The 72,089-nt window shown below is 37.9% G+C and overlaps 1 long non-coding RNA gene across 1 annotated transcript; it reads right to left on the bottom strand.

Moving 5' to 3' along the window:
* Positions 1-526: 526 nt before the first annotated feature.
* LOC131342714 (uncharacterized) lies at positions 527-41,007 on the bottom strand. The gene is made up of 4 exons (XR_009203059.1): positions 40,923-41,007; positions 20,466-20,586; positions 971-1,028; positions 527-856 (listed from the first exon to the last, which is right to left on the bottom strand). It is a non-coding gene; the product is annotated as an uncharacterized LOC131342714 (long non-coding RNA).
* Between the last annotated feature and the right edge of the window lie 31,082 nt (positions 41,008-72,089).

Raw genomic sequence — 72,089 nt, forward strand, 5'->3', positions numbered from 1 at the left:
AGAAACCTTTACTGTTCTGCAGCCAGTATCATTAGTGAGCTGCTCCTTGAACACATTCAGTGGTAGCTCAATCACTAGTTATAGAAACCAACCATTCTTTGTGTACTGATACTGATTTTTCCATTCACGCAATTACAATTCTTGATTTTACAAAATCATGCTAAACAATTTAACAGAAAAACAAGATTTTCATAATTCAGGTTTAGAGGTTTAAAGAGGTAAAAAGTAATATTATTAGCTATGCGGTTGGGAACTGCTTGCCGGCAATGGCAAACACAACATTTTTTGCCATAATACACAGAAAATTATGAACAGAGTAGATTTATGATGTAATACTTTTGCAAACCGTTCAGTAATGTCTATCCGAGCACTGACAACAACAAAACAACAAAGAACAGAGTATTTAATTAGCGTATTTAATTCAGATTATCATTACAATTAACATTATTTGCAAATTGTCAGATTTCAGACTTCATTGTAGGCATATTTAATCTTTTTTAGTCAAAGCAATTCTAAACCTTTTTTTCCCTTCAGTTGTATCTGTCTAATTTTAATTACTTTTTTCCATTTTAATAAACACAAAACATACCTGATGTACCTCAGCACTCCACAAGTCTAGTAAAGAGCATGTGAGATGGGGGGCGGCTTCCAGTCTGTGTCAGTTAATTTCAGAGATTATTCAGAGTTTAACACAAATGCACAAATCATTTCAGATTCATTTGTCAATTGGCTCATTTGATGTTTTTATTTAGGAGAAAAAGCCCTTTTTTATGATTCTTTTCAATCATAACTCACACTAGGCACTCAAGTGTTAAATTGCTGAGTTCCTCTGCAAAGTGTCGGAAGTTTGGCAGAACTGGAAAGACAATGGAATCAGAGTAAATATCGCTGGATATCATGAGAATGTAAACTTGTATATAGATATAGACACAAGTAATCAACACACCAGCTCATACCCATCGTATCTCACCTTGTACCATGGAGCCACATTGAGGTAACTTTGGATTCTAGTCTTCTCTTCACTTTCTCTAAAATGGAGAACAAGATTTATTACCAGATTTAAACCCATTTTGAAAACCCTGTAAGTCAAAGGGGGATCTATCCCACATAGCAAAAGAGTGATGGCCCCGTGCCGACCCACACTTAATACTTTCAACTGACCCACATAACACTATGAAATGATGGCAATAACCTCATCCAAATCTGGCTGCCAAAACACAGCCACAACTCAATCCTTGATGAGATCATATCTCAGCAGGTTATAGACTAAAACGTACAGTTGGCCTACTTTTTGCTCAAAATTGAAAGGCAGTGAAATGGTTCCAATCTGGGCCATTTTTTTGGAGCAGATTTTAAATTCTACTGGAATAAGTGGCCCATTTTTACCTAAACATATAATTTTTTTGTCCATTGTTAATTTTTGTCTTTGTCAAACAACAGCTAAACTGGTGTGTTTTAGAAATCTGGCTGGGACCATGGAAAATATTTATTCATTAATGACTGATATAGTAATTGTTACTGTACATTTTTATCCTTATTTCTCAAGTTATCAGTCTGTTCTATATAAAAGAAAGTGTATAAAGCTCTAGTGTCTATAAAACGTGCTGCTACACAATAAATAATAATTATTTTTATATGAACATTTTTCCAATGTGACACATGGCTAAAAAAGAATAAAATCTAGATAAATACAAATACACCAAAGGGTTAATTTACAAGTTCTAAATTCTTAAAAGGGTTTTAAAGCTTCATTAATATGCTGTTAGAGATGACCTAAAAACTGAAAAAAACTCATAGTAATCACTTAAACTCGAACAGACTCCCAAAATGATAGCTCAGCATTTTTATCTATTTTCTCTTTCATATAAATAGAAAGTCACATCCCATTAAAAAACCTCTAATATCAAAGGTTTTGGTATAAGCCATCCAGAAATCTACAAGGATTGCTTTATAAAAGATTCATGCCTTGCTTATGAATGTGTTATGAAGGCACAAGATAGGTACCCTTCACATAACATGAAACTCGAGATCCTCAGTTTAACAGTGAAGGGATTTAGTTTAGAACAATGAGATACATGTTTTATGAGGCATGAAAAATGAATGCAAATTTCTCAGATCATATTTTTTCAAACAAGATTTCATCATTTTTACTAATCTAACCCAAACAGATTTGTTTTTATTGACTAAACGGAGTAGACACGAGAATGACAATATTGTGTGACTGATAAATGACAATACTGAGTCAATATCCAGTGTCATTGGGAGCTGTTCAGTAAATGGATTTCTCACATGCCCTCTCTTTATGAAGCCTCAGCAGCCTTGGCACAGTGGAGGACAGACTCCTAACCTGAGGGGATGATATTGCTCCCAGAGGACCAACCTGACTGTACCAAAGTGACTCTACACAGGTCTCTGGAGATGTCATGCACTGAAGTCCTGAAAAACTGTGTGTGCATATGAGTGAGAAAGAGAGAGAGAGAGAGAGAGACAGAGAGAGACAGAGAGGGGTAAGAAACCAATAGTGATGCAGTAAGTATAACTCTGTGACAGGCAGAGAAAGAGTATGTGTTTATAACAGGACTGTTTTTTTTTTCAATGCCTCTCACATAGATTTGTACATCTGTCCTATGACTTTTTATAGTTGTTTCTGCTTCCTAAATTTAAATCATTGCAACCCTGACCAGGCAGTTACTATCCATCCATCCATCCATCCATTTTCTGTACCACCTATCCTATTCAGGCTTGCCGGGAACCTGGAGTCTATCCAGGGTACAAGTTAGGGGAACAACCCTTTACAGAGCACAAATATATACTCACACACTGAGGCCCATTTAGAGGTGCTAATCAGCCTTGATTGCCAATTATTGCAAAGAGGTAGGAAAACAGAGTACCAGGAGGAAACCCCTGATAAACAGAGAGAACAGGGACATAAGGCAGGGACAGGAATTGAACCCACAAGGCTGGAGATTTGTGAAGCAAACTTACATGTCTACCTAAATAAAAGGAAAAAACTGAATGCTATTGTAGATCACACAATCCAAATGTCTACCCAAACAAATAGTATATGTATTTATAACTGTTTAAAACACCTGTTCAGCTCTGAATAATGTATGTATTCAGTTACGTTTCTAGTATGTATGAATGCTCACAATTGCGAGAATGCATATCAACCAGCAGGTTCATGTGTGAGAGACTGAAACATCATGTGTACTTATGTAAATATGCTTATATGCTTATATGAGAAAGCTAACCGATACACACACACACACACACACACACACACACACACGCACAAAAAGAGTAAGCGTGTATGTGAGAAAACACTGTGAGTGAGTATGAATGCATGTGAGAGATGGCAGTGTGGGAGTGAGATAGAGGAGAGAGCCACAGAATTGCAGCTGAATTGCAGGACCAAAATGAAAGCTTACTGCTGGTGAAGATCAGTGTGTTATTCTGAAAGGTTGCTAAAGGGCGCTACGGAGTGAAAAGTGTGCCATCTCCTCCAATTTAACATCCAAATTGCTTTATTTTTTCCATTATTCCGATTAGCCTGACGTGTAACTTGTCTCCGCTGACGTGTCGCTCCTCTCTGCTAAACACGGCACATTAAATGTACTTCTCTCATGGAGGCTGGCATGTTGGCAGTAATTATTTTTTATAACCATCGCTAAAGAGGATTACTTTGAGTAGGACCTCTCTTGGAGTAAACATGTCTTGGCCAATAAGTGATAAATAGCTACTACAAATAGAACCATATTGAAATGGTTCAGCCTTTTTATTGCTTATTGTTCAAGACAAGGTTCAGCATGGAAAATTGGAACCATATCTGTGGAGGTTTGTAAGAAACATTTTAATGTGGTGAATTTTTTTTCCTACTATATAAAAATAAAAAAAGAATCACATTATAGGCTCGTTATCATTACTAGAGTAACTTACACTCAGGGTTCTACCCATCTCTCGCACCACATAAATTATGTCAAATATTTATAATAGGTTTTAAAAAATTTTTGTTCAACTAATTGAAATATTATAATCGTTGATATGGTGAAACTTTCTATAAGTAGCTATTTATTTGAAGGAGTCTCTTTTTTTGTGGTTTATCAGTAACATTACGAGCTTTATAGCTGCTATAACATAAGTGATAACATGTTTCATGTACATTTCACAGCATTAAATGTGAATATAAATGGATAAAAAAATATGACGCCATTCACCAATCAAAAACAACTGATGGCCGATCATTATGATATTATATCATATTACGATATGATATAAATAGGAATAAAGCAATAAAAATAGTTCAGGATGAGAGTCAGACTTTTTGGCTCTTTGATACCACACAGGAATTTTCTACCAAGGAATATTCCTACTTGCCTAGGCAAACATTCATCGAAGTCTATTAACACAATTTCGTGCAAAGGCCTGCGTATAAAAAAAAAGAAATAATAATAACAGTAATAAATAATTTTTTTTTAAAAAGTACAGATGGAAGGGATGAAAATTTGGAAAAAGGGAAGCAATCTTCTATGGTAATGTGTCCCCTTTATACTCTATTGTTTGCCTCAAGTAATTATTATGGTCTTTGAAGAAAACCTGTACTCATTATGCACCTGTTCTTAAAGATGAACATTCTCCGCTAGTTGGTAATTTTGGCAGTTCTAGCTTTCCCATATTCTGTCTCCCTTTTGGATTAAAAGAGGTGATGTCAGGAATATCAAGGAACAGATTATTATTACATATTTAAGCCTTTTGGGGGTGAAAAATAACCAGTTATTAATGTGGAGAAATGTCCGTCAAGGGAAAAAAAAAAAAACATTATGGTCAACATTATGAAGGACTAAAAATGTCTATGTTTTACTGAAAGCAAACATCATGTTCATTTATTGTTCTTACAAGCCAAAGCAGCAGGTGGGCTCTCTTTCAGTGCTAATTCTCTTTTTGATCGGTGAGTCGTTCACAGATGAGGATTAAAGATCACTGAATGCAGCAAAAATCAAGCAGAATTGCCTGAGCACATGTGACTTAAAGCAAATGAACCAGAGTTGCATTCATTTAGTTAATCACCTTAGTCATTCACTTGAAAATTTTCAGGTTTAAGGATCGGAAGATCTGACTATTCATAACAGACCACTTACTTTTTCATAAAATTTTTATTTTTTTTTTTGGTCGGAACCTTCTTGTTTAATGCAGCTTTTCTAACAAAGAATTCCGAACAGAAAGAAAAAAAAAATTACTGCAAAAACCCCAGTGTATATCTGTGCGTGGGATGGCTCTATCCTAACAGCATAAATAATCATGTGTATTGACTGAACTGATATTTAACTGTAGAAAGAATCGGAATCTGGAGAAATATTTGCTGTAAAGTAACCAATATGTATACGCTTGCTGTATATGATTAATACAAAGCTGTACACAAACCCTTAAGGGTTTGTCCTTTCTGTAGTCCTAACCAGGCTAGGATTAACACTCGTGAAATAATGCAAGATAAGTTTTACCTCATTTTTTTTATTGAATGACCTACAACAGAAATGCTAAAAGTACCACAGCAACCCGAGTCCAAAATTGGCCATGGTGTGTGGGTCTTAGAAATGGTATGTCTATTTATTCTGTCTATAACAGCAACAGTAGATAATCATCAGCATCTGTAAGCTCATGTACACCGTCCAGGCACAACATTATGATCACCTGCTTGTTATTGTGTTGGTCCCCCTTTTGCTGCCAAAACAGCCCTGACCCGTCATGCACTGTGTATTCTGACACCTTTTATCAGAACCAGCATTAACTTCTTTAGCAATTTGAGCAACAGTAGCTCGTCTGTTGGATCGGATCACACAGACCTTTGCTCCCCACGTGCATCAATGAGCCTTGGCCAGCCATGACCCTGTCGCCGGTTCACCACTGTTCCTTCCTTGGACTACTTTTAATAGATACAGACCACTGCAGACCGGGAACACCCCACAAGAGCTGCAGTTTTGGAGATGCTCTGATCCAGTCACAATTTGGTTCTTGTCAAACTCACTTAAATCCTTACACTTGCCCATTTTTCCTGCTTCTAACACATCAACTCTGAGGACAAATTTGTTCACTTGCTGCCTAATATATCCCACCCACTAACAGGTACAATGATGAGGAGATAATCAGTGTCACTTTACCTCTCAGTGCTCATAATTTTAAGGCTGATCACTGTATGCAGAAGAGGGCTGATAGAACTTTCCTTTGAGATGCAGCATGACCAGTAGATTGAAAAGATGCCTCAAAGTCAAATTTGGTAGAAAATTGGGCAAGGAATCCAAAATAAAGAAAAACAGAATTGCAAAACAACTCTAGTCTGAATACAATCGGAAATGGGTTTTGCCACTGAGTGACTTTTATTTTCATTCGGTGTGAGTTCTCTTTAGCTACGAAGGAAGTTTCTTTCATATGTTTGGAACAAACTCTGAATGCTGTGGATAAATTGTAGATGCTGAAATCTCTGATTATACCTCCCACAATCAATGTTTCTTCAGTAACCACTTTGTTCTGGCCACATTCCAGGAAGGCCTATGCAAGGAAAACTGGGTGCAAAGCAGGATAGGTGAATACACACTGGACACATGACACCAGTCGATCACACACTGACACACTCATTCAGACCATTTCAATTTGCTTGAATGTTTGTTTTGTAATATGTGGAAGGAAACACACAAAGAGACATGAAGAGGAACATGTGAAACAGCAGACTGATAGTAAACTGAGCTCAGGATCAAACCCGAATCCTAGAGCTCTGAGGCATTAAATCTATTTAAATCTTCTATTGCACCACCACCACATCACCCCTTAATCTCTGAGTTAATTATGGAAGAGTGTGGGTGGTGATGACTGTCCCAGTGTAACATTAGGCAAGGAAACAACGAATGATGTTACTTGATTCATTGAGTTATTTGTACTACAGAGCATTCTTTTGAAGATTATGAACTGTAATAACAATTTGGTCAGCACTTTTCACCCACAGTTCAGAGAAACAGCAGTAAGCAAATAATCAGCCGATGCTGACCTGAAAACAAACAAAAATCAAGCCAAGAGATTTATTAAAACACAAGAATTTTCTATAGTAGGGATCAAACACCTTGGTGCACTTCCAAGAACTAGGTCATATGTTATGAAAAACTAATGTAGTTTTGTCTAATTTTGTTTCAAGATTATTGATGACACAGAGGAGAGTGTAATGACTGGAATTACATGGAATGCACCGGAATGCAATATACAGCATCCGACCTAATTATGCATCAATATTCTTATTTTCATAAGTCTTTTGGTACTCATCAGGACTGATACTGATACCACTGATGAAATAAATAACCTGCAGGATCTTCCTGAAACATTTCATTTAGCTCTGATTAGGTTGGTTGCTACCATGTGCTCTAGTGACAAACTCTTTGTCCTCAGTTCCATGCTTAAAATGTCTTTTTAATAGAGAGCATAAGGGTGAATAACTTAAGCACACAGAGCAGATCAAGCATCAGCGCATGTTTCTCAGTGCTCAGTGCTCACTGAACTGAAGTGCTCTCACATGCAACAATTTCACTGCATGATCACATCACTGCTCTACGCTCACCAACACCTTTGTGCATGCATATTTAATGACCATGCTTGTGGATACTGCTCTGCATACTCGGGTTGTCTACCGTTACACTCTCTAGTAAAGATACTGTTTAAAAGGTTAGTTGAATTGTTGGAAGGCGCTGCAGTCTTGATATTTTGAAGCTGCTTTGTGTTGATCATTAATCATGAAATGCATCCAGATCCCTGTCAGTTAGTATTTTCTAGGAAGAGGCAGAACTAAGGCTAAGAAGCTTTAATTATCGTCACACAGCAAAGTGGAATTCTTTTCTTTGCATATCCCGGCTGCGGAAGTTGGGGTCATAGTGCAGGGGCAGCTAGGTTTAAGGGCCTTGCTCAATTGCCCAACAATGGAGCTTGGCGGTGCTGGGGCTTAAACATCGATCCTCTGAGCAACAAACCAGAGCCTTAACCACTTGAACCACCACTGCCCATATGCAGGCATCACATGGTATTGGTTGATCACAAATAAATAAGTAAAATGAAAAATATTGGCGATGGTGTTAGTTTAGATGTGAAATAAATACTACTAGTAGATTCAGACTTTACTGTGTAGCAATCCTTTTGGAGGAAAAATAGCTTGTGTTCACTCAGGCTGCTTTGAATCTACACAGCCCACTGGCGCATTGCTAATTAGTGAGCATGTCCAGAAAAAAAAAAACCTTAACATCCAGGAGTCAATATCTGCTTGGGCCAAAGGTCACAGTGCTTTCTTTATCCTACCTGCTGTGTGCCCTCGGGGTAAACTCGTGCTAACTATGCGAATCCAGACCCAAGACTAATCACAGAAATATGCACAAATGCACCATATCATGTGAACGTATTTTGTTAGTGTACATCCACTGTTTTAAGTAATCGTTTACATTGATTTATCATCCAAAGACAGACAGATGCATGTGCATGCAAACACACACACACACACACAGGGAAAGAAAAGCAGGGGTGGCTCTAACATAGGCCAACGAGCATGGCGGCAGCATTGTGAGTCTCACATGACCGGGTACAGCGTCACTCGGCCTTCGTGGCGCAATAACAGGATCTGTATACACTAAACTCTGCCGTGTCCAATTGATGTGACAACCCTGCTATCTCCTCCGACACCGAGTTCACATCCAGTGAGAAAGCACTGTGTGGGTATGTTTACGTTTGTGTATGTGTGGGTACTGAGTTAAAATAAGTACTGCAATGCTCACTTCACTTTGAAAACTATACTCTGTTTCTCTCTCTTCTTAATTCATTCTTTTTACCTCTCTCTCTCTCTCTTTCTCTCTCAACCTAACTCTCTCTCTCACTCACACACACACTCCCTCCCTTGCTGCTTCTCCAATTTTCGAGGCACAGAGTGCAAGAAATTAGCATAAGATGCCCAGGGGATACACAGAGGTAAATAAACAAGGAAAAGTCGTCATCTGAATATCAAAATAGCACATTTGCATGGCTGGCGATCATTAGCTAAATGTAATTTTGCTCTTTTTACACTGCACCATAAGCAAAAATAAAGAAATAATTGCACTGATGAGAATGCAATAACTTTATTGCAAGAAGTTTTCCTTTTATATGATGACTTCTGGAATTTACCAACATGTAAATTGAACCACCGCCCTTCTTTGTCTTCTTCTCATTCCGTTTCTCTAATCCGCAGTGCCAACATGTGCCTTCCTCCAGCATGACCCTCCAAAGCAGCAGGAATGGGACTGGAATGCCAAACATCTCCCAACACCAAAGAAACATAAAAGACGACTTTGTCTCCTTTTGTGTCCAGGCCCCTTCGTTTCCCTCGTGTGATTTGTGCAAGGCTGGCCAAATATTTGTCAACCAGACACAGAAAAATGCCAACAAGACGGAACAAAGCTGAAAAGCCGTCTGGACAAGTTGTTTTAGCACTTATTGTCATTCCATTTTTACCAGTATGGGGTTAAAGGTCAGGAGGTCAGATGGATTCAACCAGACTTATCATAATTAAAGAGAAGATTTAAAAAAAAAAAAAAAAAAAAAAGGCAATAATGTAACAGGAAATAAAATCCCCTTATGTATTCCATTACCAACGCCAATACACTTTGCTGAATGCTAAATTAAGCATGCAGGAGCCTTGTTAGAATGCAGTCAGGTAGGTGGAGTATCTCAAAGTTTAAGAAAACAAACAGGGTTTTGTTTACAACACGCACCAAAGAGATCAGCTTCTCACTGAAATCCGCTCGGTATTTGCTGATAGCGAGGACAAATTGGGACATGTAAATGGAAGTAAATGTAGCAGAGAGGGAAATGGTGAAAATATAATTATATATTGATAGCCGGCAGATATGGAGGTACCCAGCAATTTTAGCAGCAGGTGAAATATTCAAAATACTATAGTCAGCTAATCCGGGGGAAGAAATTTTTATCAAGGAAGTATTTAAATCAATGGATGTTTAAACATGCATTTGGACATACGCACATAAATGAATTTATTTGCACACACCGATATACATATAAATATGTATAGAGAGAGAGATTAGGATTGAAATATTGTAGGAATGTAAGCAAATATGAAAACAGTATTCAAAATGAACGGATACCATGTTCTGTTATAGATTTGTTTTCCAGAAAGGTTTGCAGAGTATGCGGCTGGGACTAGAGGAAGCACTGGGACTGGGATCCCATGTAATGTAGCACAGAAAAAAGTCACACACTGCATTGAGGGTTACAGTAATGTTAAAGTTAAGAATTTAATTGTATATTGATACTTAAGCTCTTTTTATGCACATGACAAGAAACGTGAGACTAGGATGAGGGCAAATGATAAATTCATGGGTCAATAAAAATATTAACTAACATGCCTTTACAGCATCCTTAGTAGCTGTCTGGTCAGGATAGCAATGTTTTAAATTAGGCTGTAAGTTTTATATACTGAAACCTAACTAAACTGGGAACTAAAACCTAAAACCAGCTAAATTGAGTTTTTTTTCAGGGTTTACAAGTAATGGCTAAGGCTGTGTCTACTGTGAATTTACAGATAATAGTGATGTAATACTAAATGCTGCGAATTTTCATGAATGAATTTTCATTCCAGGACTTACTTATGGTATTTATAATATTACTGTTTCTGCATTGATCACCTTTAATAACATCCACCCTCACCAAGACAGCCCACCCAACTAGCTACAAAAAGCTCAATCCAGCATTAGCAAAATGGGGAGGTGCCATTACCTGGGTATACAAGCCTCAGGAGCATGGGGGTGGAGGTCTAGGTTTGATGGAGTGGCACTGCCATGCTCCCATGCTGAGCGCCAGTCACAACAGCAGTTGTGCTTCAATGCTAGAGTAATACTTCATCTTTATTGATGGCCTCGGCTCTGCCTTTCAAGACCCATATTGCTGATGTTGCTCTGACGCCTGGATCCAGCGAAACAAAGTGCTCTGGAAAGTGGAAATGGCTAAAGAAGGGCATAAAGTTTGATTTTCTATGTTCTGATATGGTAAAAAGCATTTGGAGTGAGCATGGATCCTTACTTGGCAGAAAACTACAAGTTTTTTGGACACCTCATTATTGAAATAAAAAAAGCCCAATTTTTTGCCCACATCCTCACTTTTTTAATGATATTCTGATTTATAGATTGTGATAAGATTTGAAAATGTCAGCCCTCTCCTGCAGATCCTGCCCTTTCCAATTTACTTTTAAACACATGAAATGCATGTCCTGTCATGTTATTAGTTAACCTTTCCAGTCAAGAACTTACAATGTTTGGTTTGAAATCTCCTTATTAAAAGCCTTGTAGATGTCATAGCTGGATTCAGACCATGTGACTGCATGAGGAAACAACATCTGGTTGTATATGTGCAGTTTATTTTGATGCTTTCCAAAATAACCATGTCGCTTATAAGGATGATGATGAAGATGTCAGGCAAGTTCATGTAATGTCTAAGCCACACTGCTTCCACCAGTACATCTCCAAAATGACATCATATGCTTTGGATCATGCTGCATTATGATGATCCTTTTCTTCCTCTATTCCTTCTGTTATCTTTCCAAAGGCTTTGCTACAGAAGCGATATATTTCCTTTGGGTAAATTTGGTACAACTGCAATGGGGACTCAAAACTTGCTAGTGGTTTGCGTCATATGTTGTACCCCTGAGGGTCTAGTTTTCAGCATATGGCGTCTTTGACACGTCTCAGCCTACACTCTCGAGGGTGTTTTTGATCTGGTTCCAGGACCTTTATTCAAAATTGAAAGGAATCTTTGGTCTTGCTCTGTGGTGTTTCCTGAGCATGCCACTGATGAGCTTTCTGGGACCTTGTCTTTTAGGCCATATCTAATCCCTGAGCTACCTCTTTGTATTTCTGAATCATTTATTCATGATTTTTTACCTCTGTAGTGACCTGCATTACTTGGATTTGGCACTAATACTGAAACAAATAAAGCAAATGACGGATTTCCATCTTCTTGAAAAGACTCACTGTAAATGTTTAAACAGTCATAAAACGGTCATAACTACAGGCTCACCTGCACTCTCAGCAAAAAAAAGGGGACTGGTTCCTTCTTACTAAAATGATACCCTTACCTTCTTTAGCTATCTTTAGCTTTTGTGGAAATAAAGCTATAGTATATCTTTAAAAAAGACTAAATATATGTAATCAGATCATATTTACCTTTCAGAGTAAAGCTTTAAGGGATTATTATATAATGGATTTCATCAAAACATATTTACTAAATATACAGTAAAAAGGTATATGCTTGAGGGTACCACCCCTGTGATAAGGAATGGTACAGTTTAGTGCCCTTTTTTAAACCTATAATGTCTAGCATTGGACAAATTACTTAATAATTTAAAGTTTTCTTTAGTTTGAGCCATGAATGAGGTCCATAGACATAAAGACATATAGCCACCAAAACAATAGCATGTTATTCTCTGGATAGTTTTGTATTTTGGCTAAGTAGCAAAAGAAGACAAAATATTTTCAGTTGAATATCACTTTTATTTAGAAATTCCTAAGGACTTAGACAAAACCTGACCCCTGAAAGGTCACCCTTGCTGCTGTTTCCGCAGGATCTAATGTCAATTAATAGTCAGGCTTTATTAATAGAGCTTTTTCGTTTGAGTAATCCATAATTTTTAACTATATACTCTGAACAGTTCTGATATTTTTGTGTTCTTAAAGTCACTGCTTGTGTCATACCTATTTTTAGATGGTCCAGTCATCATATTCAATTGCCCACCTAGCCTGAATCACCATTTGAATGGGCTTAGTCACTGATTTTTTTTATTGCCAGCATATTACACACTAGGACTAAAAGAACACATTAAATTTTCTGAATTTAGTTTCAAAGTACTTCTTATAAAATACACTGAAATGCTTAGAATCATATTTGACTACTCACCAAATACAAGAGATTTTGAGGTCTATAATAACCAATGTAGGAAAAAGAGGTCTAAATAATTGCATGTTGTTTAGATCTTACTTTTATTGTCGAAATGTTCAATATTAGGTGATAAATTTCTAACTAGACATAAAAATATGAATCAACTTTAAGTCCATATGGCTACTTTGTGTGTCCATTTCCCAGCAGGTACATACTGGGGGCTATCTTTATTTGATGAGTTTCAAATGGTGTTCTATTTGGTATATAATGCACTTTTATAGACAAATATAGTACACATCTACAATAGTTCCTACAACGCGATGAGGATGTATAGTATAGGATGTAAAGTCCCACCATTAACTTATACATACTCTAAAAAACCAGTTACAGATTTTTCCTTTCCTGTCACACAATAAATAGTTTAAGTTTAACATGGTTACCGTCAAAACAAATTACAAATCATGAATGAAACAGAACCCAGACTCGCCAGAATCCAAATATATTTTGATGGCTCTCACAGAGCAAAAATCTCAGATGGCTGCTTCATGGCTTCACAGGTCTCGAAGAATAATTACTAATTACAAAAGCAACATGGAGTTGAGGCCCAATGTGAGCTACTTAACGATTTGTCAGTATTCATATGCAACAAACGTCATCACTAAAATGAGTCAGAAGGCAAGTGCATCCCCTACCAAGAAGTCTGTACTCATACTGTTGAAAAATAGGCCAGTGTCTATTTATCAATCCGAAGCACACGTGCTGCACAACCCAGAGCAGAGATTATACACCTTCCCTCAAGCCTGTTTTATATTAGCACTAAGTAGGTGCAAATTTTCTGTTACTCAGCTTTAAAGCTCACAAACGAGGCCAGTGGACACCAGGGTTATGAGCTGAAGATGGGGACAAGGTGGAGGGAAACTAACAGGAAGTTAAAAAAGAAAAGCAGAAAAGCTTCTCTTTAGGCAGGCTATTTTATCTGAAGCATTATATACTTTAACTCTATAGGTGAAGAGGTTACTCTGGCAATCATCAATACGTCAATGCATTGACAACCAAAACTTTGATTTTTCAAACACAGAACAGTTTTCATTGACAATTTCTCTTGCCAGTGCACCCGTATTTGTGCTAATAATTTGTGCTAATTCCCGGAAAACTTCTCCTTTGTGAGCAGAAAGAAAAAAAAAACTTTAAACGGGTGGCGCAGTGGCTGTGCAGACAATTAATACCAATATCCTGGCAAGCAGCAGTGCAGAAATCGGATCAGCCCACCCAATTTCCAAGGCAGATGAGGTGTGAAGAGGAAATTTGTTTGAAGCAACAGAATGCATGACCACGGCCGACACAGAATGCTGCACAGGATGTACTGCAAGTGTTTCATTTTCCTCTAGTTTAGCCAATAATGACTTCCTTCAATGCCTCACTCAAAGCGAGTGCATGTGATGCTCAAATTCCTCTAAATATTTGATTGAATTATTTTGTGCCCATTTCTTCTATGAAGCGTGGGATAAAAGTTAAGTTTAAAATTTAAGCCATTTTGAGTAAAGCCTTCCATAATTTGCATTGAAAAAAAAAAATAATAAAATAAAATAAACAAACAGGAAACTATTCTTTATGAACCCGTTGAAGTAATTTACAATGATTTAAAAGGCTAATTTTCTTTAAACGAACAAATTTCTGCAGAACATTTAAGGTTTATCAGTTTTTCCTTCTTTTGATATTTTTATATGAAAATTGAGAGTGCAGTCTAATTCCTCTCATATTTGAGAAACTTTGCTGGTTGTCCTGTGATCTCACACTTTTATTTTAACACACATTTTAACTTTACTTAGCAAAGTTTGTATTTTTGTCTAGTTTTTAAAACCTGTTTTTAAAATATTTTTTAAAACAGGCTTTTAAAAAGTCTAAAGGCTGAAGTGTTATATTCTGAGTAAATGTCTTTTGTGCTATTTAACGTGAAAAGTAAATAACTTGAATAAACCTACGTATGCTTCCCACATGCCTTAGCTCAATTGTGATATAATATCTAAGTGAGGTTGTGTTATGACACTTGACTTACAATACAATGTCATGACAACTGACTGCTGTAAGAAAATCATAGAAACATTACATGTGTGGATTTCAGCAAGAACTACAAAGTTTTTATTAAATTAGACCCAGAGATAATGCTGGGTACAGAACCAGTTTAAGAAAAATACTGGTAATAGCAGTCAGTCTGACTATACTGTAGCTGTCTAAAATCTTGCTAGCTAAGTGTGATTTTCTCACAAAGTGAAAGTCATGCAATAATAAAGTTAATTTATAGCTTTGTGCTGTAGCAAAGTTGATATAAAGCTGCCTTTATATATTTCCTGGCACTCAAATGTATTATATGATAGCTGCTATCCATTTAATAGTACAAACACTACTGGTTAAATATTAAAAACGCAGTGAATTAAACATTAATGGTGAAAAGAAAAGTGTTTTGATTGAGTTAGACAGAAATGTGTCCTATTTCCTCTGCCAGACCCCACAGAGACCCTGTACAGGAAAAGATTCATTTGAATTAAGTGGCTTTTAATAAGTCACATTAGAGGCTTAAAATAATAAGGAAAAATGGGAAAAGAGGCAGCAATGTAAAGGCTTGGTTCAGCATGAATAGACTGTGTGTCCTCAGAAGCCTTTTTTTAAAATCGCAAATCATTTCTCACCTTCACAGACACATTTACAGAGAAACAGATACACAGACATGAACAAACACGGCACTGAAGGTGGCTTGAAGCCTTTCACATAAACAGTTAGTCATTCAGAGTTGTATTTGTATTTGCTAACCTTGAGCTCAAAGAAATACTGGGATTCACGAAACCCAAGAGGGGGGTTCAGGAAGTCCTGTCCTAGAATTTCATTGACAATGGCCCCATTTTATTATGGTTTTAATACAACACTCATCAAATTGCCTTCTCAATTCTTCCCTAGGGAATTCACGTGTCCATCATAAAGACCTTTACTTTACTTGATCAGTGCAAGTGAAGCATTAAAGTGCTGTTAGATGAGCCCTTGAAGGGTTGAGACATTAACTTGAGATAACTGTGGATGTTAGGAACTGGCCCAGAAAATAATGTGATCTGGCAAAATTCCTTTAAAATATTGTTTTTTAGGATATGAATTCTGGTCTGTTAGTCCCAGTGACAAATGTGTGGTATCTCCTGTAAGTCCTAGTGAAGGTGGCCTATGTGCCTGTCAGTCCCAATGATAAGGGTGTGGCCTCAGTGCATGTCAGTCCTAATGATGAGGGTGTGGCATCAGTGCATGTCAGTTCCAGTAATGAGGGTGTGGCATCAGTGCATGTCAGTTCCAGTGATGAGGGTGTGGCCTCAGTACATGTCTGCCCCAGTGTTGAGGGTGCGGTCTCAGTGCCTGTCAGTTCCAGTGATGAGAGTGTGGCCTCAGTGCCTGTCTGTCCCAGTGATGAGGGTGTGGCATCAGTGCATGTCAGTTCCAATGATGAGAGTGTGGCCTCAGTGCATTTCAGTCCTAATGATAAGGGTGTGGCCTCAGTGCATGTCTGCTCTAGTGATGAGGGTGTGGCCTCAGTGCCTGTCAGTTCCAGTGTTTAGGGTGTGGCATCAGTGCATGTCTGCCTCATTTATAAGGGTGTGGCCTCAGTGCATGTCTGCCCCAGTGATGAGGGTGTGGCCTCAATGCTTGTCAATACCAATGATGAGGGTGTGGCCTCAGTGCCTGTCAGTCCCAATGATGAGGGTGTGGCCACAGTGCCTGTCAGTCCCAATGATGAGGGTGTGGCCACAGTGCCTGTCAGTCCCAATGATGAGGGTGTGGCATCAGTGCCTGTCAGTTCCAGTGTTTAGGGTGTGGCATCAGTGCATGTCTGCCTCATTTATAAGGGTGTGGCCTCAGTGCATGTCTGCCCCAGTGATGAGGGTGTGGCCTCAATGCTTGTCAATACCAATGATGAGGGTGTGGCCTCAGTGCCTGTCAGTCCCAATGATGAGGGTGTGGCCACAGTGCCTGTCAGTCCCAATGATGAGGGTGTGGCCTCAGTGCCTGTCAGTTCCAGTGATGAGGGTGTGGCCTCAGAACCTGTCAGTCCTAGTGAAGGAGGTGTGGCCTCAGTGCATGTCAGTCCCAATAATGCAGGTGTGCACTGAAACCTGAAACATTTTTTCATAAAAAAATATTATATCATACCAAGTAACTTGATGCAGGTAAACAAAAATTGGCTGTGTATTAACTGAAAACCTACTTTATAGCTGGGGTACATGGGGCAATTGGAGAACTGTTATTTGCAGTCCGTTAGAATTATGAGGAAAAAGCTGCAAAAGGTCAACAAAAATCTAGGTCTAGTACTGTATATTGAATTCATATTTTATTTGGTGCCACAGGTAGCATAGAATCCCTGGTTAAATTCTGAAATTCCCCTTAGCAAATATGTATCTGTAATGCTCTGCAATGCACTGGTGTCACATCCAGTCTGTATTCCCCTCTCACACCTAGTGTTCCTGGGATAGACTCCAGATCCACCGTAACCCTGGCCAGGATAAAGCGGTTACTGAAGATGAATGAATGAATAAATAAAGTATATTTTATTTCCAACAAGCAAAGACATTTTGTTTTATATACAGTACTCGGCTCTACAGCAACAATGCCAAAGCTGTAAAAAAGGCTGCAGGAATCCCATAAAACAGGAACACTTGCTTTGATTTCAAGAACAATCGATAATAAAGAATAGCTAGATGTCCTTAAACATCACTATAGAGCTGAGAGAATGAAAAGTAACACAACGTCACTTATTGCTTATCACAAAATTCAGAGATGTGATCTGTGAAGTCTGTGCTCAGTTTACCTTAGACACAATGGAAGTGTTTGACTGGTGGGGAAAAAAAAAACAAAGATATTGTCAAAATGTACAACATCATATGAGAGTTACGGGATATGTGTATGATATGAAGTGATGGGGAATGTGTATGAGAGTGACTGTGCATATGTGTGTTTTGTGCAGCATCTGGCAATCTGAGCCTACAGCAAGCATTCAACATACAAATGACTTTAATAGACGCACAATAAACTGTCAAAGAGTAACAACGGTGAATGCATTATTCATCATTAGAGCTAATAAATACTGTGTTCCTGGTTCCACCACTTGCTTTTTTATTACCTTGTGAAACAGCTATTTGAGTTCTATCTGAAGAATGTTTAACAGTTGACATTCAGAGTCTATACTGGACCAAATTCATTCATTCATTCATTCATTCATTCATTCATTCATTGACCTTCACTGTAACCTTCTGGTTAGGGTCATGGTGGATCTGGAGCCTACAATCATGAAGCACAGGGAAGGAATACACAAGAGATGGGACAGCAGTCTATCACAGGCTACCTCACACACATACAAGCAGCTCTGAGCTGTCGACGAATGGACTCCACAAAAATATCTCTGAAGGTGTGTATGGTATCTGGCACCAAGATGTGAGCAGCAGATCCTGTAAGTTGTGGGGACTCAGTGGATCAGACTTTGTTATACAGCAGATGAGCCTTGGGTGGCCATGACACTGATGCCGGTTAACCGTTGTCCTTTTTTTGTACCACTTCTGGTAGGGATTAATCACTGTATGCCAGGAACACTTCACAAGACCTGATATTTTGGGGCTGATCTGACGATCTTCCTGCTTTTAAAACAACTAACTATAAGAACTGACTGTTCACTTGCTGCCTAATATATCCAACCCCTTTAACAGCTGCCACTGGAACAAGATAATCAGTGTTACTTACTTCACCTATCAGTGGTTTTAATGTCATGGCTGATTGGTGTATGTTCACAATTCAGGGCAATTCCGAGAAGCCAGAAGCCACATGTTTTAAGGAGGTGGGAGGAAACCAGAGAACACGGAGGAATCCCACACAGATACAGAGATGTAGTAAAACTCCACACAGACAGTAACCTTAGCTTAGGACAAAACTGGGGACCTTAGACCTGAGAGGCAGCAAGACTACCCACCTCACCACCACAGACAAAAATAAACATGGCAATATTTGTCTGCACATGTCTAAGGCATATATAAAGACATTCCATAAATCAAGAATGTTTTTTTTCTTTTAAATAACACAATATATTGCATGAAAATAATTAAAAATAGAATCATGAAGTTCAAAACAAATCCAAAGTAACTGATGCAGCCACTTTTTGCATTAATTAACCACCTAGAAAAAAATAATAATATAAAAAATAGCTGTAATGTAAAACGCCCAGCTCCCAAAAGCATCCAGTACTAATTAATAAGATTAATTAAGTAGAGATTAATTAAGTAGATTATCTATTACACTCCTCGATAATATATAACCAGAATCTAATGCTTATTCACTTATGAGGTCATCTATCAATCAAATTAACTTTTATGGGCTAGTTATTTAATTCTAATGCACTATTATGGTCTAGATACATTTACATTTACAGCATTTGGCAGACAGTCTTATCGAGAGCAACTTTATTTTACTTTACACAACTGAGCAGTTGAGGTTTAAGGGCATGGCTCCAATCCCCAGGAGAGGCAACTTGGCAGTGGTGGGATTTGAACTCATCTTCGGTGGAAAACATGTCAGTGTTATGATACTAAAATCAACAAGAAAAACGTTCTTGTTTAAACACTGACATGTTTCATTCTGCCCTAGGTGTGCATCATGAAGTATGAGCTCATATGGCACATGTCTCGCCTTGGGTAATAACTTTTATTTTTGGCCTTGACTTTAAAAAGCCCCCAAAGTGCCCCAGAGCCATGTGACACTACTGACAACATGACAACATACCTTTCCAAAAAAAAAATAAAATAAAATAAATAAATCAGAAAAGGAAGCTCAACAGGTGTCCATGTTTGTCAAGTTGAGCAGTCCTGGGCTGTCACTCAAGTCCATTTAAAAACTCTGGAAAACTATAAAATAGCACTCTTTTAAATGGTTCTCTGTCTTGACAGGCTTGTTCATAAGTCATAGGGTGCACAGAGATTTTGTGCCAAAGCATTAACGTTCCTATGCGCTCCAGTTTCTGCCAGGAAGTTCAGAACTTCCCACAGTGTAACGTTACTGCACCCCGGAGGGCGAGGATCAGCAGCTGATTGGCTGCAACACCTGTCCTAGAGACAAAGAGAGACACAGAGAGGTGGGGATGAGGGGCGGGGGGTGTAGTGAAAGAGGGGGAAATAAAGAGAAAAGGGGGAGCTCAAAAGCCCAGCAGGCTTTGGGTGACTGACAGCAGCATCCTGTGCCCACAGCGCCGAACTGGAGCTCCATACAGAGAAGACGCTATAAGAGGAAAAACCTACTCAACAGTCCACACACACAAACACACACTGTCTCTCCTTCACAATGCCACAGACGGATGATCCCCTCCACCAGATTTGGACCCTTACAATCAGTATACAGGTACAACAAAAACAGATGTACGATTGATGTCTTACTTTTCTGTTCATGCCTCTCAAACATGCTTCGCACACATCGAACATTCACACAAAAACACACAAGCGCATTAAAGCTCTTACATCAGCATACTGTTTCGAGCTATACTCATCGCTGCCAGCAGTGGGGGGAACAGCGCTGATAGCAGAGTTGTGTGATCGTGTTGTTCGTAGCACTTCTCGAGTTGTACATCAAAGCAATGAGCTGAGAAAAGAAAAAAAGTGAGAATTAATTTTCTCAAGACTCATATAACAACCTAGGAGGGATTGAGGAGGAAAAAGCTAGACATGATGCAAACATGAAATAATAAGCCAGTTATGGGTGGGAGCACATCAAACAAACCCCCTCATCATCAAGTCAGCAGCACTAATCAGAACTAATTATCACAGAAGCATATATTAAATCAGAAAAGTGCACATTACGTTAGAATATATATCATATCTCACCTGTTATGCTAACAGAGTCTCAGTGTCCTTAATAAATAGTCAGAGGGGTCATACTCATAATTAAACAGGAACAGAGATAATGCCTTTTGCTAAATCCTAGTTTATCACTTTCACCTACGTTGTAGCCATGCACAATTCCCCTAACATCTACCATGGAACCTTCATTAAGTTGAATTACATTTTATCTGTATAGCACTATTAACAGTAGACATTGTTACAAAGCAGATGGTAATAGTAAAGTGTTAGCTGTATCAATCTCAGCCTGCAGAACCCTGTTTTAAGGACCTGAGACCTTTTCCATAGAATATTGATATTTATTGAATGCCAGAGGCACCCTCTGCAGGTTCTGGGGTAGTTACAGCATTTTCTACATAACCCTAATGATACAAGTAAACCCTAACCAAGAACAACAGTTGACAATTTTCCCGCAGTTTAATTAATTTACCGCATTTCAATGAATCTCTTACATGAAGCTACACCAGATGAAGCTTTGCATATTTTTCATTGAACTGGACGGATACATTATCAGATACTACTACTTAAGATTGCTGTTACATATAGTTTGGTTAGAAAAACGATTCAAGCTAGCTGGCTACATCCAAAAAAACTCTGTATAAGATTCCATTACTGTATAAGTAACAACAAATTCTTATGTATTGTCTTAAGAAAATCTTCATTGTTTTTGCTCTAAATTAATTTTATTAACAAGCCAAATCAGAAGTCTTGGCCATAGATCATGTAGGTGTCAATTGATCAGGCAAACAGAGAAGTGTAATATAAATACAAACTAACTGGGAACAACCACAGAGAAAATTATGCTTATATTTGCACATCGGGGAAAAAATGGCAAACCCGCTCGAAGAGTGAAGGTGAGTGAACTGGTTTGAATACACTGAGTTGATTGAGAGTAAACTGAAAACAATTGCAGTCAGTAATCACATGAGTGGGAAACTGATATAATAATCAGAATGGATTAAATGTGCCCGTGAAGATCAGAGATTTGGCTGTGATGATCACTGACATCCTATATTGTGCTCAAAGGTCTTCTACCTATATGGCCTTATTGGATACTTTGGTTGTTGTTGTTCTTTCGGCTGTTCCCTGTTTGGGGTCGCCATCATGGATCATTTTGTCTGCAGGTTTTAATTTGGCACAGGTTTTACATCGGATGCACTGATGCAACCCTTCCATTTTAGTCGGACTTGGGACCAGCACAGGGAGTTAACTCTTCAGTGGCTGGGTTGGCTCCCTACCTGGAAATTGCTGTCGCTGGACCACCGGGAGACCTCCTACTTTGGTATCCTAGTAAAAGCGTAACCAAACTCAGTACAACATAATGTGACTTATCTTACTTAACTTAACGCCTTTTTCTCTGAATGAAGCAATGCTTCTACACTGCACTGCTTTCTTCACGTCCTTCCAAGCATTTCTGGAAGGATCTTCAATTTCTTGGTTTTCTATGGCTTCTCTTCCCCTGCAGCATCATTCCACAGATTGCCTAGTTACCTTGGTTGCACGGATTCGGAAGTTGTGTACCAACCAACCCCACTCTCATTTCCACATCTGGACCTCAATCCTGTCTTAAGGTTTGCTGTTTAATGTAGTTGACTGCGATGTTTCTGAGCCATTGAAGAGTCTGAAGAGGAACAAAATGTGGCATTCCATATTTGTTACCATACTGAACTGTCCAGTGGAATTATACATCCACAATGTTTAAGAAGCCAGTATATGAACAGTGTTTAAAAAGGTTAGCTTTGCTATGATTCTAAAGTCAATGCTGTCTTGAAAAAAGCAGGCAACAATCCAAACATGAAGGTTACTTGTCATAGAGACAGATGGTTATAATCAGTAATGTGAGCCATTTTTTATTTTATATAGTTAAATAGTGCTATTTTGACAAAGGTTGGTGTCTGAATCAATCAACAACGTTTATAGTCATTCATTGTAAATGCTTTAATTCAAATAGGTGTACAAATGAAGCAGAATATAATCCAAGCATACATCTGAGCTGATGATAAACAAGGACTGGTCAATGGCTCTCTGGCAGATTTCAAATCTTTGCTCACAACCTTTTGGTCACTAGAACACAACCTCATGTGTTCTGTGAACTGCCACTAGAGCTTTAATAAGTGTCTTTCAAGTGCCTTATATCATTGTCTGAATTGCACACTGCTTTAAATAAACACCAAAGCTCTATGGATTTTACTATATAAAAGAAACCCAAAATATTATAAATCCACCAAGCCACAAGCCAGCCCCTCTGCGTTGCTGCCTTTATCTGCCGTTACCAACATGTCTCAAAAAGTCTCAGCACACTCATCTTTGACGTTAATGGGGGACAATTGTCAAACAAGAACAGGATGGTGTAACCGACTAGCAATATCTTCTAGCAACAGTTCATGGCATTTTCTATGGTGAGACTAATTGTGATATCAAGCAGAGGCTCCCTTTCCATTTAATCAGTGGTCCATGGAGGGCGACAGCAGGTAATCAGGCGTAATTAAAGCCCACACTTGGCACCCTAGGTTGGGACATGGGGGCCAACAGCACCATGGGTCACTGCCATGACAGGCTCCCTGCTGCTCAATTGTGGATAATGGACACTCCGATCCATCTGGGGGTGGTGGGGCTGTTCCATCATGAGGTCAATGCCAGGCTGTTGATTGATTCAAATCATCAAAGAGAGAGGTGAGAGAGGGGAGCATGTGGCGTAATGACAACACTGATGATGCTAATGACACCCTGCTTCATTGTTTTGACATGCAGATGACATGGTTCAAAGATATTTCGAGTTGAAGGATGGTTTTAGGGGTTTGAGTTAAATATTCTGCTATGCAGACATCTGAACTAAGCTTTTTATTTTTTTTTAGTTTTTCAGGACATCAATTAAAGAAACCAAGCCAGAGATTCCACTTAAGATACTTAAGATCAAGCATTTAAACAGATGTAACAGAAAAGCAGTAAAACTCAATGCAGCAATCTTAAAGGCTTTCTGAAAAGTACGATTCTTGCCCTAGTTGTTGACTTCTTGTAGGTACTTTTCTTACAATCTATCATTAATCTTGACAACATACATACCTTTGAATCAATGTTTGCCAAACCCACAATTACTGTCAATGTCGAAGCTGCAGGCTATGCTGTGTAGTATTCAAATATGCTCTATAAATCATGGGTTTTAATTAATCTTTTTTAAATCCAGTCAACATTTATTAAAAACACTGTACATTTCTGAAACTTGGAGACCTCAGCAGTGAGTAGATGCCAGCATGCCTATGTGATTGTATGTAGAGTAATAAGCAATGAGTAGCAGTGCATGATGGGAGATCACAGAGGAAGCAGCAAAATGAAGGAACAGAAATTGTAATGAGCTGTGAGCAGGAGAGCCAATGGAAAAGAAACAGTTTCATTCATGTTTTTCAAGGGAGATGATTTTCTCACACTCCCTCTCTTTCGGCACAGCCTCCTTGCACTGGGAATCAATGTTGAATCAATGGGTGTCTTGGAGAGCTGTCAGAGGAAAGCAATTTCTCCACATTTCTTAAAAAAAAAAGAAAGAAAGAAAGAAAGTAAGGCGGCGTGCCAAGAATTCCAAGAGACGCCGCCGATCCGTCCAGGGCGGACACTTTATTGACAGAAGAGGATGTACTGTACAAGGGAAAGCCTTTAGATTAGACAAGCATAAAAAATGCAAGGGAATGAACTACCACAGCTTTGTTGGTGATGACAGAAAATGCAAAGAATTCATGAGAAAGACAAATGTAAAATCATTGGGGTTCTAATAAGAAAAAGTGATTTAAAAATTAAATGAATAAAAAAAAAGTAATAAATAAATTAAATAAATAAAGTTGTATCTGTGCAGTGATTTTTTATATTTATTTTAAAATTCTGGGGATGATATTTATAATAAAACTTCTTCTTTTACCCTCATACAGTCTTGCATACAAATGTATGCAATGTTACTGATAAACATAACATCATTAACGGTTGAACTGGCTACTGTTCATTTTTCTTTTCAACGCTTCACATGCCGGGGTTAAAATGATGGACGTTCACGTTTATTTGAGCGTTAAGCAGAGTTCTGGCTATAATTTGGCTAGAATCGTATAATATTGCTAATGATAGCGATGATGTTATAGAGTTTCAAATGTTTTTTTTATAACAACAGGCTTTAAAATTATTAGCTTCATTATATATCCCAGGGATACTCAAAACATTAAGCCTGACCCGTGACTGTGTTTACCACAAAACCAAATCAAAACTTTTTCATTTTTAATCACACTTCCATTGAATCAAATTTTATAGGCACCCATGATGCAAGCGGGTCTCCCACACCTCCTATAATCTCAGATTAGTCTCTGACCTGAGATTAACCCCATAATATGACTCATCTTTCATACAAAATATTAGCGATAGGTTTATTTCTTTCGGGATATTTTACTCTAAGTACATTATATCAGCAAAAGTTTGTCTACACCTTCCCCAAATGTTCTTGCCCAATGTTAATGCCTGACCTCACTAATGCTCTTGTGGTTGGATGAACACAAATCCCCACAGCCATGCTTCAAAATCTTGTGAAAAGCCTTCCCAGGAGAGAGGACGTTATTATAACAGTAAAGGGGAATAAATCTGTACTGGGATGTTCAGTAAGCGTACATGAGTGTTATACAGTAGTCACAACTCTTGGCCATATAGTGTATCTTATTTTTAGTCTTTATAACTTCAAGGACACTGCAATAACATAAGTGGTAACAGGAACTAAGTTGTCTCGTGGCCATTCCACAAGATTCAATATTAAATATCAATTGTTTAGCATCTGTATTTAATAAATCAAATAACTGTTGACAAATTTCACAAAGTGAAATAAAACACTTCCCTTTGTACTCAATTGGGGTGATGATAACTTTGCTTCACACTTCACCACCACAATCATTGATTAGCCCTGTTATTTAATTAAACGATTATATTTTTGACAATCATATTGCATCGAAGTTCATGCACTACATATGATTTTCAAACCCTCACTATAAGAACAATCTATTCAATTACACTTTATAATAATGTCCGCATTGAACAATAGACATTGTCACAAGGCAGCTTTATAGAAATATATAAATATACATAAACAATTCAAATGATACACAGTAAACTTGAATAACAAATTGTTTTAGCTCAAATTAAGCATTAGAATTTCATTCAGGGTAAATCTACAGTTTGTGGAAGTTTCATGATGTCACAGGTTTGGAGTAACTCTATGGAGAAAACAGTAGTTATTGTGCACATGAATTTAAAAATAATGGAAGCACTCGGATGCGGTGAGTAGATGTAAATATGTGGTAGGATGTGTGTTTAATCTCAAATGTTTCATGATATTCTACCATGGAAAAATTGTCTAAATCCATTTGTGCTGTACTTATTAAACCCTATCACAACATAGTCAAATTGAATTTAATTGCATTCATTGTATGAGTTTAGAATTTCATTTCATTTCGCAATTAGGAAAGTGACCAGCTGGACCTCACATTGTACGTCATCTTTAGTGTTAATAGGAACATTTCTGCAAACATTGGAGTGGATTAACTTCGGGGCCTCATAAACTTGAGAAAATTTCCTATTGTTCTGTATCGTGGACCTCATTATTGTAATTGGATGTACAAATTCCCGCATTTGCAGAATTCATTTAAATGCTCATAATTAGAGCATTCATATGTATATAGAAATATTAGCATATGATTATTATGGTGTCTAATAATACATCTTGTGAATTCAATGGATTTTTTTTTTTGTCTATATCACAGTGTTTGTTCTTTTATTTCTTGAGTTTCATTATTTTCCATATATATATATATATATATATATATATATATATATATATATATATATATATATATATATATATATATGACCCAATTCCTTGCAGGTCTTCGAAACATTCAGTTACATCTCATTATGCTCGGTGGAGAGATGAGAGGCGGGTGTTGAGTTGTACATTCCAAATGCTACCACAGCCCCTTAGGAAACTAGTGCTGCTTGGGCTGGGGATCAGTGAGCTGTGACAAGAACTTCGAATTAAAAAGAAGTGCATTATCTAAACCTTGGAGAGGGAGTTGTGCCATACAATCTCCCTAGATCTGTTGTTCTCCACCACACTGGGCTCTTCAAAGGATTCTCATTACTCTACATCTCTCTGTTCTCCACAAGCTTATCTCCTAGTTAGCATTTCTGCCTTTTTTTTCTTTTGCTCTGTTCTGTCCTCTCATTACGTTACCTTTGTTAGCATAAATAAGCAGAAATCAGGTCATTTTTTTAAAAGTTTGGAAAACTGCATTGGAGAATCAGGGAGCACATTATATTAAAGAGCACATATAAGTGATTAATGAATTAGTCTTCATTCATAAAGGCCTGTTTTTTAACATAGACACTTAATATATTTCATAAAGGTGCCAGGAAGAGCCAAAAAGGGTTTTTTGCAGTAATTCCATAGAAGAACCATTTTTGGTTCCCTGGAAAAATTTTTCTTAAAAGAACACATTTTTTCTTAATGTCATAACTTTTGTAGGGATGTGGTTGATTAGTGGTTAAGATGTTAGACTACTGGTTGGAAGGTTGTGAGTTTGAATCCCAGGTCTGCCCCTGAGCAAGGCCTTTAACCCTCAGTTGCATTAAAAATGAAATAAATTATAAGTTGCTCTGGATAAAGGTGTCTGCCAAAAAAAGGTGTTTTGTGCTATGGAAACGTTCCACGAATGTTAACGGATCTTAATAAAACCATACACCATGATACAGAACCATACAGGAACCTTTAAGCGTGTATTTGGAGATTTATTATGAAAAAATGAATTATAAAAGCGTTATTTCTTGTGACAATTCTAATCCTTGGTATACAAGCAATGGGGCATAAAATAAAATAAATTTACATCTTTAGTAGAGCTTTGGTTTCTAGGTAATATCACATAACTATAAGTAATGTAAAAGTAAATAAAGGCTGAATGCATCAGCTTGTTCGAGACTTTAAAGCAGAATTTTAGTTCTCACTAAATAGGGACTAAAAAGTGGTAAGAAGTTTTGGATCATTCAGTCTGTACCCAATATTCTAAAGGTCAAGATGACTTTATTCCTTTCATCTACAAACCAGTGAGCTTGAATTCATTACTTAACCTTACTTTATTTTCCTGAACTGTAGCTGTTGGATGGAATAATGCCACTGTACTAACATGATAATAATAATAATAATAATAATAATAATAATAATAATAATAATAATATGTTAATATTATTATTGATATAATGTTGTTAATAATAGTAATAATAATAATACTTATTATATATTCATAATAATATAGGCATTAACATATTATTGACATATTATTATGATTATTATTAGTAGTAGTAAAAGCAGTATAGCACAATTTATGCTTATAATTTAACATTTTTTAATAATAATAATAAGTAGCAGTAGTAGTACTTTGTATGATTCTTTATGCATTATACATTAACAATGAAAGACAACTTAGGGGAATTTGCTTTGAGACAATATTATTAACATTGAAAACTACATTAATATTATTTTATTAAAATAAGTTTAATAATGATGTTCTCACAAAAGGTTCATCCATTCCAGTATATGAGATCATTTTGACATCTATAAATTATGTACCTTACATTATGGCCTATATTATGAGCTAAACTTAAAATTGTTTCCAAACACACATATTGTAATGTAAATGAACTTATTTAATACTTTGTCAGGCTACTGATTAACATACTGCATCAATAACTACAAAATGATCCGACTAACACTTATCTATTATGGTTATTGATGGATATTCTTATATGTCTCAGTTGGTTGTTAATTTACAATATGCTTCATTATTTGCTGATGTGCTAAGAAGTAGTGCATGCATTAATTCATCATTATGAAAACATTAATTAGGTTTTAAATACAGGCTTATTTGTAGAACTTATAGTAAAGTATTACCAACAAGTTTTAAAAGCTTTTTAAAAGAAGCTGTCCAGATAAGACCTCACATTAAGCAAAAAAAAAAAAAAAATGATGGCATGACTACTAGCTAAATGTAGAATCAGCAAAATTTTGATTCATGACCTTGAACCATGCTGCCTAGTATAGGGCATGTGATATGGATGGCAGTGTAATAGGGTACGCTTTCTGAATTGCCAAGCAATATGATTGACAAGTTAATAGAGACATCTTTTTGTCCTGACTGATTGGATGTTGGTGGTCCACATCATTTGTCTTTTCTCCTATTTGCTGGCTTGGGGCACAAGTTTCTCCTCTGAGCAGATATTTTATTGAAGCTGCCAGAATGTTAGTAAAACTTTTCAAACTAACACGAAGAAATGAGCCCGCTTAAAAATCCCTCACAACACTGAGCTCACGCTAAGCTTGTAGTCTCATTCAACATCTCTATATCATGGATATACACTTCTGACAACAACTTCACTATCCAACATGTCCAGAATCTGAATTCAACTAAATGACTTTCCTGCATTGGGACTTCATTTAATGACTGATGTTGTTCAACATCATATACTATAGCACTCGCTGCCATCATGTTTTTGAATACCTGGAGTTTCTTATGATTCTTAAGCACTGTCATCATTGCAGAGAAAATATGAAGAATTAAAAGAAGGAAAAAAACAGTCAGATTTGAGAATTCAGTACTTTTGGCAACACTTACTTATTATTTCATAATGAATTGCACATCATTGCGAATAGTTCTTACTTTTCCTGAAGATAAGGCAAATGAAGCCAAAACAACAACAACAACAACGTCATTGACCTGAATTCTGGAGACTGCTTCCATAAAAATTTTGCCATAGAAATTACTATACTGCACTAGAAATGACTTAAACAGCAGCACTATGAAACACTGCAAAAGGTTTAAAACATAATCAATTTCAAGTTAGAGGAAGGGGTTAAAACAAGGTGTGACATACAGGTCTTGGAGGGCCTTATTAGTGGAGGAATTTAGTGCTCAACATGCTCTAACACATTAGTTCAGAAGACCGAAGACCTTAGTAATTAGCCGAGTTAAATCGGGAAACACTTGAAAAATGCAGGGGTCAGCAATGCGACCCACATCATTCATTAACAAAACCATTAACCAGAAGAAATTGGCTTTGTTTTCTTTCTTTTTTTTATTGTGTCTCCCATAACCTCTTCATGGAGTAAGAAAATTGGCATGAACTTTTGTGCCATTTAAGGCAAGAAATAAATCTGCACCACAAAGTTGACAACAATAGGCCTGAGGCTTTAAAAACTGCAGAGTGTGATTGAAGCTAGCACTAAGGTCTTAATTGAGGGCATATCAAGAGAATATATCAATTAACTGTCAGAAACGCAGCAGACATAGCCTGGGGGACTTATTCATTACTTTAAATTGAACTTTTTTTGTTGTTGCTATGGTAAACATGCAGATCCAGCCCGGTAACAGGCACAAAGATTTGCCTGTTTGCTGGATGCACACTGCAGATTGTGTTATTTGTGATGGAAAAGGCAACTGTGAAACATGGTCAGATTTTGCGCCTCAAGAAACACAGATTTCACGACTGCCGGCAGCCGCAAGATTTCATGCATTTATTATTAGCCAGACATCCAGATGTAAGCTAACACTGAGTGGCAAATCCACTGTTCTTTAGCTTACAAACAAGGAAATGTATTAATGGCATGCAACTTAATTGGGAGTTTGGTCAGCAATAGAATGGAAAATCTAAAAAAATAATCTAGGGTTTGTTTCTTTTATTATTGGGAGAGAGAGAAAAAAAAATCTATTTAGTAATATCAGTTTAAAATTTGCTTCCTGCATTCGGGGCAAATAATAGCTCTCTCTTTACCATTAGTGTAATTCTATGACTTTGGGCCAAATATAAAATTTAAGAAACCAATGCAATTGCAACTAAACGTGCACACTATGATATTTAAGGAATAAATCATGATTTTATAGGAAAATAATCCCTGATAGGATGGTGTAAAGTGGACAAACATCAAGCTATCTTCTGTTACAACCCTGGAGTTTATTTCTTTCTTTATTCTTTATCCAGATACTATACAATATTTTCAAATAAATTACTTGTTTATAATATTTTCTTTCATTATTTTATATTTATATGTAATGCTGTAGATTATCCATTATTACTGTACTTAATGAGCTCCTGTTATCACTTAAGCAGCTATAAAAAGTTGTTTAACACTTTTTCTTGTTACTGAAAGACAGAAAAGATATTCTGTACAGAAAATATAAATATGATATCCTTACATAAATCCATATATATTTTGTTGTTGTCATTTGGCTGCTCCCCATTCGGGGTCGCCACAGCAGATCATCTGATCTGCATATTTGATATTGGCACACACAGATGCCTTTCCTGATGCAACTCTCGCATTTTATCCAGACTAGGCTTTGGCACTGAGAATTAATTCAATTCAATTTATTTGTATAGCACTTTTAACAATGGACATTGTCTCAAAGCAGCTTTACAGAAGTATATAGAAACACAGGGAAAAAAATTTCAAGTTTCAAGTTAAGTTACTATTTATCCGAAATATTTATCCCTGATGAGCATGCCTGAGGAGACGGTGGCAAGGAAATACTCCCCGAGATGTTAAGAGGAAGAAACCTTATGAGGAACCAGGCTCAGAAGAGAACACATCCTCATTTGGGTGACATTGGACAGGAAATAATGTAACTGTTGATAATATCATATTCTACAACAGCAACCAAGAGCTCTTGAGGAACTAATAGGTCAGTGTAGTTTTTGAGTTCATTATAGACTAGTTAACCCCTCAATAGCTGGCTGGGAATCGAACCTAGACCACAATGGTGAGAACATGGGACCCCACATATAAATCCTTATATAAACTATGTTAATGAATCTGTTTATGATTAGGTTTAGATTATGTAGTTTATCCACCATGACCTATCTCTATGAATGATCTTTTACTACAGATATTAGAATATATCAGATCAAGTGCTTTTTTTTCATAAATCGAATTTCCGAAATAATAGCCAACACTATTATTGGAGCTGCTGTTATAGAAAATTATTTGCCACTTTCTGACGATTGAAATACTGGTATAGCACCAGTACTGTGAAATAAAACAATAAAATGCATGTATTACAATGTAAATAACACTCTGACAAAAGTGCACTTTTATAAAGTTAACTCCAAACTGCAAACCCATAGCCTCCAGCCAAGCTCTGATTGACAGGCTTTGATCATCCTTCTCTGGAAAGCTCACCCCACCCCTCTTCCAGTGACCTTCCCCATTTTTCAGCCCATAATGCTAAATTGCAGGCTTTAAACTGGAATGAATTCATAAAATGTGCACACATGCAAAAAGGTCAGCGGCTGAAGACGGGCGATCACGTGGGAGATCATATTTACATCTTCTATTTCTCGGGGAAAAGAAAGAAGCGAGACAGAGTGATGAGTGATGCAGAGTGAGCGAGAGACAGAAAGACTGATGGATTCACAGTCAATGGGAGGGCAATGGGAGGGTGCGCATTGCACCATGGGACTCATTAAGGCATTCCAAGGCAGAAAAAGAATAAGATAGAGCCACTGACAGAGGCTGACCACAAAAGATGGTTGTGAGAAAAGGAGGAATATGAAGTAAACTAACCAGCTCCCACGACGAGGTGTGTGATGGAGCCAGACGATCCGCATGGACTTCATTTGAGAGTTCAAGGTCGGCTCTGAATAGCAGCCACTTCAAAAGCAAACAGATGATTACGGCATGATACAAAGAACTAGGGACTGTACTGATTTATTGAAGAAGTCCCTTTGCTTTTCATTCATGGGAAACTGCAGTTCCGTCGCAAAAAAGCCCTGGATGGCACAATGGTTGGAAATTTTTTGAAATACTTTACAATAGAGTCCAGATTTCTGAATTCACTACTGAGAACTGTTTTTATTTAATTAGTCATGAGCAAGTGACTTTCTTTGACTGAAAGCAGTAAGAACACATCAATTTTTTAAGGTACCTACCAGAAAATATCATATGATATGGTATGAAATAAAATCATTTGAAATCACCTTGCTATTGTACAACAATAACTTGTAAGTCCAGCACATAGATGGACGTATTAATAGGACATTGAGTAATGTTGTTGAAATGTCAAAGCTGTGAAATTCAAAAGCAATAAATAAGATTGGTTTGCTTCGGGCTGGTTTTGGGGCTATTTTTATTGATTGCAAGGCTGCTTTTTTTCACTGGTTTGGCCACCTTGTATATAAAAGGAAGCAAAAAAAAAAACCCTTAATGACTACTAAACCTGTCAGGAAGTTGTTACTTTAATGTGCATTTACACATTAAATATTGCTGTTTGCCTATGGCTTCAGTTTGAACTTCAGGTTATGATAGTGCACTTTTAGTGCACTTAGACGAGGCTTTAGTCTTCGACAAAGTACACACATGCATTTGTATTAAAAACACTGTCAAATTTGCTAGTAATATCTCACTACAATTAAATAACCCCACATGTTAAACTATTTAGTTTACTGATCATTTCAAATGAACAAATCTCAGGGACATAGACTGAAGCTAATAACATTCCAATCCTCAAGGATCTGCAACCCTAACTACCAATATAGACCTTAATATGACTATTAAGTGTTACAACAAATATACACACAAACAGACCACTATTTCAGTGTCAGTGGTGTGCTGGGAATGGATCTCCTAATGATTTGTACCTCATCAGAACAATTTATGCCATTATGTAGCTTGAGATATACTGTAGATTGTATAGATCTGAGGCTACGGTGGACAGAGATTCATTAAAACAGGACCGTTGAAGATTAGCAAAAAAATCTGGTCTACTTTTTCCAATCTACAACTCACAAGCTTGGGTGATCCTGTCCTCAGCGTATCCTCAGATTCCTGTTCTTGTCTGACAGTAGACCCCAGGGTGGTCTTCTACAGTTGTAGCCCGTCCAAGTCAACTTTTCAGTTGTAAAAAAGTGCTTTATTGTAGTACTATATCCTTCCTGTTGGCTTGAACAAATCTGGCCATTATCCTTTGACTTCCATCATCAACAAGGTGTTTTCATCCATAAAAAAGTTTGCACCAAACTCTAGAGACTGTTGCTTGTCAAAATCTTACATCATCAGCAGTTTCTGAACTACACAAACCAGCTCAACTGGTGTCAACAACCATGCCATGCTTAAAGTCACAGAGATTTTTTCTCTCTCTTGATGTTGAATGATGTGAACATTACCTGAAGCTCTTAATCTATATCTGCATGATTGAATACATTGTGCTGCTGTCATACGTTTGGCTGATTAGATAATTGCATGAACGCCTAGGTGTTCCTAATATAATGCTCAGTGAGTGTAAAATTGAATTGAATGGTCCACCACCTAAGTAATATCTGTGGTCAGATGGTAGTCCATTTTCATGACGGATGAGGAATGATGCACTGTAAAGAGCAACATGTTATGGCTATAGTCAATAACTGCAGATCTCTAAAGTGCTATAAATTGGGTCTACGTAATAAAATAGCTAAAGTGTGTAGGTGTACCCATGAAGAGCAGTTGATCGCCGAATATTTCTGTCGTTTAGTTTCACACTCGAGTCTTTCACTACATCCATCAGGCTTCACACCCAATAGGTGAAATCACACCAATTATAATATCTCAATTATTTCTTTGTAAACATTTTGCAAAGCTGTCTCCAGCTAAGGGATATCATGCTTTGGAGGTCAGTAGTGTGTAAGCGCTATAATAAGTAGTAATATTGATATGAAGAAAGGTGCATGATTGGTATGTAAACAATGTTCAGCAAAACAGCAGGTCTCAGCTTGGCTTCCAGTGCAGTGGAATGCATCAGGTGTCAAGATGCAGAGTTGTTTGCACCGTTTTTTCATTCTTAGCAGCTGACACACATACCCAACCAGGCACGCATGCACGCACGGCCGTCACTCACCATCTGATTCTGACGGATGCATGCAGACATCTGGGCAGTCAGGCATGGTCCATGTCACTGAGTGTCAGTGTCATGTTTGTGTGTATGTGTGTGTGTGCGTGTGTGTGCATGAGTGTAGACAATTGGACAAGTCTGTACAACACTGACCATGGGGTTAGGAGATCTCTCTGCATGACACATCCGCCATTTACTTTTTCACCTTTCAGAGCGACCTACTCATGTTGCTTTTAAGAGCTTTTCACATGGCAGGTGACATATTGCTCGCCCCTCCTCCTACCTCCCTTTGCTTTCTGTATGAAATGTCAGTATTCTCCTGTTCAGCATAGCTGTTTGTAAGGCAGGTGAAAAATAACATGCACCTCTTACAGAGTGGAAGGCACAGCAATGCTTGTCCTACATGAATTGAGTGAATAATTCAAACCAACAGGTATACTTACAGAAAATACAAGAAAAATACACATCAAAAGCACAAATTAAAAATCAAAATAATTACACACACAAACATAGATATGGTACAAGAAAACATGTCATTCATAGCTAGATACCTGTTAATATAGATATGGCTTAAAAATGGCTGCTTACTTTATATTTTATGTATCAATTCTTTTGCTAAGTATAAATTAAAATACTTTTAATGCTAACTCGCCAAATCTAGCCAATAACTCGCTTCAGCTGATGTCTGTATACATTGCTAGGCAAATGTAAAAAGGAATTGCTAGCATGTATTTACAGTAGCACTAGCTAACAAACTCACTTAATACTTCACGGAGTGAACACAAAGCATGAGTACAGTTGTTCAGCAATAATTTACTACTAAAAAATGGCTTAAATTATTTGTCATTGCTAGGTAGATAACTGGAAATGTGGCTATGTGGGTTAATGTAAACTAAATTTGTCTAGCGTGCTAAGCTGATTTGCAATACGCCTTTTTATTACCTTGTCTGCCCATGTCCACTCCATAATTCTCTTTTCATCTTTCCAACATGCTTCTGTACTTCATGAATGCAAAATCTGCACTTACACTTTCCCTTTGTTTGTCATAGTCTATGTTCACAGTAATTGTTTAGATTTATTCTGATCTTGAAAATGTTACATGGTGCATATTCCATATTTAAACAATAAAACATAAGTAAATAAATAAATAAATAAATGTAAAAAATAAAAAATAAAAAAAAACACCCAGTGACTAATATTTTTCACCTTCTTCCTAATCTGGCATGAAAACCACGACCCTGGCAACCTTGTTGTGTCATGACCCAAGATGAATACAAAATAAATTCTGGGGATTTGAGTGTACTTGCCACATATCCTAATGCTCCACCTGCTGCCCACCCACCTCTCACTGCTGCCTCCCATGTGAAAAGCCCTTTATAGTGATGCATGAATGTATTTATGTGTGGAAAAAGTGAGACTGACTGAGAAAGACACACAAAATGCCAGCAGGGAAAAACTGCAAAGCGAGGGAAGCAATTTGGCCTACCTGTCGTGTCCCATTTCAGCAGCTGCCAGTGGCTTTAGATCGTGGGGAGTTGACACACTCCTGTCCTATATGAAGCTCTCGGCTACACTCGTCCGCCTTTAATAGTCTTCAGGCCGATGCGACAGCGGCCGTGTTTGTCTCTACATTCAGCGTTGTATTCATTTCATGCTTAGTTTAGGGCTGTGATACTGCATTGCGTTAGTCTTAATAGGGAAAGCTACAGCACTTTCGATGCTAGAAGCATGCCTTGCTAATAATTTAAGAGATGTGTGTTGACATTGAGAGACGGTGTGTGTGTGTGTGTGTGTGTGTGTGTATAAGTGTGTGCTCATTAAAGATCTAGAGGAAGAAAATGGTGTTTTTGTCTAAGCAGTGCCAGTGTAGCAGTGGAGGAGATATAGACACCAAACAACATCGGATTTAATTGGTAGTTGTTGTCCAGTTGGTCTCCCCATCTCTCTCTCTTTCTCTCTCTCTCTCTCTCTCTCCCTCTCTCTCTCTTTCTCTGCGTTTGTCTGTATCTCCAAACATGCATCTTGACACTACACCACCTTAAGTGCTACAACTCCTGTTTATTCCTGTCTTGCCCTCTATAATTACATCAACTAATGGAATTTCCCACATTCATGTCTGTTCTCAGCACCTGACAATGCATCTTTAATGGTCTTTAGGCACCCAGAATGGGATCTATGCATTCAATATTAAAAATAAAAAGCATGTTGTAAATAATTATGCACCCCATGACTGCAGAATGAATTAACGTCCCAGTAGGCTTTCTCTGTCACTTAATAGAATGTATGTGACTGATGAAACTGTTACATGTTATCAGAATATAAAGAAAAATGAACAGAAAAATGTGACAAAGATTATATATTACATTATATATATACACTATATTGCCAAAAGTATTCGCTCACCTGCCTTGACTCGTATATGAACTTAAGTGACATCCCATTCCTAATCCATAGGGTTCAATATGACGTCGGTCCACCCTTTGCAGCTATAACAGCTTCAACTCTTCTGGGAAGGCTGTCCACAAGGTTTAGGAGTGTGTTTATGGGAATTTTTGACCATTCATCCAGAAGCGCATTTGTGAGGTCACACACTGATGTTGGACGAGAAGGCCTGGCTCTCAGTCTCCGCTCTAATTCATCCCAAAGGTGTTCTATCGGGTTGAGGTCAGGACTCTGTGCAGGCCAGTCAAGTTCATCCACACCAGACTCTGTCATCCATGTCTTTATGGACCTTGCTTTGTGCACTGGTGCACAGTCATGTTGGAAGAGGAAGGGGCCAGCTCCAAACTGTTCCCACAAAGTTGGGAGCATGGAATTGTCCAAAATGTCTTGGTATGCTCAAGCATTCAGAGTTCCTTTCACTGGAACTAAGGGGCCAAGCCCAGCTCCTGAAAAACAACCCCACACCATAATCTCCCCTCCACCAAACTTTACACTTGGCACAATGCAGTCAGACAAGTACCGTTCTCCTGGCAACCGCCAAACACAGACTCGTCCATCAGATTGCCAGATGGAGAAGCGCGATTCGTCACTCCAGAGAACGCGTCTCCACTGCTCTAGAGTCCAGTGGCGGCGTGCTTTACACCACTGCATCCGACGCTTTGCATTGCACTTGGTGATGTATGGCTTGGATGCAGCTGCTCGGCCATGGAAACCCATTCCATGAAGCTCTCTGCGCACTGTTCTTGAGCTAATCTGAAGGCCACATGAAGTTTGGAGGTCTGTAGCGATTGACTCTGCAGAAAGTTGGCGACCTCTTCGCACTATGCGCCTCAGCATCCGCTGACCCCGCTCCGTCAGTTTACGTGGCCTACCACTTCGTGGCTGAGTTGCTGTCGTTCCCAAACACTTCCACGTTCTTATAATACAGCTGACAGTTGACTGTGGAATATTTAGGAGCGAGGAAATTTCACGACTGGATTTGTTGCACAGGTGGCATCCTATCACAGTTCCACGCTGGAATTCACTGAGCTCCTGAGAGCGACCCATTCTTTCACAAATGTCTGTAAAAACAGTCTGCATGCCTAGGTGCTTGATTTTATACACCTGTGGCCATGGAAGTGATTGGAACACCTGATTCTGATTATTTGGATGGGTGAGCGAATACTTTTGGCAATATAGTGTATAATGCAACATGAAACTACTGTAATGTCCTATATTAATATGTTCAGTATACAGGATTATTATAAATTTTCACTTGTCAAAAACAATTTCTTAGAATATTATATATATAGCTGAAGATTTTGTGAACATTGTGGTTTGTTTCGGTTTCTGTAAAGATTTAAGTTAATCATTATAAACGTTCCTACAACGTTTTTACAACCATTTCGTTTGATAACCCATAACGTTTGCATAACGTTATTCATTTTCAGTATAATTGTGAATGTTGTGCGTTCAGTGAGCTGATAACATGCACCAAATGTTTGTAGAACATTGCAGGAAGGTTATTTAAGGATAACCGCCATTTTATAGGTTGAATGCTAGAACAGAAGGCATCTGTGATAATAAGCAGATCAGAAAGTAGCTCTCGGCTACAAGGTTTAAATTAATGCACTCAATTGAATTCATTATTTTATTTAATAACTTAGACAGGGATTTGTATAGGAGATGGATGATATAAACAGGTAAACATGGGGGTGATAGTTGATATGATTAAGTTTTGATGGCTTTTATTAGAGGCAGAACGATGGCTTAGTGGTTAGCACTGTTGCCCCACAGCAAGAAGGTCTGGGGTTCGAATCCCTTTCTGTGTGGAGTTTGTATGTTCTCCCTGTGCTTGTGTGGGTTTATTCTGGGTACTCTGGTTTCCTCCCACAGTCCAAAAACATGTACCTTAGGTTGATTGGTTATTCTAAATTGCCCATGTGAGGGTGTGTGTGTCTAAATGTGGCCCTGTAATGGACTGGCAACCTGTCCAGGATGTGCCCTGGGATGGACTCCAGCAGACCCCCTGTGACCCTAATTAGGAATAAAGCGGGGATGGATTTTAATAGCATTTTTGGAGTCTCCAGTGCCAAGTGCTGTGTTATAAAAGGAATAACACACTTCAAGACATGCTGTTATTGGAAATTAATCACTTATTGAATTATTCAGGAGGGATTTTTTTGTGCAGCAAAAAGAACAAAGTAATGTTCTCTGTAAGCTGGGATGATGTTTTATACATTACGTTCACATATCGGCGCCCCCCACCCCCCCACCCAAATTTTATCACTCTTCCTGCCGACGCAAGAGAAAATGTCAAGCGAACAAAATGAAAAAGAGCAGTGAAACTCCATTCACTGATAAGAAGCGTGGTGGAGGGTATGAAGAATTTAATCAGATCAACACAATACAATATATATCCCAGCACAGGAATAGTACTTTAGAGGTGTAATATTTTGTAGAAATATATGTCATGTAGTATCAAGATCAGTAACTATGTCCACTTTAAATCACAAAACCTGAAATGTCGCTTTATTTAGTTCACTTTGTATAGATTTCTTTGAACACTATCAGCTTGTAATGTCACATTGTCATCATTCTCAAATACATTTTTCAGAGCTCTTGAACAAAACTCGCTCACAATTAATCATCGGAACATCCGTACATAAAACCCATACAGCGTCTTATCATTCTGCCTCTGAGTGGTAATGAAATTATCCGCTGACTCCAAGCTCCCAAACCAGAAGCTCATTCTTCATCTCAGTGTTTTTTTTGTTTTTTGTAAAGCCACAATAGGAGGCCAGAGACAGGAAGTAGGGAGTCAAATATCAATAGTGAAGCACAGGTGACAAATGAACCCCAAAGGGGGGATGATTTCATGAATTTCTAAACCAGGTCCACTGCCCTAAGCAAAGACAAAGTGTTACACATCGAAGCTGTTACTCAATATGTTACTCAATAGTTTGTAGTTGCATATCTGTTGGAATTAGTTTACCTTCTGTCTAGTTTGCTGAGAATGAATTGCATACTATTCGTCAATGGGTAAATGTCCACTAGGAGTTATCCGCCATTCTTAAATCTGATTGGTCAGTGATAAGTTTTCTTTAAACGTAGCTTAAATGACTGTTTATTATCAATGCACTTGTTCTTATAAGGTATCATTTTTATAGTAAAAAAAAAAAAAAAGTCAAAAGGATTTTTATTGTAAATGCTTAGCATAATCTAACGTTATTCATTTATTTTTTATATGGCAATACTTTCTTTAAGTAGATGTTTATGTCACGTTTATGAAAGGAAGCTCGGACGTTTAGGTCATGGAAATGGTCAGGAAGTTTCCTCTGAGAAGAAAATCTTCCGAACAGAGATCTTTGTACTGTCCGGTTGATTAGGAACATTCCAAGCTGCATTTTTTAATTAATTAACAATCCAGCAAATGTTAATAAAATGTTTGTAAATGTTTAAAAAGGACAGTATGTTCATTACTTAATAAAAGAGAGGAATAAGCCAGGCCGGGGCCTAATTTTTCTGTTATGATAAAAATTACCACCCACAGTTGATTATTATCCTATAACAGCACACTCCACTGTGTTTTATTCCTTACTTTAATTAAATCTAGTTCTTTTTTTTTGCTGAATTCTTGTCAAGATGTGACATACTGCACATTTGCCCCGATGATGTTTTATGTCCCTTGCTAAAATTCAAATAAGCAGACGTGAAAGTAAATTGATTTTACCTGTGAAGGGCAGCAGATGGTCCGAATGATTTGGCTAACTGCTACTTTGTCATGCCACACACACACACACACACCCACATCCAGGTCTCAGCTCACATGGCTGGCCCATGCTAATGGGTGCTGCCTCTACCCAGGCTCAGGGTTATCCATTACCTTCCCATCAACCTCCCATTAATGCCTCAGCATGCCCATGCCTCCACAGCCTCCCAGAGCAGCTCGCTGAACCATTACTACACACACAGACGCACAAAGACACACATCTGGTCCATTACCCAGCACTGTATCAGGGAGATGGTAATCTAGGTCTGTCTTCCTGTCTATTCCCTATCCTGTTTTTGCCTGGCATACTTCAAGTCAAGACAGTTTTTCTTGTCATCCCATGAAGATGAAAAAGAGGGCTTCTACCATATTTATTAGGAAACGACTCACACGTTTGATATTCACAAAATCTTTTGATATCTCAAAGGTCACAAATGGTATGGTGTTGATGGCGTGAATCTACAAAACCATGTAAATCCTCAGTAACTGCGTTTTCCTGGTCAGGATCACAGTGGAGTCAGAGTGTATCCCTGGAACACCAGACATAAGGAAGGAATAAATCCCTGTCCGTCACAGGGTGGCCCCATGTGCATACACACACAGGAAATTTAGCATAGCTAATCCACATACCAGTGTGTTTTTAGAGGTTAGAAGAAATCAAAGAACCTGGAGGAAACCCATGCAGACAATAATCTGAGCCCAAAACTGGCTTCCCTGAAGCTGTGAGACAGCAGTGCTACCCTCTACACTACTGGGTGACCACATACAAAGCGATTTATCAACAAACCAGACAAAAACACTGACATTCCCGAGAGTCTTGTTTTAACCATCATTAAGCCTTGACTGCATAAAAGACTTAATATGTAGCTACATGCTAGCTAGATCATTTTTTTCATTCTTAGTCATTAGCTAGCATCTCATGTGACATATTCCCCAGCTCCCTAATTAACTGGCACAACTAGTATCTTTCTGATTGCTAGCATGCAAGCATCTCTCATTAAACTGCTCATGAAAATCAAACTAAGGAAAGTCCGCCCCCATAGCATTAGTTCTTCCAGATTATAGATTAATTCATACTGTCATACATCAAACCATGTTTTTGTGTCACATAATTGAAGAACTGGATGTAGTTTGAGGCAGATATTTACAATATTAATTGCACTCCTCGTTAGCAAGACTATGGACACCAAGCAAATGTCAGACGCCAAACATTTCATAGCTAATCAGCTACATCTGAAGTAAGAGCATGGAAGATTTGTGTAAATGAAGCTGTTAAAATATGTGTTTCAAAGTGAACTTCAGTGCAGTGATGAATGAAGTGAAAATTCTAAAGAAGCCATGGGTATTAGGGTTATATAGCACTGATAGCAAGTTAAAGGAAGTTAATGTTCCCTTCTGATCAATAATATGAGCATGTTCAGGCAGTTAATATATCAATAAACCAATATATCAATATGTCAATGTAATAATGGCTGCTGTTAGAGTTCCCACATTAGCCGAGACACATGTCTAGACAATAACAGCACTGAATATCTGCCTTAAGAGTTCCTCTACAGTGGTCCACACTGCTGCTTCCATGTTTATAGTTTATAGAGATATTCTCCATTACACCAAAAGGAGGATTAATTCAAACCGCAGATCCCCCCCTAACAATCCTATTTCTTGCTGAAATGTATTCAGACCTCACGCATCCCACATAAACCACACAAAGCAGGTACCCATAATGCGCCTGGACCCTAGCCATTTTCCCTCGAACATGACTATAAAGAACACGACGCGACAGGTTAATAGAATGGGGGCTCGTGTCAGAGAGGCTATTTTAAAATTTAATAAGACGTTGCTAGAATTGGAAGCCCAGGTAGCGATTCTATCCACTTTCTCTACACCCTTGCAACCCTCTGTCCTGCACCTCTGCAGTGTTATTTAACTGTCTGACCTATGATTCATAAGAGTTTATTACCAAAGACAAGCCAGATGTATCATTAAATCTAATTTCACATGTACAGGGCTGATAGGGGTCCAATGGAGGTTAGATTGCAGTTTAAGGCACTTACCTTACAATCATATTCAATCAATCACAGCAATGGTATTCAGCCGTTTATTTACGAGCTGCTGGTTGATCCAGTATGCTTCGAATGCAGCAGGCCAAGCCAAACATAAATAAAACAGGATGCCACCGGAGGTGTGATTGCAGTTTAAGGCACTTATCATTGCCTCTCTTTCTCTCTGCGAGCAAATTGCTCCTCAGAAAAAAAAAAAAATTCTATCCCGTCATTTTTCAGTAAAACTCATACCTCAGTGCCAATCTTTTGCTTAATGCCAAAGAACAAATGAAATATGAACAAGCAAAACATTATATGGCTCAACTGGCCCAAACTATTGAGGAGTAAATTACGAATTGAGGTATTCAGTCGTTTATTCACAAGCAGACGCTTGATCCAATATGCTTCAAAGGCAGCGGGGCTAACACAACAGCCCTAGGCAAGCCATTTTGTTATGGATCCTCGAAATACATTTTCATCCTTCTCTTTTGATTAGACTCCTGCACCAAGAATGCACTTTTATTTTGCCCTATTCGCAGAGTAAGTAGAAAGAATAAAACTTTTTTTTTTAGTATTTAACAATGTCCCAGTCACACAGAGTAGCTCTCAGCTGTCAATCACGAGCTTCCAATCAAATCAAGCAATGTCTACTCTCGAGCGCACCGAGATGCATTATTAGCTCATGTCACGCCTTAACCAGCCTGAAACAGCTAATACCAAATAATCCATAGCTTAAGTTGGTGTTTATATAATAATAATTTCTGTGTCTGATTTTGACAGCTACCACTGCAATGGTCATGCACACAGCATACTATAATATATTATATTTAATTTAATTTATTATCAGGATGCAACAAACACCATATTGGTTCCACCATCTAAGACATTTTTTTATTACTCAAATATATTATCCAGAAAAAAAAACCCACAAGAATTTTACATCATGTCCTTATTTGGTGGGTTTATTGGTGAAGCCTACTTACTTAATTTAGACAAAGCTCTGATTGTTGAGTGATTCATAGATCTAGAATTTTCTCATCACATTACTTATGTGCATCTAACCATGTTAATCAAATTATTGCAGTTTTTATTCTTTGCTAATTATTTTCTACATGTACTTGTCATTTTCCCCACTCCTGATTCTTTCGTCACACTACACAGCACATTTTCCTGCTCGTAATACCCTCAAATCGGCTCATCAGCTAATTTACAGGCTATTTACAAGGCTAAAATGGGAGTGTTAAAGCAATAAACATTAAAATCTGCAGTGCAGGATTTACACCAGGACCAGGGGGATGGGAAACAGCTCTAGATGTCTCAGACGTGTTAATAATGTACAGTAGCATCTGTAAAAATACACATCCCTCCCATGGTGCCCTGCTGTGTGAGGTCTGAAGTCCAAAATGAGTAGGATGAATAAACGATACTGAACCCAGCTGGCGTTTTCAAAAGGCACTTCATTTTTCAACACGGCCAAGCGCGTAGGCTATGACTAATCTTTCACAGGTTGTTTTTGGGCCCATGTACAAATGAAACGCACTCACGTAGTGCAGAGCCATCCTACGCACACACTCAGGAGAGATATATTTATAACATACAGTTAGACACTGAGCTCTAATCACAGATATCCTTCTCCTCGTCTGTTGCGGGCCATCAGTGTGATCAAAGCACCTGACATAAGGAAGCAGATTCACTTTAATCCTACAGTATAAATGAATGTGGATGAGCAATCATCCTTTAGGAGCACGATAGAGCTGAAAGGGGGTGGGGGAATGAGGGGCTAATCAGTACTTAGAGAACAGGGATGATTTTGGTTAACCACGATTAGTTTCATTTCTATCCAAATGTGTTGGATGGTAAAAGATTTCCTGTAAAAAAAAAAAAATGACTACCATCCTGTAGCATTAACAACAACAACAGCGGATTAGTAAATCCTGGGCCTCTGTCCAGAAACCTATTCCCCTCCCTTCAATGCAAGGAGCCCTGCAAGGGAGCGCTGATCACCCATCAGCGCCTCCCAAGACATGCAAAATAAAACATTCATTAATACATTAGGCATCTATTATGAGTAATTGAGTAGTCTTGGTCAAATACAGAAAGCCGTCTTGCTTTTGATGACTGGCTATTTGAATTTTTTCACCTCACAATCCCATCCACAAAGTCATCAAGTCCAACAAGCTCAGGTCACTTCCGTGTCAACCTTGGCAAACCATGGCTTAATGGACCTCGCATTGTGCATTAGGCATTGTCATCATGAAAGGGTTTGGGCCCTTACAGTGAAAGCAAATCTTAATGCAGGATGCAAAGATATTCTAGGCATTTATCATCAAGGGCACCCTGATGACCACACCCCCCTGGGCACCTACCCAATAATCCCAGCTGGTAAATTGTCCCTAATTCACAGCTAGAGGCATAGCTAAAGGACAGGCAGATGCTTGTAGCCCCAAGTTTTAAGGGGCTACCTTGAAGGTGACACTAAGGATATGAAAATGTCAAATTACAGTGCAGAACTCTCCTAAAACCAATGGGTAATGATGGAACATAAAGTAATTTTCTGGTTTACTTCTTAATAAAGATGCAAGCAGGCACAAAGTCCGAGAAGAGGAATAATTTTATTGATGCTGCATGTACATAGACAGGTGTTGTCTCTTCAAGGTTAGGTCCTCAACTGCCTACATTCCAAAAGCATTTCCCAAAAACATCTTACCTAGGCAACTAAACCAAGGTCATCACAAAGATAAAACTGTCTCCTAGGAGCTTGTAAACAAACTCATGTGCACAATAAATGCCTAGAGAAGAGGTTTCAATTAACACAAGAATCTTGAAAAAACTTCAACCTGCTCCAGTAAGTCTGACAATTTATTTCTATACTATACTGATAATATCAAAAGGTAAGAAAACTAATGAAAAACCACAGTCACAACAAAGAACACAATTACAGCACAGTGAAATTCTTTTCTTAGCATATTCCAGCTTGTTAAGAAGCTAGGGAAAGAGTGCAGGGTTAGTCAAGATATCGCCCCTGAAGCAGATAAGGCTAAGTCCTTGCTCAAGGTCCTAATAGTTACAGCTGGGCAGGGCTCGGGTTTGAACCCCTGAGTTGTAACCCAGGGCCTTTAACTCTTGAGCCAGCACTGCCCCTAAAATTACACTTACATGAAAATTCTCAGCATTCAATACAATCATCCGAAAGTGATTTATGTGAAGATAACCTCCTGGGCCTGAAGTCCAATGATAAGTGGTGATAAAACACCATCCTCCAGAACAATGAATGCAGACAATATTCATGTTTGCTTCAAGGCTGCAGGAAACAGTGCCAGTGGTGCTAACAGTGCTATCAGTGCTCACAGCACTAACGGTGTTAATGGCAGCATGCATACAGAGAGTGTCAGAGTGGGAAATGCTTTCATGATCTGGGAGCACAACATGAGGAAGGCTTTCAGGAGAACGAACACCATGAAGGCAGCAGGACCAGATGGCATCTCAGGTCGGGTCCTTAGAGACTGTACTGACCAAGATATTTAACCTTTCCTGGGAACAGTCACTAAATCTCAAATGCCTTAAACAGGCCATTATTGTTTCTGTCCCAAATAAACTCCAACCTGCCTTCCTTAATGACTATCACCTGACCTCAGTTGTGATGAAGTGCTTTGGTCACAGACTTCATCACCTCTTCATTACCTGACACTCTGGACCCTTTACAATTCACATTCTGTCCCAATCACTTTACTGAGTACACCATCACACACTTCCTACACACAACCCTAAGCCATCTGGACACCAGGAAGGAAAATTATGTTAACATGCTGTTTGTTGACTGTTGTTCAACATTTAATACTATAATTCCTTCCAACTTCACCACCAAGTCAGAGGAGCCTGTTCTCGTGTCAGTGGATTTCCAACTTCCTTAACCAGCAGATCACAAACAGTATTTGTGGGCAGATATTTCTCTCCCTCAGCACTGGAGAGAGTTATGTCCTGAGCCCCCAGAGTTATGTTCTGAGCTCCCTGCTGTACCCATTGCAAACCTGTGACTGTGTGGCCATTTCAAACTCTACAACCAAGTTTGCCAGTGACACGGCCGTGGTGGGCCTGATGTCTGATAACGAGCAGAAGGTCTATGTAAAGCCTGAAGAACATGTGCCTGGAGGACAACCTCCTCCTGAACATCAGCATAAAGTTGATAGTGGACATCAGCACAAATCAGGAAAGAAGCTACCACACCTTTAAGATCAATGGGGCCCAAGGTGGGAGAGTGGACAGTTTCCGATTCATAGGTTTTCACAGCACGCAGGACCTGTCAGGGTCTTGTCACATTAACTTTTACATCTGCACCATTGAGAAAATCTTGATAGGTAGCATCACAGCCTGGTTTGAGAACAACACCAAGCACACCATCCACACAGAGCTCCCTGACCTGCACTCCATCTACAGCAAATGGTGCTGGATCAAGTCCAGAAAGATAGTGAAGGACCTCAGCCATTTGAACAATGGGCTCTCCTCTCTGTTGTGGTCAGGTCAGTGCTTCCACTCCCTTAAGGCCATCAGAAAGAGAATGAGGAGGAGCTTCTTCCCACAACCTACACATGCCCTCAACCTGGACTCTGCACAACACCAACTACCTCAGCTTGGTATTGCACAGCATATATTTCACAAACTCTTGTTTATATTCTGCACTTTATTCAAAATGCAGTTATTCTGTTTCTGCCATCAATCTATATCGTCTATATTTTTTCATTTCCAACCTGTAGAGGAGAAAAGAATAAATTCTGTAGAAATTCTGGTTTATGTAAACATTATTTTTATTGTCATGAACAATCGAAGAAACATTTCTATAAATAAAATATTTATTTGAATTACTGGGACTGTTTCCTAGTACATCACTGCTACTGACACTTCTTTTCCAGGTAACTCCTACAAATACACATTTACCTCCAGCTCTTTTTATACGATCCACCCACTTATGCTTTGTTACCTTGCACAGTCATGTATTTATTGCCCTGCATGATTTGTGCTGTGTATTAATTGTATCTCTGGCCCTTTTTTTTCCCACGTATATATATTTGCATTTTATGTTGTCTTGTGCACGGAACTGCTGCACTGTCCATGTGTTGCATTATGGTCCTGAAGTGACTATAGTGTGTTTCAATATATACACCCTATATGGAGAAATGACAAAAAGAAAAAAGAAAACTGCTTGACTTGACATGATGGCAGCTTCATTTTAGAACGTCTTTTCAGCCATGGCTCAAAAATGCAGCCTACCTTGTCACATTTTTGAGGATGCCTCTAGTGTATGCTTGACAGTCTTCAATATCCAGCAATTCACTGCACCTGGAAAAAAATGTAAAATAAATAAATAAATAAATAGCAAAAAAAAAAAAAAATCAAAGGTACAAGAGTTTGTGTTAAAATGTAATTAGTATTCTTTTTTTTTTCTTTTTTTTCCAAATGTCTTCTAGTTTTTATTATGGTTTAATACTAATACTATTATTTACCACACCAGTTAACAAAGTATTCAATTTAGCATTCAGCGGCTATAAATATTAACAAAGTAATTAATAACTACAACAGAAATCTGTTTTTTCATTGTAAACTAAATAATATTTAGCATTAATAGTATGCACTTATTAACAGTTGTTCTATCCATGACTAAAAATAAAGACTTAAAAAAAATTCACAATGGTGAATATGAACTAATGATATAATTAATTCATGTTCCAGTTGGTTAATTTAAGAAATTAAGCTCCACTTATGAATTTTGTGGATTAACCACCAGGAACATGTTAAGAACCCAATTAACATATTAATGAATGGATTCTTTAATATTTTTCATTGTGAACTTGTCACTGTTGGAATAAACATTATTTATTTAACAGGAAAACAAAACATTACCAAATACAAGTGTCAATTATTTTGAATGAAAGTATTAATCACATTGTCACCACTTGAGGGTTTATTAATTCTGAAGGTCATTGTTTGTGAATATTGACTTTCTATGGGAGAAATTACGTCCTTTTGTCTGGACGTTATTTCTAAATCACTTTGACCTTTTATGGATAAAATAATTTCTGTACGTTTTACTTTAAGGAATACTTTTTTCCATCCTACATTCTACCTGTAAACAGTTGTGTGATTACCACCGACCCAAATTTCAATGTTTTCCTGCAATGGAAAAGCTGTCTACTTAAAACACCCTAAGACAAATTCTGTCACTACGTATGCAAATCATGAATTCTTTAATCAGGGGACAAATAAACACTATATATGTATATTTAAATCGATTTTATTTAAATGGTGCTTTTAACAATGGACACTGTCATAGAGCAGCTTTACACAAACCTGGACATAACATTTTCATTTATCTTTTTAATATGATTCTCCTAAGCTGCTGAGTCACACTGACATTCCTATAATAGTAAGTAATGCACACTCAGTGCTGCGTTAGGGGTGTCTGTTGCAGAACTGGCAGAAATGTTGTAAATATACATCTTATAGCATCTCAGATGTATTAAAATGAAAGAAGTCAGACTACAGGATGACAGGAAAGAGATGGCAGCCAATCAAGAGGGAGGATGAAAAAGAGGGTAAATGTGTAAACAAAGCAAATGAAAGAGTCTGATATTATGCCATAAGAGGAGAAGAGATTTGGATTTTTTTTATTGCTGAATAAGAAAGACATTTATGTTTATATTCGTTGGGATTGGCATAGTTTCGCATGGCCAGTTCTTCAGACTGACAGCAGAAGATCTGGACTCCATTAGCAGCTTTTAATTGCTAAGGACCACCCAAGAGGTTATCTGACTGACATGTAAAGCAACCAATCACAGTTTCATTAGATGAGCTTCATGTTTAGGGATTATTTTAAAGTCAGTGTCTCTAAAATATTTTTAAAAATAAATAAATAAAAATAGCTGCGATGGACTGGTGACCTGTCCAGGGTGTACCCCTGCCTTTCACCCTGTGTGCGCTGGGATAGGCTCCAGCAGACCCCCGTGACCCTAATTAGGAATAAGCGGGTATAAACAATGGATGGATGGATAAATAAAAACAGACCGGCATGCAATCATAGATCACTCAATTAAGAAAGTCCAGCAAATTAGTCAGTCTATACTGTGATCTTTAAATCATTTGGAAAATTCCAGCCTTATGCTAATCCTCATAACTGCTCACTGTCACAGCTGTAAAAAAATAGCTTCCTTCTTCCTCCTTCTTTCATGATGGCTTTATTCAAACAAACGTGACACACATGGCTCCCAGAAAACCTATAGAACCCAACCAATCCAGTGACCACTTCGAATCTCATGCAATGCTTGCAATTTTGTGTACATCAGACATACAGCCAATGCTTAATGGGTGTGACATCAGAGGCTGAGACTAGGGGTGGCATGGTAGCATAGTGGGTAGCACTGCCACCTTTAAGTTTCAGAATCCTTAGTTTCCAGTCTATGTAGAATTTTCATGTACTGTGCTTGAGTAGAATTTTCTTTAGGTCCTACACTTGTCCAAAACCACATCTTGGGAGCTTTCTTGCTCCTAGAGTTGGGGTTTACCTCCATCAATAAATGAATGTCATCCAGTTTTTCCTTACTGTGAAACTGGTAAAGTGACCCTGTAATATTTTTTAGCTAGAGTTCTAATGAATCTAGTTTTACATGTTTATGTTTATATAATTTCCTGTATATTAAATCAGAGTGAATCATCCAGGCTGTCTGTGAAGCCTATATTTACTGCTCTCTATTTTGGCTAGCATGCCAATACTATCTGGCTCCTTCCTGACATGCTTTAGTGTTAGTGGGCTAGCTCGTGGTTATTTCTGATGCAGACGCACAGCAGCGCACTGTGAAATTACACCGGAGCACATGATGTGTTTTTATCTTCCGCCTGGTATTCCTTGCTATGCACAATAAAGTTTTTTTTCTTCTCATGATGATTCTTTTACACTGAAGAGAGCTGTGAATACTCCAGCCACATCTTAGCATACTAAATAGCTTGTCTGTACACCATTGGTTTTTAGGTGTACTACTCGAATTCTCTGAAGGTGTGAGATTAATCCATGCCGCAGAGAACGAAGCCTGCTTTACGGGATGTTCTTCTGTAAGTAGCTCGCAATAGGGGTTTGCTAGCAAAGAGGGCAAACTATTACCACAAGCAGCTTTAAGCTCTAGATCCTTGTCGTTCTCATCCTTTTAAAGGTGCTTTTTCCGAAAGAAGAATATGAAGCTTTACCAAAATACAAATCATGACATCAGGAAATCAGGAAAGCCTAAATTACTTAGATAGTAAAACGTCCATAATAAAACTAATCTTTAATATTTCTCCCTCTCTAAGACTATTAATATTAGATCGTAATAGTTCTGGTTTTTAATATGCATTAGCCAGTCACATATTTTAAGAATTTCAAGAACCAGCTTTATTTTTTTTCAATAATATAATTACTTTTGTATTTCACTGTTACTGCCATGGTATACCCTTTCCATGACATGGTTGCCTTGGAATACTGTCTCATTTAGTACAACTGTCTAGTGAGGATGAGTCTTCGTAGAATCTATCGAGGCTCCAGTGTAGATTTTGGAAAGCAAATACTGTCACACATTCCTCAAGTTTACTTTGTGTTTTCCTCAGCTCCTATTCCACCTTCTCGCAGTAGGTGCCTGGTGTGTTTCTGCTGTCGCTTGTTGTTTCGTCAGATGCACCCTGTGTGTGTGTTTATATATATATGCATGTGTTACTACAGCATCTCTAAGCCTCGATTTTTTTGTCTCCTTGTTTCATCATAGTTCCTGCCACTGCCTTTGGGTTCACTATGGATTTCCTGTTAAACCTGCCTTCCTGACTGGTTATGGATTGTGATGAAAGTAGCACATGCATTAAGCCACTTCTGGCTCTCACGTGTGAGTCTAATCAAAATGTTCTAAGAAAGAACCTACCTTGTCTATAAAATGCTCCTGGCTTCTGGTTTTCATTCCAACCATGTAGGAGTTACACCTGATTCCACATAGTCTTTAAACAACTGTTGTCTCGCGCTTGGTTGCAACAAAAATCTGCTGCCACACCGGCTCATTGCAGAGAAGATCGGATACACTTATTCTTAGATGTCTGCAGGTATATGTGGCAATATGGAGTCACTGAGGCGCTGAAAAGCCTGGAATATACTTGCTTTTAGCTATGCGAAGACACACAATATGGCTGCTATGCAGCCTGTTGTCATTTTGTCGTTTGGAGCATCACTTGTGCACACACGTAATAACAACATAGCTGTACATCATCATGTGATCCACACCTGACTAAACAAACTAGCTTTGTTTCTCAAATCGAATACTTAAGCACTATTCTAGACAGTTATAGAGCATTTTTTTCTTATTTTGGTCTGTGTTTGAATATGAAAAAAATGTACAGTTCTTTTAAAAATCTTCTAGTAAATTCTTTTGAATGTAAGGTCATAGTTTCAATTTGAGATGCAGCTCATGGCAGCAATAACAATGCTGGAACGTTTTACCGAGAAAATGAGCTTGTCAGTTTCATTGCTGTGCATGAAATCACTGAAGAATTTATAGGTCGACTGGGAAAACAGACAGACAGGTACGTTTTGGCTCTGATGGCCATCTTGTGGCTGTTGATTTAATCCCACAGATGTACATAAGATATTTTAAGGCATGTTTATGATTAATGCCACTCACGTTGCCATTGCTTCTGCCCACACATGCAAAGTCATGCTTCAATTAGAAATCAGCCTTGTCCGACGTTGAACAATTAACCTATACCAAGTAGAGCAATTAACCTATACCAATGCATTTTCTATACATAATACCAGTTTTAAGAAAGGGATATTTGGTACAAAGACATTTTTAATTTGAATATGTAGAAAAAATAGAATGAATATGAGTCAAGGTTTGTCTACAGGGAAGTTAACCAACTGATTATGAGTGCCTTTGATAATTATTGCTTTAGTAACATCATTATTTATCAGTTTTGATGATATTCAAACCATATCTAAGAAAGGTTTTTCAAAAAATGGAGTCCTTTTAACCAACCTTCTGATTTTTGGAGCTCTCATGCTCTCTTTCTCTGTCTATATACATATACTGTAAATACAGATATTATTTGAATGATGGCATACTGATAAATCAGACATGCTCATCACCCATTACTTAAATGATTCATTGATAAGAACATAGCAACTATGTGACAATGTTGGGTCCCATTTCCATGGATCAATTCTAAATCAATCGGAGATTAAACACTTTGCAATTGGTTTTGATCATCTGCCTAAAGCTGATTGGCTTTTTTGGAATGACTGATCTAGCTGATTCTCACACTGAATTAGATTCTCAGATTGTTAGCCTCATTCATCTGCCACTTCAGTCTTTGGCTGTTTTTGACAGCTTCCTCCCATGAACTGACCCCAGAGAGCTTGTGATTGACAAACAAGTCGACGTGCATGCACGGTACAGCATTAGGCAGAGGCAATTTACAATTCATTTCACACCTTGCTTTTTCTTCCTCTTTTACTCACCCTCAGGATTCCAATCAATAATTAAGGATTCTGTTAAGGAGCTTGCTTGTGGACTGCATCAACACAAAAACAATGCACGAGAGAGAACAAGGAGCAGGACGTTAGAGATGGTGAAGATCGAAGATAATCAAGTAAAACTAGAAGATGCTATCCGGAGACCGACATTCTGGGTTGCAAAGGAATGGAAAAAGGAAACAGAGTGATTTCATTGAAGATAACATGATTTCCTGTGTCAATTTGAGGTTTGGAAATTGAAAAGACGAACAGTAGTTCATGTACCACCTTTTGATGTCTTAACAGAAAAAAAATTATCCTCATATTTGGCGAGCAAAGCAGAACATTCTGTCAGGAGACTTGCTCTCATGACTGGAGCAAGATATAAAAGGAAATGGAATAATTGCAATAACACTGAGAATAACATGGCTGGCAGTATTGATATGAAGGGAATATAGCAGAAATACCTCCTTCTGTTGCCTCAGGGCACCAATACCCCTTCATACCTATGTGCACTTAAGGTAAATTGGAAGAAGAAGTGGACAGAGGGTTAGACAGGAAGGGTGTTGCTAATCTGACCTGCCGTTAGGTCTCTGGACAGCTGTTTCAGCCTTTGTAGTGTAAGACCAAAGACATCCAGTCAGTTCCAAGGATCCTTCAAGCATTATTCATCACATCTTTAAAGGCGCTGTCTTTTTACTGAGGTTTCTTGGTAATCTTGGAGTTCATGGAAGGATTCGGAACTAAGGCAGACTCTGTCAAAATGTTCCAAAGGGAAAAAAATAGTATGTAAAGAATATGCCAGATTATTAGCTATATCTACCTTACATACAGAGATGGGCTATTCTGAAAGGGACCACCATGGGAGGGATCATTTTTGGAACAGCACATTTTGTTATAATAACCTTCACTCTTCTGCTGAGGCTTTTCACTAGATTTTAGGCCATGGCTGTGGGGATGTGTGTTCATTCAGCCATACAGGCATCACTGAGGTCAAGCATAGATGCCATTTGAGGAGGGTTGGGACCTAGTCAGCATTTCAGATCATCTCAAGGGTGTTCAGTGGGGTTGAGGTCAGGACTCTGTGCAGGACCCTCGAGTACTTCCACACCAACCTTCTTAAAACAAGTCATCATGGTGTTCACGATGTGCACAGGAGATGTCTCCTGTAAAAGGCCTCTTTAGTTCCAGTGAAAGGCAACTGTAATGCTACAGCATACAGAAACATTCTGTACAATTGTGTAACACTATCAAAATCTTAAAAACAACACAAAAGATCTGAAACTACCCCAAAAATATGGGCACTGGAAAAATTAGATACACTACAAGAAGTGTGCACATTAATAATGTGCAGGCATTATCCACTGCATGGTCGCTCTTTCCTTCTCTAAATCTTTGCAATATTTCTTCCAATTGAAATAATCACACTGTCTGTACTAACACTTTGGAAATGTGTTAGGATTAATTCTGATTATTTGCTATAAAACAGGATCTTGGGGGCCACAAAGCAACTGCCGTGCCTGTTACTCCTCTTCCACTGAAAATATTTATAGCGTGAGAAGCATGGGAAGCATGATTCTTGCCCAATGGACTTCTATTCATGCTTGTCGCAGTTCCCTTTCTTTTTTTTAACAAGTAGCAACTATTGCTAAGAATAACAACAGGAGCACATATAAAACAACAATCAGATGATAATGAATGCACAAACTGGGAAGACAAGAGAATATGATGCAGATGATGCAGAAGTTTGGGGGTGTGACCAAGGCCATGTTAAATCAGACAGAAAAACAGGAAACAAACATGCCATATCCTGCTGTACATATTAATACAAATTTAATACTGTCATATAAGATTTCTATAAATGCCATATTTGCAGTTTTTTGAGCCTTCAAACATTTTATTAGTTTATGTGAGTCCATCTTTTTAACACCGGAGATCAATAAACGTTTCTGTAGGCCGCATCCGGACCACCGGTTGTTGGACCAGCCAAGTCTAGCTGACCTTAGGTGGTCGTTTTTGACAAAGCGCAGGAGGGAGCAGCACCTTTTGAAACAACACACATTTTTAAAGATTTTCCTAACAGCACGTGTTCAATACGAGGTTCTGGCTGACCTTTTCGAATAGCCTGACCGCTTCACACTCCAAACAAACTCGGCCGTATGAAAGAGCTGGCTGTAGCTGAACAGAATGAAAGGCTACAGCACGAGCATGCAGAGCAGGAGAGGGAGCAGAGTGTGTGTGAGTGTGTGTGTGTGTGTGTGTGTGTAGCACAAGAGTGGGCGAAAGGACTATGTGTTCCTGAGAGCACCGAGCTAGGCTTAAATGTGTCTGAGACAGTGAAAGACAATGAGGAGAGAACTGTGTGAGTGTGCAAGTGTGTGTTACTGCGTCATGCCGGGGATCAAACAGAATGCCTGCAGACACAATCAACACCGACTGACACTCGCTTCATCACTGACAGACTCACTGAGTCTCATCCTGTGCTGTTAGCAGAAATCCATTACAGCCTTCTAAGTAAAAAAACGGCAGGGTATCTAATATAGTACTTGTTCTTCATATAGTGTTCTCGCTTTCTCACTTTCTCCACTCTGCAGATTAAAGGTTAACATTTGCTCTTCAATTTATCTGAATAGAAGCGACTCTGTGAGTCTCACTCACTAATGCTGCAGCACTAGTTTAGCTAGATGGCAAAAATATATAAGGAAGTAGGAACATCTCTCTTGAAGCTATGATTTTATATCAAATTTACACCGGAAGTAAAAATCCCCCCTGAACAAATTCAATATTAATCTGTATAATAGCGTGATCTTTAATGGAGCCCTGTATTTATTCTGGAATGAAATTCTGAAGTAGAATGAAATTCTATCTGAGGAGCACTTTAATCCTTTTATCTGTCCAGCTTTCTCACTTACTCATCTGTAACAATCTGCACAAACAGACCAGTTTCTGAGGCTTCAACTTTATCCTACTACTTCCATCAGCCTCATGGTCCACTGTGGATGCATTGCATTCTGGGACAGTGAGTCCAACATCGACTGTCTCCCTTATTTCTACATTGGATTTCTTATTAATATAACATTGAATTTTAAAATCATTTTTATATTTCTGGGAAAATGCTGCATTTAAACGTTAAAGGTTAGTGATTGGAATAACTCCCTTTCTCCAAGCGCCTCATAATGTTATAGCAACAAGTTTTTTTAAGCTCTCTTTTTGGTTCTCTCAAAGAAGGGTCTCCTTTAAAGGTCCGTGAAGCAATGTCAGGCGTCTTGTGATTCTTTAAAATTTTGTTACAGTGATGGAAATTCCAATTCACCTACTGTCAAAGTTATTATATTAATCCAATTTATTTTCAGCCTTCTTGACCGGTCACATGAAGAGAAGGACTCATGTAGTTATAATTAATAACTATAAAACGTGGACAAGGTCAGGAATAAATAGCTCCATAGCTCCAGTAAATATTATCATACACATTTAAATAATGAGCTGAATAATTGAAAAGTTGGAACCATACATGTCCCAGCTGCTCAACTACATTTGGTTTAATGGAATATTGTGTAAATCAGATTTTCCTGCAAACCATAGGCATCATATCTACGTAATCTCGGATATGGAAAAGCAATCCGAATGTTTGGAAATGAAATGTTGCCCAGGCATTGCACACTTGCACATCTCATTTTTACCTTAATCATGTAATAATTTGCCCGAAATCAGCCAGTAGACTATTATGCCACTGTGAATTAAGGCACAAGTCATAATAGGAAATGCCGGCACGTCATCATCAGAGTTAATTTTGCTAAACCATGATTTACAGTCTCATCGAGAAACATCATCAGCTTGGAAGCGTTCTCCATAAATATGTAAATCAAGTCAGTTGAATATGTGAGGAAACTCAATATGCAGGAAAGCAACACAGCAGTCACCTACGAGAGCGAGCTCTCAGTCAGTGACAGTCATTAGTCAGGAATAAACCAGCGTTCTTATGATGAAGAGCCTTATAAATAATTAGCTTTCTGGTTCTGTTATGCATCAAGGCAAGAGGGTAAAATCTGAAAATTTCATGGCCTTTTTATGATGAATGAGTCTCACTTTCTTCCCCCTCCTCTGGCTCCTTCACATTTGCTGACGAAGCTGACACTGATGGTTTACCTATTGCATCTCCATCTTATTACTTATGTGGGTTTCATATAACAGGGGTTCCAATCAATGCAAAATAAATTCAGTTAGGTAATTATTCTATTAGATGGCATCGGTGGATTGTTCAGAACAAATATCTGTCATTTCTCAAAATGAAAGACTGTAGAAAATAAGATCAGTGATGATTCAATATTTTCTATTTCTACTTTATAAAACAGTTGCTTTTTCAATATTTTGGATTTTACCTGACACATCTACTTTGGTGAAATCTTTTTCCTTGCATAGCTATCATTTAGTTTTCCCAAATTGCCTTAGGAGGAGAAACTAAAAGTAGACATTGGCAAGGGACAGATGACAGAACTGCTAGTTAGCATTTTTAGGTTTGAATGAAACTGATACATTATTCGTGTACTATGTTTAGTATTTGGCATGGTCCACGTTGGCCATTAGAGACTTGAAACACAAAATACAGTTCGCTATCTACCTTTAAGTGTGTGTGTGTGTGTGTAATCGATTTTCACACGTTATTCTTATTACCACATTGATGAAACCTTGTGATATAATGCTTTGCTCAACCATAATACATTTACTGCGGGTATACTGATAGATATTATATCTTAGCTTTCTCATCTAACATCACGACCAGCCATCGCTAAAAATATCTGGTCCATGGTGGTCCTTTCTACTGATGGCCCTGCAGCAGGGGGTTGATAGTTTCTTATTTATCATTTAAAATTGGAGTTATAAACTAAAAGAACAGTGACATCTAAAACTCCACTTTCTTCCTATCTCTCTCTGTTTTTCCACTAATGATAGTTTCAACACTTACCACCTCCTCCTTACAAACTCATCCACAAGACTGATTAGTGGTCCTGGCTTTCAAACATGAAGCAGAAACCACCCAGAAGTTCAGCCCAAGTTCTCCTCACTCAGAGGGTGTCCAATCTTATCCGCAAAGGGTCAGTGTGGGTGCAAGTTTTTATTCCAATCAAGCATCTGGCTTCACCTGTTTAATCATTTCATCTTGGCTTTGATTAGAATCAGGTGTAGCTTCTGCTTGGTTGGAATGAAAACCATGCACCCACACCAGGCCTTTATAGATAGAATCGAACAACCCTGTCCTAATTTCTTTCAGTTCTACTATTAGTTTTCTTGTCCCTTCACTGAAGGTACTTATGTTGAAAATAAGGCAAAACTCTGACAAGATTTCGATCAAGTTTTTGATCGGTAGCATGTATGTGTGTATCTACTGTAGGTTTCAATAATTAAATTCATTCTATTGAAATGACCTTCTAATTAAACTTCACCAAATGACCAAGTATTTGTCCCATTTTTTGTCCTGAAATTCTGGTTAAGACTAACATGGCTAACATGATCTTTTTACCCAAATGCAATTCTGATAACAATCCACAATTCTCATGTTTGGTACTAAGATTATAAGTAATGGAAAGGGCAATGATAGCTCATGGTTAAGGTCAGGCTCAGATTAAGTCTGTACGAATCCTCTGGGCTTTAGTGCCTTCATTGTTTTGGAGGCAGCAATGCAATTAATCGTTTGTAAGTGAATGTGCCTCGTTCAAATGCCCATGTCCTTTAACAAGGCTGGATATTTGGTGAAGTTCTTGTGGTAATGATGGGAATTCGGGCTCTTTACAGTGATTCAGATCATTTAGATCAGCTCGTCAAGAAGAGTCGACTGTCTGACTCCCAGATGTTATTATTTTTTCCTAGACTATATTTATTTCACTGCAGCGTTTAATTTTTGAAACCTTCATCAGAGAGTTTGGGTTAATTTTCTATAACAGCAGCTTGGACGTTATCGTTTCTATAGTAACCACACCTTCCCACCTGCATAATTCTTATACAACTGACACTTTAATCCAAACCTAATATTAACAGATAAACAAACGTTATTCAACTATGCATAACTAACAATGAATGTGGCAAAGGTTTCTGTAAGGAGATATTCATTTAACATTTATGGTAGGAGTCTTGGGTGTCTTTAGGGTAAAGGATTTTTTTGGTAACACAACATTTTTGCACAAATGAATTGTTATTTATAAATTTAAAGACAGAAAAAAAGAATTAGTGTTTATGCTTGCTATAACATAAGTAGAACTAAACAACTTTGCAACAACAGTTAACATGTGGTTTGTTAATACATTATTAAAATTGTAATAATTGGGATTCTGCTGGAGAAAGAGGAATAAACCACATCAGGAACTGCTGTTATCGGAAAATAATCCACTTCAGGGTGGTAAAGGTAACTCTACTTTGTGTCAGGCTTCATCACATCACCATGCCATGGATTATTTTCCTATAACATCACAGCCTGTCATGTTTTATTCCTTAGTTAAATAACTGTTAACTCACAAAGGCACTACAAATGGGCACTGACAAATACAGTAAGCATCCCTGCATTGTTATTGTGCCTGCTGTGTCTGAGAGTCATTAAGAAGATTCATTTCCATTTATCCTGAAAATTGATCGCTTTCTCTAATATACTTGACTACATGCAGTACATATTCAACAAGCAGCAGCGCAATAGACCCTCACTGACATGCTGCTTCATACACACAGACTCAGACAGATGTTGAAGTGAGGTTTCCATGGAAGCATTTTGATTTAAACGTATTTTACTTTATACTTCCGTCTGCTTTCCAAGTTCACAAGAAAGAGGCGGCTCGAGAAGCGAACTCGTTTGTGAAGACTTGAGTACTTGCCTTGCTGAATGGCCACTTGTGCCATATGGGGTTTACATAATGCAGAGCCTACAGCAATTTTGGAAAGTTCCTGAAGCTGAGCTTGGATACTGTTCTGTTCCTGTAATGTATGTATATGTAATAGAGACAGATCAATTACAGTCAGGAGTCAATCTCTGAAGAAGTAACAAGATAGGATATGACTTTGAGGGAGCTTGTGGGCATCAGGATAAATAGATAGATAGTCTATAAACTGAGAATCGTCTTTTCTTGGCAGTCCAGTACCTGCTTTGGGACTAATTCTTTAACTTTGCGATTGTGATGGCTGAGTGTAGTCTAATCAAATATCTATCACCAAAGTTGCTTGGTTGTGAGTTTGTAATGGTGAAAGCTCTCTTGCTTAGTGTTTCAACCCCAGGGCATGATGTCTAGGGATATTCCATTCCAATGACTGCAAGGATTTGAGCTCAAATCACATGACTACCTCACTATTGGACTCTTCAGCACAGCCCATAAGCCTTAATTGCTCAGATATATCCTTGGATTGAATTCTGCTTCACTTGTAAGTTAAAAGCATCAACCAAATGAATAAATCAATAAATGACTACAATAAATGTGCAGTCAGTTGTTCAGCCAGCAATTGTTCCAGTTCCATGCTATCAATCACGATTGTTAGGTTAAATTGTGAATCTAGGCTATTTGGAGTTTTGTTTCCCCTCCTGCTGTTTTTTTTTTATTATTCTGGCTAAAGCAAAAGCTGAGTTATCACTGTCTATTGTGTTATTGAGAGTCTGATGATAGATAACTCGCTGAATAAAAGTCAGTAAAAATTAGGCCCGCAACATGCAACCACTCAATTCTGTTCCAAACATGAAAAAAATCAATACTTATCAGCTGCGTACTTTAAATGTAGGGCATGAAACTGCTTGCTAAACTAATCATGTAGGTAAACACTGGCTGCAACTGTCAGAGATTTCATTTACCATGCTCGCTTTTCAAAATGACACAAGCAGAGAGTTAGCAGCTGATTTACAGATAAGTACGTGTCTCTGAAAACATGTTTTAGTAGGTCCTAAAAACATTGTCTTCACTTTGCTGAAATGATTGTAGAACTTCAGCTTGAAGCTTCAAGTTGTTGCTGAATGTAATCAAATAAGAATATGTTATTTAGAATAAACAGATCATGTGTAATGCACATACAAATATCGAGACAAAAAGAAGGCACACCATTATTTTCTTTCAGGGGTAACCATGAACACTAACCCTAACCCTAAATACTAACCCTAAATACTAACCCTGACCACTAATCCTAACCCTGAACCCTAACCACAAAACCCAACCCTACCCTAAAATTGTTGAAAATTTAAATAAATAAATCTGTCTTTTGCTAATCTCCGCTGGACTTTACACTGTTCAACAATAACATTAAACCCTGACAGGTGAAGTGAATAAAATTAATTATCTTATTACAATGGCACCTGTCAAGGGGTAGAGTACATTAGGCAGCAAGTGAACAGTCAACCCTTGAAGTCGATCCGTTGAAAAATGTTGAAAATCATAAGGATCTGAGCAACTTCGCCAAATTGTGATAACTTGTTCAGAGCATCTCCAGAACAGCAGGTCTTATGGGGTGTATTCCTAATGGAATAATGGCACTGGCCTCTTTCAGCTGTATCATGTGCCCTGTTACATTGCAAAACTTACTCAGGAATGGTTTACGGAACATGACTAGGAGTTCAAGGTGATGACCTCCAAATTCTACAGATCTCAATCCAAACGAGCATCTGTGGGATGTGCTGGACAAACATGCCTGATCCCACCTCACAACTTACACGACTTAAAGGATCTCTTGCTTGGAGTTAACATCATGGTGCCAGATATCACAGCACACTTTCAGGGGTCTTGTGGAGGACATGTCTCAATGGCTCAGAGCTATTTTAATGTCACAAGGTGACCTAGACAATATTCGGCAGGTGATTTTAATGGGATGGCTGATTAGTGTATTGCCTAGTAGTGTATATTTGCACCTTTCTGAAAAGAACACTATTCATTGACATTACATGAAAATCTACCAGGAAATAATCCTGGACATTATAGTAAAATTTCAGCCAAAGGATCCGTTTTTTGACAAGCAGCAGCACCGTGTCTCAGCTGTTGTACCAGATTCTGGTGCTTTTCTGGAGTGTAGCAAACCCAAAATCTAAAATCATTCTTCTAAAATATAAAATGTCAACAATAAACAACAATTCCCTGATTCAGATCGTTGTTTCAGAAGGTACAGTATTTGAATTGGCTATGCTAAATTACCCTAGGTGTGAATGTGTGTATTCAGGTGTATACTTGCCTTATTCCTAGAATAGTCTCTGAATCTGTCTGAACCCTGACCAGAATAAAGCGCTTATTGGAGATTAATTTAATATGAATTCATCCTATAAATACTTTGAAATGTCCTTGATCATTTAACAGGCCCAGCCTCATTTCTTTTGTTGTTCTAAGCAGTACAAATGTTGATTTATGAAATAAATGTATTTGTGGATCTCAGTACATCACCTGCTAACCTGTGTTGATTTGATTTATATACAGTTGAGAGACATTTTCTTCATTTTGTACTTGTTTTGAAAAGGAATTGCTCTGTGTAATACTGAATCCAACGCATAAAACTTTCATTATGCCATCCTACATCATTTATCTTTTATGTAAAATGTGAAGATATTCGCACCCTTTTGCAAACCTTGTGCAATTATGCTTGACTTATAGGTTTCTCTTTCCATACTCATTTGTTTACTGCCTTTCCAATGACATTATATGGGACGGCTAAAATTCAATATCTATCAATAGCTCAACAGTGGAGTTATTAGAGCTGAGCAACGCGTTATATCACGAGGACACAAGAAAGAAGATGTAAGGGAAACTATTACACTCATACTTGAAGAAAGTCATTCAGCTGCGTTTTTTATTCATATTTTTTAACTGTTCTAAGAGTAGTGGGTTGAAATATATCAGCCCAAATGCATCAAAAGCTAGGGGGTGTAATCATCTGATATTACCGTCACTGATACATTTCATGAATCAAGGGTCTGTGCTAGAAAGAAATCAGCCCCAGCCACATGTCTTCGTATAATTCTGTCTATTTTTCTTAAAAGATCTAAAAAGTTCTAAAAAACTTCCAAAATTATTTATCTTAAGCCATTTATTAAGAGCAAATAATCTGATGGGATGCCAGAAATGAAACACTGCCTTCTTTTTTTTTTAATCTTAGAAGACCTTTTTGTGGAGTTCCTGTGTATCCATCAACAAACTCGGCACTATGTGTGCAAAGAAATATCTTCTAAGTTCACGCTTGTATTCCCTTTAAAAGATGTGCCTCCATAAGTATGAGCTGGAACCATCGGTAATACACTGGCACTAATGTCATGAGCGGTTGACTTTCGCTTTAGTGTAACAGGCATCACTGCTTTCGGTCCAGAGAGGAAGAGGAACAAATCCACACACCAATCTTGCCACAGTTGCCTCCAAGTAGCTTTTTTTTTCTTTTTTACTCAAAACAGTGGATTACAAACCTCATCATAGAAAACCTTTAACAGGACCACCCAAGGAACTGAAATGTTTCCACAGATCCCACAATGCATCTGTACAGTAAAATGCTGTTTATGTAATTATAGTCGTTTGCTGGATTATGCTTTCGGTGCCATTGTGGCCTTCTCAGTTTTGACTCTTGATGATTGAGCTGGAAGAGGGAAATTCTTAACAAACTGCATGACTCATAGAATTCACATAAAGAAGTGCGGACAAAATGTTGACTCTCCTATAAAAGTCAAGCTATTTAAATCTAACTAGCAAAAGCAATAACCTCAAGGGTAAGCTAAGGATGTTCAAGGCAGCTTCTTATATTGTTACCCATAAGGCATTTTTTAAAAAGGCAAGTTATTCCTTCGGAAAATCTGCTGGCTCTGGCTAGATGCTGAAAGCATAAGGGCCTTGCCAGATGTGTGCAGCTGTAACACTACATTGCCTGGAGGATGGAATGGGAGAGACTTATTTTTGGTGCAGCTGACACTCTGACGGTGTCTGTCTTTCGCAGTGGTTTTCATGAACACGACACTGATGAGTACGGCTCACTCGCTGAAATGAAAACATTAAATACTTTTTATTTATTTATACATTGGATCTGGTGCCCTATATTGTTCAAAATTGCGGATATGACCTTTAAAATATTGTATTTTATTGTACTTTATATAAGTATTCATCGATTGCATATAATTATTACATAAGTATTAATACTTTAATAATTCCACTACAAAACATGCAGGATTATGAGTTATTTTAGAGATAAAAATCTAAACTTTGACCTTCAAAAACACTGTCTTTACCTTAACAGCTATATATGTTATAGAAAATTGTAATTCTTTCTGTGAGTTATTCTTGTTATGTATTATTTTTCTGTTTTTCTGTTTTTTAATTTTATTTCTAATTAAAGGAATAAATTTAAAAGGAATGGATTTTTTTCCTTTAGAGAAAAATGACATACATTTCATGTGATCATGTTTCTCAAGTGGGGTTGTGATGTGATCACATGAATAAAATGTAAAAAGTTAAAAAATTTCATCAAGAAAACCATTTGAACATGTAAAGATGTGATCTAATGATTTATTTATTTTTCTTTTCTTTTTTTTTTAAATAATTGAACTCATGAAAATTGTTGGGAAAATAAAAACACATGACCTACATGTGAAAAATTAACATTTACTAATAAATAAATCATGTAGAAAATAAATGAGATGTTAAAGTAAAACATGTGTGACCTATATGTGAAAAATGAGCATAGATCAATAAATTAATCATGTGGAAAAAGCAGATGTGAAAATACAACCGTGTGACCTGCATGTGAAAAATCAAATATGAAGAGGGAAAAAAATGAAGTGATAAAAAAATAAAAATAAAAATAAATATATATATATATTATATATAATATATAAATATATATATATATATATATATATATATATATATATATATATATATATATATATATATATATATATATATATATATATATATGTGAGTCTAAAAATTGTATTGTGAAAAATTTGAAGAATAAAACCACTTTTTATCTTGGAAATTCACATGGGCGGTCATTACTCTTTAGACAATAGAAAAAGGAACGCTGTGGACACTCCCGCATGATCAGCAAGCTTAAAATTGGAAAGCAAGCTGAGGTTATAACCCCTACACTTCACGAGAAGTTGTAATGGCAGACCGTGAGACCTCAGTTTACAACTCATACAGAAAGAATAGCTTCCTTTCAGCTTATTTATCTATTCATGTTAAATGGAAAAAGGACAGATAGCACTGGAACAAATTGTAAGGCTACTGATGCGTTGGGTGGAAAAGATTGAGGACGAAAATGCACGGTTGTGTGTGCAGGGCTGAAGTAGCCAGTGGGGACATCATGTGAAATCGGACTCGACTAGCAGCGGCAGGCTTTTCCACAGCTCACTTCCGAAGCGACAGCTGTCTCCCCTCATCCGCCCAAACACGGGCTGAGAGGAAAACGAAAAGGAGGGAGGAATGAAGAGGAGAAGCGTGAGTCAGGACTATGCCCGGATCAGAAATTAACACCTGACAAGGTGAGCAGAGGATTACAGAGAAGACAAGGTCTCACATCGCAGCCATTTACAGGCTGATCAAACCCAACAGCAGCCTGATATATCTATAGCTGCCCATGGCAGAAAAGGTGCAGGAGAAATAGTCTTGCTGTCAGTTGTGTGTGTATGTATCTGTGTGTGCCTCACACACACACACACAGAGAGAGAGAGAGAGAGAGATCTGTCTCAGCTCTTAAAGCTTGAACTTGAGTGATAAGAGCATTTAAAATAAATAAATAAATAAATAAATAAGCAAGCAAGCAAAATCGCACAAACACAAGGTGTTATGTCCTACGGTTTACTTTTTCTTCTTTTTACAAGGTCAAACTTGCCAAAACTAGCTTTGCATAAATATTTATAACTTTCTAAGTTACAAATTCTATATTCTATCAACATCTATCTGGCATGACTGACACTTTTGTGACTGTAATTTTTGATATGGAAAAATGTTCTCTTTAGCATTTTTTTTTTTTGCAAAGAGTCTCCAAAATCAGTGTCTTGTAACAGACAGAAGTAAAGCTGTCATTTTAACTATTCAACCAGGACGGACCACGGAATCTTGTCATGTTAGCACTGTTTTCTGGGTAACGTACTTTCCCTGTGCTTGTCCATCATCAGTTTTGTATCTAGCTCCAAAGTTACACTCATGGTTTGTTTGGTTTGTACATGGTTTGTATTCTAGAGATACAACTTTCATTTGCCTTTCATTCCCATCCCAAACAAATTAAAACAGATCCAAACAAATTTAAACTGATGCTAAAATCAACCTTGTCTCATCAGATATCGGTGCACATTTGACAGAAGGAGAGCATTTGAGTTTCCGTATCAGTATATTTGAACAAAATGCTGTAGGAATGTTAAATATGCCTTTAACCTCAACCTTAATCTTGTATGTTTCCATACAGCTTTGAATTTACAGCTGAGTCTATGCTTTATTTATTTTGTGTCTAGCAACAACACAGTGAAGACAATCTGAAATCTCATAATTCAAGCCTAGCTAAAACTATAACTAGCATTGTTACAATCCAGCATGCTGTGATTATTTCCCTGCGTGACAAATTATTGCACAAATCTAAAATTAGAATTTTTCCAAACGAAGACTGTTCATTGTTTCTATCCACTACGTGCAACTGCTCCACATTATATAACTCTCTTGATAACTACACATGTGTAATTTGTTCACCTCTACAAGCCTCACACACAGTTATGTGACTCAAAATTGTGTATTAGCTCTTTAAAAGAAAAAAAGAAAAGGAACACTTTACTAGCATTTTCTGTGGCTAGGGTCAATGCTGTATAAAGAGCTTACAAGATTTTTCTTCTAAAAATAATAACATGCTCATGAAACAGATTAAAAGTTGAAACAAAGGACCTGGAAAAGCAGAACAACATAAAACATTGCTCATGAAATGAATATTTTCTTTTATTAATATGTAATCGAGCGATAGGATTTCAGTTAGCCACCTTCGAGACATGTGTTTACCTTATAGACATTATGTCTGTCGCCATGGTTACATTCCAACATGTATAATATCAGACCGAGGTGTAAAATGATCTTAATTCTTTCTTCAAGTAAGTTAAAGAAAGTACAGCTTCAGGTTCTTGACTCAAAAATATAACAATATGAATGTACAAGAACGAAAAAGCCATTCACGAAAGCAAAAGACCTCTGCCTCACATGATATACTGGTTTTAGTTACTGATGGTTTATTCATGCCTTTTTCATTTTACTGTAGAATCAAAAGATGTAGGAAAACATCCACTGATGGCAGGCTTATTTATAATCTCTTGAAGGGTAGCTACCATGGTATAGCAGGGCAATACAAGCTAGCATGACCATACAGAATACATAAATGCTAATAGCTATCTGTCACAATAAAAACTTCTCAAAAATGTCAAGGTTTTTCTTAAAAGCCAGGCAAACATTTTCAAATCATAAGAATTAGACCTAGACAAAGCAGAGAAACAGTAGATCAACATGAACCGGGCAATAACAGGAAACCAGAACAAGATCATAAACCATATGATGGATATGATGATTAGTAAACGCTAAGCAATACGTTGCAGGAAGTGAGAGTTTGTGAGTCCTTTACGTAGTGTTAGAGTGTGACTAAGGCAATGAGTATAGAGTGTGAACACGGCGACGAGTCGAAGTGTAGCATGTTTGCAGTCTGCTGTGTGTTGTGGGAAATTGAGTTCTGGTGTTAACACGGTGAAAGAAAATCTAAACTGAAGGACAAATCCGTAAAAACACCAGACATAAGTATAGTAACAAAAGATTTGCCAATCAGAAATGAAAATTTTCCTTAGTTATATTATAAACACTCAGAACAAACAGTCAACAAACTTAACAATTAACCTCCACGGCCTGCATCACTTCATAAGTGGGCCCCATGATTACAGCAATGCGAGTCATGCTTTTAACCAGGGTCACTGTTATTTTCCAGGCTTGTTGAGCCCTACTATTAAATCACTCCAAAAATCAAAGAGTATAACAATCGCCCAGCGACTACGCACCAAAATGTCGGCGATACATAATAAATGGTAGGGCATTTCCACCATCACTTTAACTGATAAACAGAGCCACTTGCTCAAGCGCTTCCTGACCGCTGGTACCATTAATCTGCCCATCACGTGTGTAATTATGGAGGGAACGCACAAAAGCTCACTTCACAGAGATCGGCCCAAGCTGATCTATTCACATCATGAACGCTCGTGTGTGTGTGTGTGTGTGTGTGTGTATGTGTAGCATTCTGCATATGATGTAGAGAGACTCTGCAGAGTCATCGAGTTCCTCAGAGGCTACGCTAGTGAACAGGTTTAATTAAGTGTGAACTGTCAATGCTGGCAGGGACTGCATTATTCACGCCTTAAATGCAAAAGCAATGTGGTGATTAATGTTTTCTCCCAATGACAGACGCAAAACATGTAACTTTTAGTGACTTAATGATTAACAGTTGTAAAGGGGCACTAGAGAGGTCCTTCAGTAATGGACTGTTCCAAGTTCCAACCCACAGACCTGTGTGTATAGCTAGATGAGAAAACTGCCAAAAAAATAAATAAATAAATGGAAAAAGAGAGAGAGAGCGAAAACACTGTAAATGTGGTTTTAACTTTCCAAGTTATTTACTGCCAATGCAGCGGTAAGAGAACCTGTAGCATTGCTTAAATACTATCCAAGTCATCCATTCTTGTAATTATGCTCAAAGGACAAGAACATAATTACATTTGTGATCATTAGACAGTCTTGAAATGCCTCTTATATACATATACATATGCATAAGTCCATCAAATGCAGACAGCTAGCTAACTGCAGGTTAATTAGCATCATGAATAACTACCTTGCTAAAACCCACATAAAAATCCATGATGGGATCCATTTTTAAACTTGTAAACATTCAAAACTTTTTGTGTCTTGGCAAAGTTGAAAGTAACTAGCTGAGTAGATCCTGAGTAACTAGCTGAGTAGTTCCTGAGTAACTACCTTGCTAAGACCCAAAGAAAGAAAGACTGGGGTGTCTAGAGGTTTAAAAAATGATACCAATAATTGGCACATAGGTTTCATACATTTTTTGGGGTGAAAACATTATTTCTACTCCTTTCACATATGTAGTGTTTGTACACATCTGCCTCTAAATGATCTAGATTCAAGATTCTAGCAACAGTGATGTCAGTATTACTGAAGCATTTTTCCAGCAGCACCCATCATCCCACACCTACAGTATATCTGTATGAAATCCTACACTCCAACACCTCTCAAACTCCTGATTGATGTTCTATAATGATATTCGTATCATGCAGTGCTTTTAAATTAGCTCAGCCTCCCCAGTGTTATTCCACCGGTCCCTAACCATCTCTGACTACACTTAACCCATCAGGAGCTCATACTACAATGAGATCAGGGCAAAAAAAAAAAAATCACGTGGCATGACGCATCCTTCGAGGGCTTCCCAACTGTGCATTAGATTCAAACAAAATTTTTGCATCATTTCCACCACAACTCCCAGGAATTACACTGAGTTGCCAGTTTATTGGGGAATTTAGTAATTACAGGCAAATAAGCAGATATACAGTGTTTCAGGATTATGCAGGATTGGGAAAACAATACATAGTTCTGAAAATGAGAGACAAAATGTCAAACACTTAAAATGTCAATCATACTTAAAGATTTTATCATAGATATTTTTAGAGTTGATATCTGATTACAGACAATCTGTTTCTCTGCAGAAACTTGATCAAAGTATGATATTCATATGTGTGAGGAAATCACACTTTGCTGGCAAGGTTTTAGTCATCTTTTGCTCTATTTTTGTTACCTTGTTGTAACAGTGGAACAAACTCCCCATTTCTTACAGATATATCATGCTTTATATAACGTTTTTTTACTTTTTTTCGAATGTGTGGCTGAATTATATGATTTATGATTCATATAGGGACTCGAGAACAAAACATATGATTGGTCAAAAGGTCTTGTTTAAATGCTGTGGACATGCTGTTTATAGCACAACTAACTTCCGCCCTGAAAAACGAGCAAGTGGGTAAAAATGCTAATCTTTTACACTATAGTGTAGTGTAAAGAGTAAAGCTATGAGAAGATTTGTGACGATTTATCTTCAGTTAAGCCATGGATGTGTTAAATCTACTTCACATTATCCTTAAATAATTAACCAATGATCTTCTATGGCAAAATCATAGACTTTTATGGTTTATTCTGTAAATTTAACCAATATGATGTCTGCAGGAATCTACACTTAACTTCAGAGCATTTTCTCTCACCTTTTTTTTAATTGATTGTTCAAGGGTTAAGGGCCTTATTCACGGACTCAGCAGCAGTAAATTGGTGGACCTGGGATTTGAACTCACAACCATCCAATCATTAGTCCAACACCTTAATGACTGAGCTACCACTCCTAGGAATCGAGCCAGCTCAGCATTAAAAAATAAAATTAAACACATTTCCACATATGGGTTGCTGAGTTTATGGTTTTGTAAAGTGTATGTTACAGACTTTTGGTGGGTTTTCCCTGCCTCATACGACTACCTAACATACTGAACATAAAAAAGACATGCTAGATACATAATAATCTTTCAACCCAGTGCTTAGACCTTTTATAAGGTCTCCTCCGGTGGTCTATCTTAAAATAAAATCAAACTCAGAAAGGGGGATGATTTAAAAATGAGATTTTCACATTGATAAATTCTGCCAGTTGGTGTGCAATCGCAGCAAAGTATTTTCAGTACAAATTTTCACAAGCTTTCCTCTCTAGCCTTCTTTATTTTCAGTCAGGCTGGAAAAGTGAGAACGGCCTTTGAAGTCACTGTTGTGTATAGAGAGAGAGAGAGAGAGAGAGAGAGAGAGAGAGAGAAATGCAGCACTGGAGATTAATTAAATGCAAGCTGCTGAGGGTGTCTCTTCCAATTAGCATCATTCCATTTCTTTCCTGTGGTTTTTGCTGATAGTCATGGCTTTGGTAGCACTTTTTCTTGACAAAGCCATTGCTGCTGATTTCAATAAAAAGGTATGAGGACAGATTAAAAACACTGCATCAGATTACATTGGCATAATAGCCTAAGATGGCTTCAGCACCCTTTTCTGTCTATGCGGGCTGATTAGAAATGGCTGTCACGTCAGGAGAAGAAAACTTTTACGGGTGGACTTACAACAGGGAACACTGCACCTCACGCATCAGCGAGGCCTAATAATTAGCAGAGGAGTGCCACTACTTGGCATGATTTACTGGCTGCTTTGTCACTGACTGTGGTGACATTTTTGTAACAGCATCCTGCGTTAATCAGTAGACCTGAATAAGTACTCGGGGCTGTTGATTTAGTTGGGTGCGACTGGCTTACAAGGAAATCAGAAGCTGTTATTTACCTATTGTGCGTTTGTCTTGCATGTAAGTAACGGCTGATAAGGTAATAATCGGTTTATTATGTTGTGATAGCAGACCTACTGTTGTGGGATCAAATCCTATGAATGGAAAAGGAGATTTCGGAGCGAGTTAGCAGCTTGGGATGTTTCCCTGACACGTCCAAATTCAGTTATGGACTTTATAATAGCTACACAACAATGGACAATTAGGTACACACAATTA

The sequence above is a fragment of the Hemibagrus wyckioides genome, linkage group LG21, assembly GCF_019097595.1.
Source record: "Hemibagrus wyckioides isolate EC202008001 linkage group LG21, SWU_Hwy_1.0, whole genome shotgun sequence".
Lineage (NCBI taxonomy): Eukaryota > Metazoa > Chordata > Actinopteri > Siluriformes > Bagridae > Hemibagrus > Hemibagrus wyckioides.